The sequence below is a fragment of the Cupressus sempervirens genome, chromosome 5 (genome assembly GCF_028749045.1).
Source record: "Cupressus sempervirens isolate cs-2001-9-10 chromosome 5, ASM2874904v1, whole genome shotgun sequence".
NCBI lineage: Eukaryota > Viridiplantae > Streptophyta > Pinopsida > Cupressales > Cupressaceae > Cupressus > Cupressus sempervirens.
The window spans coordinates 381,418,340-381,490,428 of NC_143122.1; positions in this window are offsets into that span (position 1 = coordinate 381,418,340).

The following is a 72,089-nucleotide window of genomic DNA, read 5'->3' on the forward strand; positions in this document are numbered from 1 at the left end:
GGCATATCAGTAAGTGGATTCAAATCAGATACTCTCAAACTACTTATTTATGCCTCAATACATGGTTTATAATGAATGTCAAATGTCATGATATGCAATCAAGTGTTAAAATTGAGAACAACTCAAAATGCAGAAATAAACATTCTCACATTACCACACACAAAATGCAAAGACAAGATTGATTCTAGAGAAACCTCCAAATAAGAAGAAAACTCCAGGAAGAGTAATTAGTATTCTTCATGCCACTAGATTGCAGTCTTACAAGAGCAGAGACAGAGTCTTTTATACCACAGCGGCCTAGCATGACTGCCTTAGAATTTGTTGGTGCAACTGATGACATCATGATAGCCATGGAATATTTTTCTACTTCTTGGGAAGCTCATGATGATGACAAGGATGATCACCATAAAGACCAATCTAGGGCTAGAAAAGTTGAATAGGTATTTTTTGCAATCTATGATGTCGGTTGTTAAACTTTTAAACTTCATAAAATTTTCTTCATCATCAATGTTTTGGATCACACATCACGATCTAAAATTTAAGTGCTTCTATATTGATAATGGTCAAGATCTAAAATTTAAGTGCTTCGATATGGATTGTAGATTTTTTTGTGTTTTAGTTGTAGAACTTACACTCCTTGGCCATACTTGGATTTGATAGTGTACAGAAGAGTAAAAATTGCTTTTATCAATTATTAAAGTTCATTTAATTTATTAATTTTTATCCCATTAGCAGTACATTTTGATGATAGATCATAGAGTGTGATTAAGAATATTAACAAATTCAAAATATCTCCCTATTAAAAGAAAATATGTTGTGCATGCTCTACTTTTCTCTCAATTTAACTAATTTTGGTAAATATCAAAATATAATCTATGTCATGTCAATAGAATTCACATACTTGTGCTACATTTAGAATTAGATGTGATACTTTACAAAATTGAAATTATAGCTTTTGAAAGCCTCCATCATATACCACTTTGTCCACCCAATTTATCTAATGCCAGTAAGCTCTTTTTTACTATGAACTTCACTGATTTTGGTGAATATCAATCACATAATTTATGCTATGTTGTAGACTTTACATACCTTTTTTAAACTTAAAATTAGATGTGATAGCTTGTAGAGCTGAAACTATAGATTTTGAAAGCCTCCATCATCTACACTTAAAGCTTGTTATTTTTCTCTGAATTTGATGGTCACATAATTTATATTATGTTAATAGAATTTACATTCCTTTGGCTACACTTTGAATTAGATGTGATAGTTTATAGAACTAAAATTATAGATTTTATCTTGTATTGCTTAAGTCCATTCAATTTATCTACAATTACACCTACGTACTATCCTGAAGAGAACCTGATATTTAGCTACACTAACATTAGTGTGCAGTGAAGGAAAAAAATATCTATAGTAAGAAAATATGGACATCTAGCTCTCCATGAGGACTTATGGCATCAAACTCCTCAAAATTTATTTGTTGTCCACACTTACATCTATTTAGAAATTTTTTGCAGGAACTCCATTGACTCAAAATGAAACCTCTACTATAAATAACAATGGGATGTTGGAAGGTTGCTCCACACTTGTGACAACATACTTCTACCTTGATTCAACACCCTATCAATTAAGCAGTCTCTGCTAACTTGTCAGCCTATATACATGGCTCCAACATTTAATAGAAAATCCTAAGACATGGTTCTGAGCTTTGCCCAAAAAATCTAGCATGGCTCTAATAGTGTCTGCTAGTTCTAAGCTTGCATGAAATTAATAAATCCAATATTACATTTCCAATTGCACAAGTCAAAGAATCAATTATAGTCCTGACCTTTGAAGTTGTTATAGTGATGGATGAAATCATAATTCTTAGCATAATATGAGAAAATAATGATTGTCTAGGAATCACCAACACCAAGACCACCATAGCTCAGCAGTATGGAGGTATTCTACTCAAGAAAGTGTCATATGTAAAGAACCTAAGACCTTTATGCTTAAAATTTTAAAGCAACATTTTCAATTTCCAGTGTCAAGTGCTTCCAAATTAAAACACTACAGCAACATCGAAGAACAGGCCCCAAGACTACAACCTCATATCTTATTTTACAAACATCATAAATAGGGAAAAAAAAAACATAGCAAAATATATCATATGTATTCACAAGAAATGCCTCCAACAGCTTAATTATAGTTTTTGAGATATATCCTTTTGATTGGGATGGTAAGTGTATACCCATCCATATTTGTGAGCTCAAAGGATATCTTTTGTCTGTATGTAGAAACTGTATATGATCTACTCCATAGGGAATTGAATTTTAAATGTGGTCCAAGCTTCACCATACCTTCTTCTAGTGTGTGGATATTGTCCCCAACCATAAAGGTTTGCTTTATAAAATATTTGTGTCAAATCAGAATTTGATGATCTCTTGGTGATTTTACATGCATTTCTAGTTGTTACAATCTTCTCTTCTAGTTCTAAAAGATCCCTTCCCACCTCCTTTTCTTTTCTTCTATCTCAACTTCTTGATAAACTATATAGTAGTAAGTGCTGAAGATCTAGGGAAGCATAGCTCTTTACAATATAGTAGTGAATAAGGAAACATACCAATCACCCTTTCTAGCATTATCCTATCTACCCATAGTGCTTGCTTTAGATGTAGGTGTCATACTTTCTAAACTTTAAAACCAATCATTTTATGATTCTAATGAGGGTTTTATCAATAGAATCCATTGTTTCATTTCCTTAAAGTTAGTGTTTTGATGATGTTTTCAAGCAGTTGTCATATCTTAGAGTGAATGATGACATTTTAACACCTACCACAGCAATTGCAGTGGCAATTAGGGGATATCCTAACAGTGGTACTCTAGTGAATAGGTGAAATGAGTCCCTATTACAAGCTATTAATAGACTCTGGTATTAGACTACCTTAAATTGAGATCAAACACTTCAACCAGGTTGTAACTAATCAAACATCTTGTCACACCCAGGAAATGTCAGTGGTTAAATAACACACTAAAATTCCAACAATTTTTAACTGTTTATGTGTACCCACTTATAGTTCTATGGTGAGGATTTAGGAGGCCTCACTCTATATACAATCTTGAAATCCCACAGATCGCCTACCTTGTGCAACCTCTGCATGCTGCCAAATTTTTTTATGTTCAGTAGACACATCTACTACTGATGAACCTTGTTACCAACACCACTCTCTATCACACTTAAAAATCTCTTCCAACCTTTCACGCAACCTACACTTATCACAAAACATGTCACCTTGAAGCAAGAAAATTGAAATATCACATGGCAGCAAAGAAACCAAAATAGTAAGTGCCAAAGAACATAAACCAAATCAAAAGCTTAAAAAAGGATACGAATCATCTAGTATTTCACATTATTAGTCCCTACCTTATATAAGGTAGGGAACTAATGTTTTTAGTTGACCCATTCTTATTTAATTTTTTTTCTAATCAACTGTCATATTTCAAATTATGTAAGACTAGATTTAAAAAATAATTATCAGATGCAAACTGCTAATTTTCTATTAGTCCATGAGAAATTTATTGGGGTTTAATCATTTTTTCATGGATAGAAAAATGGAGAAAAAATATTGGAAAAGAAAATTTTATTAGATTGCATTTATTATGAATCTGACATGACTGGGATATATCATTGTAAAATGCAGATAAAATTAATAGCAATGAATCGTCTGGACTAGGAAGCACCGACATATTTTCTGTAAAGTTAGCATTGTAAGGAAAGGATAACAAATGAACAAATGTACATCATTTATTGGTATGCTTCTACATTCTCTTTTTTATTTTCTGCCATGGCAGTCATTCATGTCATCTATGATCAATTAATTGAAATCAAAATCCTATGTTTTCTCATTGCCTAAGAAGTAAGATTTTAAACGATTTGTGGAATTTTTTTTTTATAATTTGTCCCATATTTTTCAAAACAAAATACACAAGATTACTAAATTATGAGATCCTTAGAAATCTTTTTGTGGTCCAATGTAACTCTTATTGAACTTCAGAAAGAAAAAAACTCATGTTGCATTGAGCTTAGGGATTTTTTTGTCTAAAGCTAAGCTGTAGGTTAAGCACTTATACACTTCTCTATATAAATGAGTTTAATGTATGTAAAAAAATTTGTGCTCGTACTATACAAAAAACTTTTGAACACACTCTCTCTAAAAAATGAAAGATACTATGTGTAGTTCTAGATTTAAAATAAACTAGTTTATAAGAAACAAACCCAAATGTTATGAATCTTTGCACAATATACAAGGATAACTACTTTTTTTATTTAAAGGAATTCTATCTTTACATAGAGTATATATATCAAAAGTAGCTGGCCCCTCTTTTGAATCCCTTATAATTAGATTGGTGTTTTACACACTTAAATATGGCTAAAACTTCTTATGATACCCCTAAACATATGACTATCCTACTGTTGCCACCAAATTCGCCATAGGTGACCTCGCCAATTCTTCTCCAAATTAGGGGCATTGCTAAATATTATGAGGTTTCATTTAGTCATTTCTTTTAATAATGTAATCATAATGTAATATTTTGACACTCAGTTATACAGAGTTTTCCCAGAAATTGTACATTATTGTCATTTGAGATTCAAAACCTTTTTACATAGTAATGCTTATAAAGCTTTGGAAATTTGTAAAATTGCCAAATTTGTGGCTTGAATCATTGCAATGTTTTATTGTCACTAGTTTATGCTTTATTTTTTTCAATTGTGCATCTGCAATTTCAATTTCTCTCTCTAGAATTCCTTATTATATTTAATTCAAATGGTTTTATAAACTCTTTACACCTATAATTTGCAATCATTGGTGTAAATGCATGTAGACTTTCCAATCATGTTCAAAAATAATATAGCTAAGTTTTGATGTTTCAATTTAGGTCTGTGGTAAAATATTTAAAAAATTATAATTTTTTATTATAAATATTGTTAATGTTTTGATCATGCCCTCTCTAATTTTTTTTTGGTATATATGAAATTAACATGTACTTAGTCTATTTCATATAAGCCAAATGCAAGCCAAACAAAATTACATTCCCATGATTATCTAGTAGCATTCATGATACAACATTTTCAAAATTTCCATGCACTCTTTACTGGCATGTGTACATTTAGGTGTCCACTCTTACCAAAGGGAGGGACTCCAGCTCATTAAGAGCTCTTGTTGATAAATATATCTACAAACCAACACTCTCATGTATAAATTCAACATAATGTTATTTTGAAGGCTTCCGAAGAGCATGATAGGAGTAAGAGAGCATGTAAATCTTTGTAATTGAGATTTGGTAGCTTTTTCATCATCCTTGTGTGTGGCCAAAGTGCTCCAAATTATATTTTATAAGAGTTTGTCACTACAATAATTTAGAGAAGTGTAATTGACATGAAATATAATTTTAAAATGCATGAATGAAAAAATTTAAAATTGTTGAATTGTTATTGATAAATATTTAGATTATTGTTTTTCATAATAACTAAAATTTGTGTTCTTTGAGAAGAGTATATCATGTTATAGTGACCATGATCATGGTAGATCTAATGTTGGGAAGACAACTTTGTCAATTTTTTGCATTATTCTTTGAAGGGTAATGGCTCAATGGAAGAACATCTGCTTTATAAGTAGGAGGATGGTGGTTCAATTCCATCGTGCCCTAATATGACTAAATTAATTAAATAAGCTACCAAATAAACAACCAAATATATTACCAAATATACTACCATATATACTACCAAAAAGCTACCAAATATACTACCATATAAACTACCAAGTAACAACAATAAATGACTAAATCAATGACCTATTCAATGATTAAAATAGTTTAGTCATAAATTTGGTTGGGAGATAAATGTCTGGCAATAAACTACCATTGGTCACATGATCAAAATTAGTCACATATCTACAATTTTTAGTAGTTTATTTAGTAATATATTGTTGTTTTTGTACTAGTGTTTGAATGTTGAGCAACATGTAATAGCACTTGTAATCAACATTAAAGAAAAGGTACTAGTTGATAGGATAACCCTAAGAAATGTTGGTACAAAACTAGGATACTAAAAGCTCTCACTTGTCCAAAAGAGATGTGATAAGATAGAATTTTGCAATAGGTGTAAACCAACACTACCACAGAGGTCCCCACAACTTTGGGTGAATACCTTAGCACATATGGACTAGGAGGATGATTTATCAAAATTATAAATAATTAAAATTGAATTTTTATGAAAGTGGATGGACAAGAGATTACTATGACTCTCCAAGCATAATATCAAAGAATCCAAGGTATATCTTTCTCAACGAGGACAGTCTCTAACTCACCAATTCCAAACAAAGTCTCTTGTGAAATCAATTATTACTAATTCAAGAGGTCAAAGCATAATAACTCAAGGTGTAAACAAGCTTCTAAAAATGGAATAAGTAGCCTAATCTTAACTGGATCAACCTACGTAGATTGAATATAATACGACAACAAACAATTTCATCATAAAGTCTTGACTCAAGAACTCAAATCTTGTTCATTTTAAATGTCCAACTAGATGTATTGATAGATTTTTAATCATGAACCAAGCATGCAAGAAAACAACCAGGGATTTCAAGAAAATGTGTTCAAACAATGAGCAAGGGTCAAGAAGACTTCCTCACAAATCTTCTCCTAGTTGTGATTATTATCTGGATGATATGAAAAACTCATAGTAGCAACAACATTAGTAGAAAAAATGAAAACATCAACATCATCATTACACTCATTTTCATTAGAAGAATAATTACCTTTACTAATTTTATAAACTTCTTCAATCTCATATTCACTATCACAAGACTCATTTTCAATTTCATATCCATCTTCTTTATGCTAGTTGAAATCCTTTGATTCATTAAAAGTTGAATCCATCTCTTCACACTTAGAAGATAGATTATCATCATTTACGGATTCATTATATTCATTAGTACCTTGACTCTCAGTACATGTATTATCATCATTAGGAGATATAATTTGAACTCTATTATTATCACTTTCCATCTTCTTAATGAATCCTCCAACTTGCAAAAGATCTTGTAACATTATAAGTGCTGACCAATTAACTAACTTAGGCACTAGAATATTAAGGAAAACACTAGGTAGGGAAGATTCATGTGGTCTATAATGCAAAGGCATCATACTAATACTGATTTAAACTTTGTATAAACTTGTTCAACATGTAGACCCTAAATACTTCCCATTTCCCCTTTGACTATACTAACAGTCATATTATGGATTTTCTTATTCAACAGAACAATATTACTAGCCATAATTTCCAAACTATCATAAATTGGTAGACGAACCTCAAATCTAATATATGACTCCATTTTAAAATAAAAATTTCACCTCTTTCTCTAGTTCTGAAAATTTCTAAATAGAGATACTAATTTTAACATTCAACTTTAATGAAAATGAAACTCATGAAAAGTAAAATACCTTCAATGCTGATGTAAAAACTTTCCTCTACTAATTATGGCATGAGTGTGAGCTGATACTCTTTCACACATTGATCAAAACTTTGTTTAGCCACTACCTCCTTTAAGAGGAAAAATAAATCATAGTTGTGATTCACTTTTAACATTAAAATTTATTATAACAGTGGAAGCAAAAACACTGAACCTTAATCAAGAAATAATTCCTTTCCAAGAAACTATTAAGACCTTCAGATCTGCCCATATAACTAAAATCCTAATTCAACTTTTAATCATGAAATTAACTAGGATACACTGGTATAGAGGTAGAGTTTCCAATCACAAATGTGAGAAATAAACCAAGATTTGTTACTTGAAAAAATCTAAACTAGACTTTCAATGGTAGGAGAAATACAAATAATCAAACCACTCTTATAGATTTACAATCTTGAAAAATAGAGAACAAACGATGCTTGTTCATTCTTGACTCTGAACACTATAACACCTTGAAAACATTTCCTAACTGAACTGACTAATGATGGAATCACTAATGAAAATACAATCTTTCTTCAACCTTCAAAGCTACTACTATCTATATTCCTAAAATTTAAGCACACTTCTATGAGTCATTATATCCAAGATTACTCAAAAATGAGGTCTTGAATGGCGACTCATAGCTCTCTATTCATGGAACTATGCAAGGGTTTGTAATGGAGGCCCTCAATTTTGACCTAGTTTGTGACCATGCAAGTACACCATGAAACAAGAGATTAAAGGATCTAATATGCATGAAAATGGAGATGAAAACTAATCTAAATGATAACAATGCAAATCAATGCAAGAAAAAATCTAAGATTTCTATGAAAGGAAATAACAATGCAAGACCTAATCTATGGAAATAAATATGACTCTAAGATAATAGGCAAATGCAAGGATGAAACCTCATGATAGAATCCATGGATGCAAGAGAGAATAAGAAAAGAAGATAGAAGTTCTCCACAAAAAGCTTTGATGCTAAAACTCCTTCAAAACTTGCTCTTCAAACTTGTAGGATAACAATAACGTAATTGTGGATGTATTGTGGATATATCATGGATGAATTGCGAATGAATGATGGATGAATTGTGGATGTCCAAAATGAGGAGAGGGCTCTCTCTTATAAAGGAAAATATGGAGGTGAGAGGCTTCTCACAAACAATATGGGATTATAGAGTTTGATCCATGTGAGACAAAATTCCACCAATGAGAAAAGAGGAGTGGTTGAGAAGAAAGTGGAAAGAGTATAAAGATAAGTCCCACTTAGAGATATGTGCATTTAAGTGTAGAGAAAAAGATTTATTTAATTTTTTATTTGTTTTATTTCCTCTTTAAGTGGGAATTTTATTTAATTAAAAGGGAAAAAATTCTTTTAATTAAATAGAAAATATTTAATTAAATTAAAAGAGGTTTTTTTCTCTTAATTAATTAAATGTGGATAAATTTAATTAAAAGAGAAGTTTTCTTTTAATTAAATGGGGACTTATTTTATTTAATTAAAAAGGAGATTTTCTTTTAATTAAATAAGACTTAGGATAAAATGATCAACCTTAAAAAATATTGAAATAATAAAATTTGATCAAGGAAATTGATTTGAATTGATTCAATAAAATAATGCAAACCATTAATTCGGGAAATTGATAAATTGAATAATGGGGGCCCATAGTCTAGGCGACCATTTTAGGGTGCATACACTATCTTGGATAAAACATCACTGGGAGGCATGAGACTTCAGCAAGACCTTTCTATTGATAACAAGCTTTTCACATGCCTTTCTCATAATTGTATTGAATCACCTTTCAAATTACAATACTCCCCAACGGAGTCACCATTTTGTTGGAGTTCTTTCTAATAAAGAACATATCAAATGGATTTAAACCTGATACTAGGAAATAAAGATAAGGACAAGCCTAAGGATGCACTAAACACCAAATCTTAATTTTGGGCCAACATTAACAGAGTCATCAGGACTCACTTCACTTTAGGCTCTACAAGGCCAAGGTAGGAAAACCTAAGGGATAAATGTTGTTCACTTGATATTTTTTTATTCAAAGATTGTACCCTACATCAAAAATGGTCAACTGGGTCAAATTTATAATAGGTCAAATAGGGCTTCCCAAATTTCTGGCAATTTGCATAAGCATGATAGAGATAAGTAACCAACTTAAAGGGATTCAAATCCTAGTCAAAACATATCAAAATGAATCAAACATTTATACGTAGGTTCATTGATATGCATCTAAACAATCCCAAAGTGGTGAGTCATGAAACATAACTAGGTGAGAGATATTTGAACGCAAAGTATGCCTCTTGTCATTATTTGACACTTAGGAAAAAATGCAAAAATGAACACTACTCAAAATAGAACTTTGTAGAATGACTCAAAATTTCATTTTATTATTGTAGGATGCATATACATTCTTGATGCAAGGTATTAGAAACATAAAACACCTCTTAGACCTTAAAATGATAGCTGGGCACACAAGCAAGAAAATGCATTTATAGGGCTTAAAGTAACTCAAAATTTTGGGATGGTACTCCAAATGAGAATTCAATTTTGAGTCCCATCACCCTTGTTATATGAATGAATTATATTATTGTTATTATATGTAGTCTAAGTAGTCTACTATCATAGTCTTTGACTCTTTTGTTCAAAAAGTTGATTTTTTTTACAACCTTTATTATTTTGCAATGTCAAACAAGAGGGGTTCTGATAGGCTCCCTGAAACACAAGAGAGATCATCAAAATGTAGAAGTTTATCCACATATTTTGGTGGTGGAAATGTTGGCAACCTACAAGATGAATAACTTACATCTCTAGTGCATATTGAAAAAGGATATGTTGAAAATAATTGATTAATTGTGTATTGTCTTTGATGCTACAAAAAATGTCATATCATTGATAGTGTATTTTGAGCTCACTTAGGTGATGAAGAAAATTTCTTGTGTCTATCAATTATTCCAGAGTTTTCCTAGTTTAGAAGATAGTGTCTACCAAGTTCACTCAGGTGATAAAGAAAAGTTTGTAGAAGTTTGAGTATCAACCAAGCTCACTTAGTTAATGAAGGAAAAGGTGGATGGAACCAGTGTTAACTAAGCTCACTCAGTTACCAAAGGAAATTTGTCAACATGTAGTGTTAATCAAGTTCACTTGGTTAACATATGGAAATCATTTTTGAGTTAGTGACTACAAAGAAAGCTTAGCCAATGAATGATTTTCTTGTTTTGGCATATTGAGCTCAATTAATTTGTTTGTTGGTTCTAGCCAACTGAGGAGATGAATATTAAGTATTCTAAGCTGTATTCAAGATGACCTGATAATGTATAAGATATAAATATAAGATCAAATTGAGGAATAAATGTGTGCAAGTGAATAGAAGATTTGGAGATGCTAAGAGGACAAAAATTGGAAGGATAAGAAGAATATTCTTGTTGAGCTACAAAGATACATTCAATTAGAAAAAATCAAGTATACAAGCCATAATTGAGATCTATAATTAGTAGTTTAGTTGCATTAGAAATCAGGTCATCTCATTGTCACTCTCTAACCATTGTAGAAATGATCTAAATCTCTTAATAGAGTTGTCTTAATGACTATTTATAAATCCTCTAACAAGGCGACATTTCTATATTGAATTTTTTAAGGACCTCTAACAAGGCCACTCCTAACAAGGCAATTAAATCCTCTAACAAGGTCACACCTAACAATGTGTTTTGTAACCCTTAACAAGGTTGGCTCCTAACAGAGTGTTGTCATAAAAGTTTTCACCCTTGCCTAAAGATTTTTACCTAAAGGAAACCTTGTGAAACATGGAAACAACCTCCAATTTGTGGGACTTGAACAATGAGATTGAGTCTACAAAGAAGGCTGACTTTCTTTGCTATTAGGCTACACCTAACTACTCTTTGGAAGGAAAAGGGAGAATGAATGCATGAAGAAAAGTTGTCTAATCTAATCTAAAGGAGGTGATGCACAAAAATAGTTTTTTCAGTCCTATTTCTACCTAACAATGTACTATTCCTCAACATAATCTCAGAAGACACTAATTCAACCTTTGTTTTGATTCAAAAATCACATATAGATCATAAACCAAATGGATACTATGAGGAAGAAACTTCACTCCATAACATTCAAAGGGCAAGAGTAGATACTATTATGCATATTGAAAAATAAAAACAAATACATTAACAAGGTAAAATGGAGAATAAGGCACAAAAGAGATTACATTCATTCATAGAAAAATGAAAATTATAGTAATAGAGTGGAATACTATTGTTAAGAAATTAGAAACAATGACCAACCCTAAGAAGGGTTACAAACCCTTGTTTTATAGTTCAAGCATAACTCAAATAACTTCTATCCTAAGGAAAAGCACAAAAACTACATTTAAGTTTGTAGAGAAGAATTAGAGGGTGATTAAAAAATGATCTAAATAATACATTTAATCTAGTACATATTTTGAGGCAAGCAAATCATCAAAACCATGGTTGGAAGGAACCTTGAAGTTATAGAAATGATGCATTAATTTGTCTAACCAGGTAGATGGATAACTAAGTGGTGATCGAATGTCCTTTGTGTTGTTTCTAGCCCTAAATTCATTTGGGGGTGGTTTAAATTGATCATAGTGATCAGATTATGTAGAGAAAGCTAACTTCCTTTGTTTTTGGCTTGATAAGTTAGAAAAGTCAATAAGTCAACTAGGTCTAACAACTAGGATGAGACGCATGGACCAATCATATTATTTCCTTTCACCAACTTGCAAGGTCTTCACAAGTTTGATTACCTTATTATCTAACCTTGGCCACCTCTTAAAACTTAACTAAAACTACTTCGTGAAACCACACTTAATTACAATGTGACTGCGGTTGTTACCTTCAAAATTGGGCCTATTGGGGAAATGTTTTCATCTATCATTATGTCACTAATGGTAGAAACCTTGCAACTTTTCATAGCAATGTAACAACATTGCTTGATTATAATCCAGCTGATGGTCCTGAAGATTCATCAATCTTGTTAATACATCTACCAATGGGAATGTTGCCTTTTGCCAACTTTTTTGACACCTTGTCCACCTTATCTATGGCACACAAAGAAAACATGACCCACATGACACATGTCACACTATCTCTTTGTCACATGAAGTAAAGTCTATGCATTTTTGCAAAGAGACAAAGTGATAATCCTTGATGTTGCAAGATTTGATGGTGGACAAAAAGACCCACTGATGACTGAGCTAAATGAAGGGAAAGAGGCCCATGGTGCTATGTGATGATGTTTCACTTTGTCACTATGACAAGAGGTATTGTAGTTTTTGATAGTAACAAAGAGATGATCATCAATCTCTTTTCATTTGATAGGTAAGAAGATGTGGGCCCACTGAAGTATTAAAGTGCGAAATCACTTAAGATTTAGGAAATAAAATGTATAACCAAGGTTTTAAAATGGTATTTTTTGCATCCTAATGTTTTAATATTCAAATATATAAACATTATACTATGTTTTGAATTTACATCTTTCAATTTGGTGAGAAGGAAAAAGTAGCTAACTATTCTGGCAACTCGGGGGGGATGCAAGCCTGCTATGCATATGACTAGTGACCTTCAACATCCATTGGGCTATGGAGTCAAAAAACATGAAGATTTTCCCTACATGAAACTAGAACACTAATGAAAAAATAACCTGTACAACTACAAAAAAACTCATGAAACTGCCTCTACACTCTTTGCAAACCTCAAAAGCTTTCAAAAACTGCCACTTCCATGAAAACAATGCCATGTGCACCCTTCACTTCTTGAAAAATTGGAAATAACTAAAATAAAATTATTCTAACTATATACATGAAACATCACCCAATTAGAAACAAGGCTTAAGATATATTCCATTGACTATAAGAGGCAAGAATTCACCGTTAAGACTTTTGAACTAGAAAGCATTGGCCTATTTGCAATTTATTATCACATAGGGACCACTCCATAATGCATCAAACTTTGAATGTCTCCCTAGTTTTTCTTTGTCAACATCCCATTTCAGCACAAGATCACCTTCTTTGAAATTCCTAACCGTAGCGTTCCTATCAAAGGACCTTTTCACTTGTTGTTGATGTAGTTCTAAGGTTTGCATGGCTTAGATTCTCTTCTCTTCTAACTCTAGCAATTTTTCTATCCTTACTATCATAGCATCATCTTCAATCAGTTCCAATTGATCAGATAGTTCTAGGAAAGGGAACTCCAATGAGATGGGAATCCTTGCTTCCCTCCCATAAACCAATATGAAAGGGGAGTTCCTAATGGCTCTCTTAGGTGCTATTCTATTTTCCAAAAGGGTTGTTCTCAACTTTTGATGCCAACATCCCTTGTTATCCTGTATCATCCTTTTCATTATTTTGATCCATTCTTTTTTGGAGGACTCAACTAATCCATTACCTTGGGGATAATAATTGGAAGAAATACTTAAATAAATGCCATGATCTACTTCCCATGCACAAATCTGAGCTCCTACGAATGATTTTTTATTGTCTAAAATGATGGTGGAAGGAGTAGCAAAACTTGTGCTGATTCCATCTAAGAACTCAACAACTAAGTTGTCAGTGCCATCCTTTAATGCAATTGCTTCTGTCCACTTGGTAAAGTAATCTATGGCAGCTAGAACCCATTTATGACCAGAGATAGAAGGAGGGTTAATAAGACCTATGAAATCTAATCTCCATTGAGAAAAATGTTGATCCACTTGAATATGATGAAGTGGGAGGATTGCAAGTCTTTCCTTACCTAAGAAAAATGTGAATTTTTCACACCTCCTAACATATTTTTGGAAATCATGGAACAAGGATGGCCAATAATAATGTTCCCTCATTATATTCATGGCAATGGTTCTTCCTAAACATTCACCATCATTAGGATCATCACGAAGCTCTTTAATCATTCCTTTTAGCTTGATCTACATCAATACATCTTAGCAAAGCTCCATTGAAGTCCTTCCTAAAGAGAATACCATCTACTATGGCATAAGGAATTGACTAAAACTTGAACTATCTTCTTTTAGCTCTAACCAATCCTTGAGGATATCTATTTCCTAATAATAAGGTCATCATGTTATTTATCCAAATCTTTGGACTATCATTTCTCACCTCTTGTTGTTCTATCAATACCAAGGCAACTTCTTCATCTAATTCTTGAGATGAGACAATCTACTTGCATAGTCCTTTCCCTCTTATCAACTTGGTGATCTAGATGTCCACATCATACTATATTACTTCGGTGATCCAACCTACTCTTTTCTCATTAATATCCTTGCTCAAAAGTAAGTCCTTAACACTTGCGTGGGGGACCAATAAATCAATTTTTTTGTGGGATAGAAGATGTTTGAATTTATTTAAAGATCTTATATCTACAAGAGATTTCTTCTCCACATAACTATACTTGTCTTCATACTCCTTAAGCTCTTCACCAAAGAAGGCTATGGGTTGCTCAACATTCTTGTCATTTGATTGAGTCAAAATAGAAGAGATGCTTGATTCAGCTCCTAAGGTGTAAATGATGAAATCTCTCTCAAAATTTGGATTAATGAGAGTAGTAAATGATTCTATGGCTTCTTTGATCTCTTTAATAATTTATTTCCCTTCCTTGGTCCATGCAAAGACCATGTTCTTCTTGAGCATAGTTGTAAGGGGTTTCACCATTGTAGCTAAATTAGGAATGAATCTCCTCAAAAAATTTATCCTACCAAGAAAATTTTGCAATTCTTTCTTGTGGTTAAGAAGAGAGAGAGAGAAAGTATTTCCTTAGTTCTCTCTATATCAATAGTCAAACCATCTTTGGATACAATGTGTCCTAACAATTTCCCTTGATTGGTGGCAAAGATACACTTACTTGGATTTAGTGACACACCATACTCTCTTCATCTAATAAACACCTTTCTTAGATAGCCAAAATGATCTATTGCATTTTTTGAGTATATTTTAATGTCACCAAGATAGACCAATGCAAATTTTTCTGTCATATTCTTGGAGGCCATCTCCATTGCCTTTTAGAAAGTGGCACCTACATTTATTAGCCCAAATGACATCTTAATGTAAGCATAGGTTCCCCACTTTGTGATAAATGTAGTTTTGTATCGATCATCCTCTTTGACTAACACTTGATTGTAGCCTAAAAATCTAGAATGAGAACATTTTTAAACCACTAACCTTGGATATGATTTCTTCCATGCAAGGAATATGGTGATGATCCTTAAGGGAGGCTTGGTTAAGGTCCCTAAAGTCTACACATAGTCTAATTTATCCACTCTTCTTCCTAATAGGGACAAGGTTTGCTACCTCAGAGGAATGCTTGATAAGAAAGATAATATTAGCCTCAATCAAGTTGGATAGCTCATTTCTCATTAATGTTTCAATTTTATGAATCACTAGCCTTTGTTTTTGTCTTACTATTTTGGCATTTTCCTTTAAATCTATGGTATGCTAAAATAGACTTGGGTCAAAACCTTTTAGATCATCATATGTCCATACAAACACATCACTAAATTCCTAACATAGATGAATAAAATTTTCTAATTCAATTTTAGTACATACCTTTCCCATGTTTAGAGTTCTTCCATTAGTGACCATGACTGGTGTATGATCATCTTTACTTGCAACAAGGTTCATGCCTCTATCTCTTGCTTGATCATCCTGAGTGAATACACTTTCTGAGGTAATCAAACCCTTAGAAAACTTTTTCGAACTAAGATTAATGATTTGATCCCCATACTGGTCATGTAATCTTGACTAGTTTCTATTGAAGAACTCTTCTTAATTTTATAAGAAACTCCAAATTTGTGCATTGGACTCAAATACATTTCAATTGACATTATTATTAGGGATAATAGGCCTAACCACCACTCTAATATATTGTTTCTTCTCATCTTCAAGGTTCCTTGATGCATCATAAGATGCACCCACTACTGCAAGTCTATCAACATGTCTAATCCCTTTCCTAGGGATGATTTGAATATTAAATGCATTGAAACCTTCAAGAAAACCCCATACTCTATGTTTATAAGACTTGATCAAACCATTCTTGGTGACATTTTGATTTCTCACCTAATAGAGAATTAACTTACTATCTCCATATACACTTAAGGCTTGAATTCCTCTTTTTTGACCAAGTAGAGGACCCTAAATCAATGACTCATACTTTGCTATGTTACTAGTAAAATTGAATTGAAACCTAAATGAGAAGTAGGACCTTTCTAGTGTAGGAGAAACCAACATCACACTAGCCCCTAATCCATTTTTATTTCTTGATCCATCAAAGTACATACTCCATATCTCACTTGTATTCTCTTTGTTCTTCATAAGGTTAGGGAAAAGAGTATCATTTTCAAGTATGCAATAAGTACCAAGACCTATCTCCAGGGTTTTTAATATAGGATCAAACTAATATGCATTAGCACACTCATCAAAGAGGAAACCAAGTGTCCCTCTCAAAGAATTGGTAGGCTTTTACACTATATCATTTTCATATATCTCTAAGATAGTGCAATTCATATTGATGAGATTAGGAGTGTAGGGATCAATATAGTTAAGGGCTAAGGATTCTACTTTGATTGAATATTTAGTTCCATACCCTATTCTAAAAAACATGTATGACAAATTAGAGGATATGTAGCCACCTATTTGGGTAGTGAAATCTCTTGAAAGATATAAGGAAAAGTGTGGCTTAACTTTAACAACTGATATATCTTAAATCACAGTATAATTATGCATGCAGGGCCATTTCAACATTCTTAAGGATTCCTATAGTCTTGACAATACTACCATCCACTTTTTAATACATCCCTAATAATGGGCTCATATTTCATTCCTAGGACATCAACAACACATTTAAGAATCACTAAACTACTAGCCCCTAAATAAATCATGAAATTATGGACTAGCCTATCCCTTATAATTAGAGAAACATAAAAGGGAGGAGGTTTAATTTTCTTACTTATTTCTCCTTCCTTTTTTGGTTGTATAAGACTTTTGGCACTCTCCATGCTATATGGTAGATCCTTTGGTTCAATGCTCTCCAATTCTTGTTGTAAAAACTTCTTTTGCATGGGTATAGTAGCAAAAACATCACACATGGAAATGTTCAAATTTGTTTTCTTCATCTATTCTACCATACTGAATGATGCATTAAGTGCTTCGGAAGAAATTATGGGAGTTGCATGTGTAGGAGGTTGAGATGGAATACCTTAAGGGCCATTCATATCTATTTTGCTATTATCTTTCCTTTGCTACTGAGGAGCATTTTATTGATCATTTACTACTTGTACATGAGGTATGCATTTGATGTTGAGGCTTTATTAGAAGGAGAAGAGATAACATCTTCAATGTCTCTTCTCTTGCTCCTAGTGGTGTGAGCAATGGAATCTTGATTCACATGACAATGCTCTTCTACTTGATGATTCATGAAGGAACAATCACCTTGTCATTGCAAATGTGAGGCATATTTGGGTTGCCTTATATTATATGATTTCCTTTTTTTAGGTTTTTGAGTGGTCAAAGTAAAATAGGATTCATCCTTTTGACACATACAATAGGAATAGGAGTAATTGCAAGAGGGACAACAATGTTAATCTTGAGCCATATTATTTTGAGGGACTAAGGCCCTAATTTGATTTTCATTTGAAGTAGAAGCATTACTATGCTACCTACTCTAATGAAAAGAAGCATTACCTTGATTTTGATTTGGAGGCCTACCATTCAAAGGAGTCTAATATTGTAGTTGAGGAACCTTATTAACCTGAGCTTGCTATCTCTCCAAAGTCACCACTTTGTTGCTCACCTTTTGAATCATAGAGAATCTATCTTCCAACTTCTTATCTTTAATTTGTGACTTCTTCCCAATATATTGCATTAGGGAATTCAACTCTCCTAGCACTAGATGATGAGGAAGCTTGAGTGGATAGATCAAGGGGTTGTGATGTGAAAGGTGTAGGAATAGGGGCTACTATTGGTTGGTGATTTGACATATCAGGAGAGAAGGGCATATAAGGCCTTGGAGCTAGCTTTCCTCCTTGTATCAAAATATTCTCTACCTTTATTGCTATCTTGTAAGCCTTAAGTAATGTATCTCCTCCCATGGTTTGTATTATAGTGGCCATATCACTATTGAAGGCTCTAAGGTAATGCAAGAAATCATTACCAGGGGTAGGATTTACTACAGTGGGTATTCTATCCCATGTTTTTAGGAATCTATAGTTAAAGTTAGTAATTTATTCATGGTGTGTTCTCTTTATAGTAGTTAACTATTCTAAAAGTGAAAGATAGTTACTTTTATCTTCAAAATTGGTGCATGGGGCTGCTCCTAACCCATCCCAATCTGTTATATAATTGTGAGGAAACCCTCTATACCATTGTAATGATTTTCCTTTCAAGGATGAGGCTAGAAGCTTGACTGCACCATCATCTTCAGTTATTACATGGATGTTGCAAACATTAGAAATCTCTTGAATATGTTCTATAGGGGAGATAAAACTTTCACCAATAAAATTAGGTACACTTTTAAGAGATGATATTGGTATGTCATGTCTTTGGGCTAGAAGTAGAGGACTTCCACCATTAAAGGTGGAAAAAGAATGAACTCTAGCCATATAAGCAAGAGACCTATTGATATGAGAAGATGGTATTATAGGTTGAGATCTAACACCATGAGGAGTATAGATGGATCTTAGAGGGGTATGGGTTATTGTTGTGCTCCTAACTAGTGATAAAAATACTCTACTCTTCTTTCTTCTAGGATTTGAAAATGAAAGCTCTTTTTATTGAAACTTACCTCTAGAAGATGCCCTTGTTTAAGCTTTGGGCATGAATCACAACAAAATTTCTCTAAAACTAGATGTGGAAGTGGAGTAGAGTCACCAAGTACCTAAAAATAAGCCTCTTTGAGGGCCTAAAACACTAAGAGAAGCATTATCTTCTTAGCATGAATTTGAAGTTCTTCTTTTTTTGACACCAGTGAACTTGAAATCTTCTGATATGTTAGTCCCATTAGGCATGCCAAAAACTATTGTTACAAAATTTTGCACCCTTTCCTAAAGTTTTTACTTAAATGCAACATTGTGAAATATGGAAAAAACCTCCAAGTTGTGGGACTTGAACAATGAGGTTGAGTCTCTGGAGAAGGCCAACTTCCTTTTCTACCAAGGTGCACCTAACTACTCTTTGGAAGGAAAAGGGATAAGGAATGCATGATTAAAATCTACCTAATCTAATCTAAGGGAGTTGATACACCAAAATAGTTTGTTTAGTCCTATTTTTTCTTAACAATGTACTAATCATCAACACAATCTTAGAAGACACTAATTCAACCTTTCTTTTGATTCAAAAATTACATATAGATTAGAAACCAAATGGATACTATGAGTAAGAAACTTCACTCCATAACATTTAAAGGGAACGAGTAGATACTATTATGCATATTGAAGAATGAAAACAAATACATGAACAAGGAAAGAATATTTTATGCTTATATTAATGGAGAATGAGGAAAAAAAGAGATTATATTCATTCATAGATAAAATGAAATTATAGTAACATAGTGGAATACTATTGTTAAGAAATCAAAAAAAATGACCAACCCTAAGAAGGCTTACAAACCCTACTTTTATGGTTCAAGCATAACTTAGATAACTTCTTCCCTAAGGTAAAGTACAAAAAATGCTTTTAAGATTGTAGAGAAAAATCAAAGGTTGATTGGATATGATATAAACAATAGATTTGATCTAGTACATCTTTTGAGGTAAGTAAATCATAAAAACCCTAGTTGGAAGGAACACAGAAGTTATAGAAACAACACCACTAATCTCTTTGACTAGGTAGATGGATAACCAGGTGGTGATTGAATGTCCTTTGCATTGTTTCTACCCTGCATTCATTTGGGGGTAGTTGAAATTGATCATAGAGATTAGATCATGTAGAGAAAACTAACTTCCTTCATTTTTAGCTCGACAAATCAGATAAATTAGTAGCCCAATCAAGTCCAGTAACCAAGATGAGACATGTGGACTAATAATGTTATTTCCTTTTTCTAGCTTGCAAGGTCTTCACAAGTTTGACCACCTTATGATCTAACCTTCACCACCTTTTAAAACTTAACCACAACTCCTTCATGAAACCACAACTTAACCAAAATCTAACTATTGTTGTTACCTTCTAAACTGAATCCACTAGGGACATGTGTTCATCTATTATTATGTCACTAAAGGTAATGACCTTACAACTTCACATAGTGACATAAGGATAATGCTTGATTATAATCCATCTGACTATCTCGAAGATGCATCAATCCTGTCAGCACATTGACCAGTGAGAACATTTCCTTTTTTCAATCTATTTGACACCTTGTCCATCTTTCCTATGGCCCATAAAGAAAATAGGACCACATGCCATTATTGGAGATAATTGATTAATTGTGTATTGTCTTTGATGTTACACAAATGTCATATCATTATCAATTAGTATATGTTGATCTCACTCAAGCAGTGAAAATAGTTTTCTATGTCTACCAAGGGTTCTTGAATTTGCCAAGCTAAAAAGATAGTGTCTATCGAGTTCACTCGGGTGTTGAAGGAAAGTTAGTAGAATAGGAGTGTTAACCGAACTCACTCAGTTAGTGAAGGAAATTTGGATGGAACTAGTGTTAACCAAGCTCACTCAATTTCCAAAGGATCTTTGTAAGTTTACAATGTTAATTGAGCTTCTATTGATTAACACAGGAAATCATTTATGAGTTAGTATCCACTGAGCTGGGTTGGCTATTGAAGAATTTTCTTATTTTGGCATATTAAGCTTAATTGATTTATCTATTGCTTCTAGCCAACTAAGGTGATTAATATTAGTTATTCTAAGTTGTATATGAGCTAAATTGACAATAATAAAGATATAAGTATTAGGTCAAGTTGAGAATTTGAAAGTATGCAAGTATGAAGATGTTATGAATGTATTGAAGATGAAGAGAGGAAGTGAATTTGACGGATAAGTAGAATATCCTTGTGGAGAAAAAAAGCTATATTCAATCAAGAAGGATCAAGTATAAGCTAGAACAGAGATTTGTAATCAGTAATTCAGTTGCATTCAAATCACGTAATCTCATTGTTACTCTTTAACCATTATAATAGTGATCTAAATCTCCTAAAAAAGTTGTCTTAATAGCTATTTTTAAATCCTCTAACAAGGTGGTAGTTCTATTTATTTGTCTTAAAACCTCTAACAAGGCCACTCATAATAGGGTGATTAAATCCTTTAATAGGGTCACACCTAATAGTGTGTTTTGTAACCTTTAACAGGGTTGGCTCCTAATAATGCTCACTTTAGAAGAGTGAAAATAGAAACTAGTTACAATTGGTGGTTTTTTTCCAAATTGGGTTTCCATGTTAAATCCTGGTGTCAAATGTGTTCATGCTATTTTATTTTATGTGTTTGTGGTTTTTCCCAAATTGGGTTTCCACATTAAATCCTAGTGTCAAATGTGTTCATGCTATTTTATTTTATGTGTTTGAAACTAAGTTAAAATAATGGTAATTATGGTTAGCATTTAAATATTTTCACATTTAATAATTACCAAGTTACAAAATTTTATGTGTGTTTATCGAGCATCGACAATATTCAGTTTTTAGAGCTTATTTTGTACTGATATCTAAGAGATTTTGGATTTATTTTAGTAGTAACTGATTCACCCCTTCCCTCTAAGGCACTCCTCTTATATTTCCAAAAATTGGTATCAGAGCTTTTGGTGATTGCAGAGAAGGTTTTAAGGACCTAAGCTAAAGATCAGGATGTCTTATAGAAGAGAGATTACCAAGCTAAATAGAGATAATTTCACAACATGGCAAGGACTTCTAAGGTTACATTTGGCTACTATTAGTGACTTAGGATGAAAATATATTCATACTAAATACAAGACTTCCACTAGAAAATTATCAGTTGAAGACATTCCTAAAAAGAAAAAACATAACATCATGATGATTGATATTGTGTCTGCTCTTAGTTATGTTGAATTTGGTGAAGTTAAATACTGCAAGACAACTCATGAGATGTTGATCAAACTAAAAAACATATATGGAGGAGATGAAAATGTAAGAAGAGCTAAGGCTAAAATTTGTAGAGGTCATTTTGATTAGATGAAAATGAGAGGAGATGAGAATATTGCAAAATATGTGAAAAGAATCAAAGTAAGTGTAAGTGTAATCAAAGCATCAAGAGGAGACATTGAAGAGAAAATAGTTGTAAGAAAGGTACTTAGAACTCTTCTTCCTATTTATGAAATTAGAGTGTTTGCTATTCAAGAGATGAGATGTGATCCAAATAATAAAATATCTTTGGATGCTCTAGTCGGAAGGTTGATAGCTTTTGAGTTAGATAACTTTGATAACTATGTTCCTAGTTCAAAGGTTATTGAGTTCACTTTTAAAGCTAAACTCTCACTCAAAGAAAAAATAAATAAATCAAATTCTAGTCAATCAAGAAGTGAGGAAGAAGAATCAAAAGAAAGTTTAGACAATGATCTTGAAGCTATTGAAGCCCTACTTGCAAGAAAGTATTCCAAAGGTAGAGGAAAGTACAAAGGTAAAGTTTCTTTGATATACTTTTCTTGTGAAGAAATTGGTCACATTACTACAAGGTGTCCAAACAAAGAAATCAAAGATGAAAAGAAAAGAAATAAGCACAAAAGCAAGAAGGAATCTAATAACTATAAGGACAAAGGTAAGAAATCTTGTTTTATAGCTAAAGATTCAAATAACAATGAAGATGAAATGGTATATATTCTTGTAAAAGATGAATCTGATGATGAAGGAGATAAGATGGCACTTATATCTCATATTAGCAAAAATGATATATGGATTATTGATAGTGGATGTTCACATCATATGACTGGAGACAAAAAAAAATTTGATCACATGGAATATAATAATGGAGGTAGCATTAGAATTAGAAACAGTGAACCTTGTAACATAAAAGGAAAAGGATGTATTTCATTGACTAAAGAACTTGTATGTGACAATGCTTATTAGGTTGAAAGACTAAACCATAATATACTGAGTGTGGCATAATTGAATGATATTGGATTCAAGGTAGAATTCATGAATGGATAGGCCAAACTATGGGATGGAAAAGGAAATCTGATTGAATCTGGCAAGCAAACAAAATGCAATCTACTTTATCTTGATCTCACTGAATGTTCATGTTTTATTGCTCAAGTAGAAGAAAGATAGTTATGGCACAAAAGACTATGTCATGTAAACTTTTGTAATCTAGTTAAGATAAGAATACATAGAAGAGTAAGAGGTATTCCTAGTTTCAAGAAACCTGATATGGATTTATGCTAGAATTGCCAAATTGGTAAGATGGGAAAGACTAATTTTAAAAGCAAAAACTATTAGTTAGAAGAAGTCTTAGAGATTTTTCATACAAAATTATGTGGACCTATTAGAATAGAGAGTTAAAATGGAGAAAAAAATTTCATTCTTTTTTTTGATGACTATTCTATAATGATGACTGTAATGTATCTAAAAGAAAAATCAGAAGCCTTTAAAAGGTTCAAGCGGTATCTAGCAAGAGTAGAAAAAAAAAATTGCAAAGAGGTTGAAATGTTTAAGATTAGACATAGGTGGTGAATTCATCTCTGATGAATTCAATAATTTTTGAATTGAAAGAGGAATTAAAAGAAAAGTACCAGACCCTGGTACACCACAATAGAATGGGATAGTTGAAAGAAGAAATAGATCTATCATGGATTGTGCAAGAACATTGATGATTGAAAACAATGTTGCTCTCAAATACTAGAAGGAAGCTATCAATATTGCAGTTCATACCTTGAACAGACTACAATTGAAGAAAGATTCAAACAAAACTCCTTATCAACTATGGTATGGCTACAAACTTAATGTAAGTTACTTGAAAGTATTTGGTAGAAAATGTTATATCTTGAAAGAATATAGAAAAGGAAAATTTGATGTAAAAGGTGATGAAGGCATATTTCTAGGGTACTCCTACAAAAGTAAAGCACACAAATGTTAGAATTTTTCTACGAAAGTGCACACGTTAGAATTGATGAGTTTGTAGAAAAGAGTAAAGAAGAAAAGCAACATGAAGCCATAGGATTACAAAAGATTTGTTTAATATGAACCTGATACCCTACCAAATGTATCTGAAAGAAAGGAGGCTTCATCTCCTAAGTCCTCAAAATATCAAATAGTTACCAAGTTGCAGACAGTGCAACCTGAGTCTCAATCTGAAGGATTTGATTCATAGTCAAAGGCTACCGAGCTAGTTCAAATTGTGTCTGATGGACCTGAGTCATAGATAGTGGAACTCGAGCTTGATACTAAAGTTCATGATGGAGATAGTGGAACTCATTCAAAACCCAAAGAGCCTATGTTAGCAAGATATGTTAGAAGGCATCATGCACTTGATCAAATCATTGGAGACAAATTTGATGGAACAATGATAAGAAGCAAATTAAAAGGTACATGTTTACTTACTAAATTTGAACCTAAAAATGTTAAAGATGCTCTGAAAAATGAAAGTTTTATTGAAGCAATGAATGAAGAGATAGAATGGATAGAAAAGAACAAAACTTAGACCCTTGTTCCTCGACCCAAAGATAAAAATGTAATTGGAACAAAGTGGGTATTCAATAATAAGCTGAGTGAAGATGGAAAATTTTCAAGAAACAAGGCAAGAATGGTATGTAAAGGTTATTCTCAAGAATAAGGTATTGATTATGGTGAGACTTTTTCTCCTATATCAAGATTAGAAAGTGCTTGAACTTTACTAGCATATGTAGCACATAAAGAATTTAAAGTATATCAAATGGATGTTAAATCTGCATTCTTGAATGGAATCCTTGATGAGGAAGTCTACATTGAACACCCAAAAGATTTTGTAGATCCTATAAAAAGAGACATAGTTTTCAAGCTATGCAAAGTATTATATGGTCTCAAGAAAGCTCCCAGAGCTTGGTATGAAAGACTTCATAATTACATGATACAAATTGGATTTCAAAGAACACATGATAATAGTAGTCTAAATATCAAGGAAGGACCAAACAAGAAGATTATGTTGGAAAAAATATTTGTGGATGATACCCTATTTATAGGAAATGATGACTTGTGAAAAACATTTTCAGAAGAAATGAGTAAAGAATTTGAGATGTCCATTTTTGGTGAAATAAAATTCTTTTTTGGGTTATAGATATAGTAGAACAAAAATGGTATCTACATCACTCTATCTAAGTATATCAAGGAGATACTAAAGAAATTTGGAATGAAAGATTCAAGGCCTATTGGAACCCCTATGTCTACTAGATGTAAGTTTTCCAAGAATGACAATTCCAAGGAAGTAGATTAGACCACATATAGATCAATGATTGAAAAATTGAAGTATGTAGTACATGCAAGGCCTGATATTGCTCTAGTAGTTGGAATGGTGACAAGATTCTTAGCAAAACCTAGAGAAAATCACATGATAGCAATCGAGAGAATCATGAGATATCTAAAAGGTACTGAAGACTATGGATTATGGTACAAATTTGGAGGCAATTTGGACTTGAAGGTATTTATTGGTGTTTATTAGGTAGGAAGTCTTGATGATAGAAAAACACTAGTGGTGGAGTATTCTTCCTTAGTAAAAGACTAGTGTCTTGGACAAGTAAGAAACAAAATTGCATCTCTCAATCCACAACAATGATAGAATATGTGGTAGCAGTAGTTAATTGTTCTAACATTGTTTGGTTCAAACAATTGTTGGAAGGAATGAAGATAGAGATCAAGGATCCAATATTCATATACTATAATAACACTAGTGTAATCAATATATTAAAGAATCCAGTGATGCATACCAAAACAAAGCACATTGCTATAAAATATCACTTCTTAAGAGAGTTGGTGTAGGATAAAGAAGTCAAATTGGAATATGTAAATACAAAAGAATAGATTGCAGACATATTCACCAAGCCATTACCTAAGGATGCATTTATGTATCTAAGAGGTAAGATAGGGGTCATTCCCCTATCTAAAGCTCACTAGAAATAAAACTTAGTGATGCATCAACAAGAGCTAAGTTGAAGATCAATCAATGGGTGTAGAATTGACAAGGGCATATTGCAAATGAATCAGTATTTAAGGTACTTTGATATTAACAGAGTTGTTGTTGTCTTTGGCATGTATTGTTAAAGAGGGAGAATTTTACTATCACATCTCATAGAAATTTTTGTCATTCCAAAGAAGGAGAAGTTTTTTGTAAGAGGGAGAATTTTTTGTGAATGAACTTGGTAGAAGTTATTGTAGATAGAGGATGAATCTACTGAAAGGATGAGCTCATACTAATAAAGGGAGTTCTCAAGAATAAATCCAAAATTTCATTGTATTATGACATGTGTTGCCATCAATTCCAAAGAGGGAGATTTTTGGATAAAATTGATTAATTGTGTATTGTCTTTGATGTTACACAAATGTCATATCATTATCAGTCAGTACATGCCGAGCTCACTCAGGCAGTGAAGATAGTTTTCTGTGTCTACCAAGCATTCTTGAGTTTGCCAAGCTAAGAAGGAAGTGTCTACCAAGTTCACCTAAAAATTGAAGGAAATTTTGCAAAAGATGAGTGTTAATTGAGCTCACTTAGTTAATGAAGGAAATTTGGATGGAACCAATGTTAACCAAGCTCATTTGGTTGCTAAAGGATCTTTGCAAGTTTGCAGTATTAATTGAGCTTTTGTTGGTTAATACAGGAAATCATTTTTGAGCTAGTGTCCACCAAGCTTGGTTGGCTAGCAAAGTATTTTCTTATTTTTGCATATAGCTTAATTGATTTATCTATTGGTTCTAGCTGACTAAGGTGATGAATATTAGTTTTTCTAAGTTGTATATGAGCTGATTTGACAATATGAAAGATATAATTATAAGGTCAAGTTGTGAATTTGAAAATATGCAAGTGTGAAGATGTTATGAATGTATTGAAGATGAAGAGAGGAAGTGAATTTGAAGGATAAGAAGAATATCCTTGTGGAGCAAAAAAGCTATATTCAATCAGGAAGGATTAAGTATAAGCTACAACAAAGATCTGTAATTAGCAATTCAATTGCATTCAAATCAAGTCATCTCACTATTACTCTCTAACCATTGTAGTAGAAATCTAAATGTCCTAATAGATTTGGCTTAACATCTATTTTTAAATCCTCTAACAAGATGGTAGTTCTATTGAATTGTCTTAAGACCTCTAACAAGGTCACTCCTAAAAGGTTGATTAAATCTTGTAATAGGGTCATACCTAATAGTGTGTTTTGTAACCTTTAACAAGGTTGGCTCCTAATAGGGCTCACTTTAGAAGATTGAAAATAATAAATAGTTACAACTAGTGGTTTTTCCAAAAATGGGTTTTGACATTAAATTCTGGTGCAAATGTGTTCATGCTATTTTCTTTTATGTGTTTGCAAATAAGTTAAAATAATGGTAATTTTCTAATGAATATAACACCTTTTTGGTTGAAGGATTGGACATCCTTTACTACCAAAGTACTATGCCGATCTTTTATTAAATATCAATTTGGGAGTGTGAACTTGAGATGATGTCTACAAAGTATATGCTCTAGCCTCTACTAAAAGTCACTGTTACCTTGAATAAAATAACCATTAAGGAAATCCATTTTATCAAAAAGAAAGACAACTACCAAATTCTTGGAAGGAAACTTCTAATTACTTAACCATACATCTATGCATGTACTCCTACAGGAATAGTAACTGGTTCTGTTTCTAGTGGCTACAGGAACAACAATTCTAAACTTAACTTAGAAAATTGAGTATAACTCCTAGTTGCTAAAGCAAACTTCACTTTTCATGTCAACCCCCATGGAAGAATGGAGAGAAGATTAACTTAGATAGAAGTGTAGAAACTCAGTAAACTTATGTATACATTGAAATAGACAATGTTACACTTGCTCAAAAAATAGAATGTCCGATAACTCTATCAATCTATTTTCTACTTGACCTTTTAGATACAGACAAGGTCTTATTTAAAAGAAAGGGAATAACTGATTCCTACAATCACAACTTCCTTATAAAGGATAGTTCATTACAACTCAAGATTCATGCAAGCATGCAACATAAAAACATTAGGTATCTCCTTAAATTCTCGTAAATATAGAGCATAGTGAATGCTAGATCTACTTTGCTATTTGACTTTAATAACTCCCAAGAATCTAGGTACCATGTAACAATTCCTTGCATGTTTAACTGATCACCTAGATGCTTTCTTTCCCGCTTAGCCACTTCATTAGGTCCCTTTTATTCTGTTGGAATAGGTCACCTTTCTATGCCACTAAATAGGTCCCTTATTATTTCACTTAAATAGGTCCCTTCTAGTTTTTCTGCTAAGTTTCTAGCTACAACAGTGTCGTGATGCATCTCCTTTAATACTTGCGATTCACAGTGCTAGTTCTTTGCTTGAGTTGTTTTGACTGATTCTGACTTGGCTTGGACACTTGCGATCATCATTTAGTGCACACAAGACTTCCTACAAGAATTTATTTATATTTATTAATTTATAAAGAAAAAGCATTAATATTCAATTAACAGTCTTTGCAATGTCTTCGGCTACAAGAAGATATAGCCATGCTAAACATTCATGAAGAATGATTTTTATCAACAAAATGAACCCTTTTTAGACATAACCCTAATTATCATTTCTATGCCATATGTTCATATCTTATACATCAAAATGTACAAAGTACTATACTTAAAGGATGATGAAGTTTAGCATGTTATAAACAAATGTTCACAAAAAGGGTAAAAAAGACATCTATTTCTTCATGTCATCATTTTCCCCCCCAACTAACCTAATGTTGGTCCCTTTAGCATTTATAAATTTATAATCCTCATCTGTAGTCTAAGATCATTGGCAATTTTGTCACCTAATTCATTAGCTCTATAGTCAAAGCATCCATGATTCTATTTTAACCTTTCCCATTTTTGATCTTCAATGGCCATATTATAACTAGCAAAAGAATCATGTTTTTTGAGCATAGGATGCAAGAGTATTGGTGGTTGGAAATGAAGAGGAACCCAATAATTCTTTTGACCTCTACCTAGCATCATATACCTAAGCATCCTGCTAATAGCCAACTCCAAATTTTGAGGAGAGTGCAATTCCCTTGTTTTCATATCTTCTAACAATCAGACCCATCTTTGAGTAGAAGCCCTTATGGCATCAAGAGCAATTTTGGAACAATGTTGTTCCCGATCTAAAAATGCTTGTTCTCAAATAGGGTAAATTTTAATAGCACCACTTTTATTATTATTGACAAAGAGTCAATTAAAGAACACCCTATGAGTATTTTGTACCTTAGGCCAAACGTATAGTGGTTCCAAGATTTCTTTTTCCCTATAAGGGGTGGCCTGATTCTCTCGACTAATCTCATTCTGCATCCATGACATGATTGCTTTGAATTGTACATCCCCCACATATAATAGTGATTTCCAATCCCTATCATCTGGAACAACAAGGCTATGGGCATATAGCTCATAGAGGAGATTCTGTAGAGCCATTGGGACTAATTTGAGTGCTGCATAAAAATCATGGGGAGTGTGCAAAGAAGGATTTAATCCTTGGGAAATTTGAGACAATTGAAAACTAAGTATTTTCTCTTTTAGGAATAGTGTATAAACTAGAGATGGTGACCTATAGTTCATAAGCTTTGGAATGAGCTCTGTCACCTTTTTGACACATTTCTATAGGACCATGATTTCACTATCTTTTCTTTAATTTGTTGTACATGTTCCTTTATAGTTTTGAGCAATTGTTTCCTCTCCAAGTCCTAGTTTTCCTTTTTCCATTGAAACTATTGGTACAAACTAAGATTGACTATTAATGGAGTAGAAATGTCTGCTGGTGTGTGGCAAAAAACATGACTATTATTTTTAGAATGGTTATGAGTAATAGGGCTGTCATTTTAAGAGGGTGATGGAAAAAAAAATTGTCAACTTTTTTTGAAGGTACATTTTCTAAAGGCACAACAACTACAATATACAGCACCATAGCTTTATTAGTTTGGAATGTCTCAAAAATTTCTTAGATTGTTTCCTATGCAAATGATGGATACTCTTTTGGTGCCAAATCTCCAGCCTCTTGTACTTGTTGTTCAAAACCATATATTATTTTATGTAAAGAGTCAGGGTCACTATCAATATTAACAAAGCTAATATTAGGGCTATTTGGCTTTGGAGAAGCTTTCTAGGAATTTTTCGATGTTTAGGGGTATGGATTGTGTCCTTTGGGAATTGTGCAAGCATATGCATTGGAGATTCTAAATCAACATGTGGAACCAAAAATTTAGTATCCAATTTGGCACTTTGTTGTACCGCAAGGGTAGAGATTATTTGTTTACCCTTATTATCAACAGATTTTCCTCTATTAAGGTCAAATATGGTTTCTTGTGGCACTGGAGGTGCTTCCTACAAACCTTTCATTACAATATTTGTATGTGATTTTCTCCTTTTATAGGTTGAAGCCTCTGAAGGTGGAGTTTTTTTCTTTGTAATCTTGGGTGTGGACACAAAAGTTGAAGATTCTTGAACTATTTTATACACTACCTTTCTGACTACTATAGCAATTTTCTCTCTTGTCCCCATTCCCTGCCCTTTAGGCCAACCCCTTTAGGGTCCCACTATTTTGAGTTTTACAAAATCATCCCATGTCCCTAGATGTTTCCTAGTCAATTCCCTTTCAACTATGGCTCTTATTAAACAATGATGGGACACTGACTAGGTTTTACCTTGTTGCACATAGGTAGCTTGCCTTTTGACAATATTGTCAGGACAGTCACCATTCCACAAACCACTCAAAATCTTGAAATGAACATCATGTAAATAGGTATACCAACTTTCATAGGTAAAATACCTTATGATAAACTTGGTAGGTTGAATGAATTGAAGGGGAAGAGATAACCATAATGTACCTTGCTTCTTGTTTTCCTCTAGTTGAGGGTCTCCATGCACTGTGAATTATGCCTTTGCAGCTCATGCATCCATATCTTCTATCCATTGTTCCTCATCTGTAGGTAGACCAGTAACCTTTGCCACCACCTATTTTGTAAATTCTATCCAGACACCCTTGATGGTTGCATATCCATCTTGTAGCATATTATGAAATTGCAACACAATTTCTTGATCTAATTGCTTGAGGTTGAGGTAGTAAGCTAACAAACCCTACTATTGAAACAAACTGCATGTTGTTGGGTTTGCCAATAGGACTTTGTGATCCATTGGTTCATGTCACTAAGGTTCTCCACCCATGTTATCCTTTGAGGAATGCTATAGCTGATGAGTTCAACTATAGCTGATTGATATTTTGAAGGGAAATAGCTACAAGGGTTTCAGTTTAAACAATGACATATTAGGAAAGAGAAATAATTTTAAAGCACTTCTAGTTAGGCACTTAAAAACATCATATCCTTTAGTACTTCATCATAGCATTTTAATCACCAAAACATGATGAAGATAAAGATTGTGCCCAAAACATACGCCATATTAATGAGGGGTTATGTACTTTTTGAAATCATAATTTAATGGCTAGTTTGTTTTTAATTATTTTTTACACAACATGAAAGCACAAAGGGATGTGAGCTCATCACTGAGGTGAATTTTCCCTTATACATCATACATGCCAAATTAAGATCAACTTATAATTTTGATTTATGAATTTTGATTTTTTCTCCCCCCAACTTATCAGAGACTAGGTCCCACCACACCTTAAAGATTACAAATTTTGAAAATCAAAATAACACACTTTTCTAAACAAATAATAAATTAAATAAATGTAGAAGGGTTAAGTGTAACTGACCTAATATGCAATAGGAAAGGTACTCCAAGTAGTATCGTACTATATAAAGTAATGAAGTGGAGTGGTAATTAAAAGACAAGAAGATTAGATGGAGTGAGTGTTGAAATTAACAAGTGGGAAGATTTACTTCTGAGAAGGGGACGAGAGCGAATCAGAAGTAACTAACTTTAACTTTTTCAAATCCTTTTAACTAAAACCATTTACATGCATCCAATTCATCTAATAAATATGAAAGTAAAGACATGCCTAAAAATAGATAACACACAAATTTGGTAACCCAGAAAGCCTCCAAAAGTAGAAGGTAAAACTGGGGTGGGGATGACACCCACAAAATATCACTGTAACAATGTGTAACTTGTTCAAAGTTACAATGTTTGGCCACTTCCAATGGTCTTCCCTATGAAAGGCATGTCATATTAAAGACTTTACACCCTATCAAAAGTGACTTGGTTAAAAGATTTCACTACCCTGCTAAAAGTAGGCCTGGTTAAAGGACTTTAGTACATTCACTTAGAATGCCACCCTATTAAAGGATTTAAAAATGGTTGCTAAACCAACCTAAGTCCATAGGATTTCCAATATCTAATACAATTGCTAGAGAGTATTAGAGAGTATTTAACCTAATATCTTTGCAATCTTCAATTGATGATTCCAGATCCTTGTTCTACTCTGACTAACCCAATCTTTTCTTGATCTAATATGTCACTCTTTGAAGTTCTGATACTCTGTTCTTAGTCAATTTAATTCTATAATGCTACTCTGTTCTTCACTAAGTCTATTTCAAACTCCCCTTTGAATTTTTCTATAGTTCACCCATACACTTCTCTCATCAATGCATACAATGGGGTTTCATCCTCCTTTTAAAGATTTTGAAGACTTACGGTTAGGTATGAATCTACAATTATAATTGATTCTTCATTTCCTTCTCATTTCTTGCACTTTTCCTATTGGTTGTATGCCTTCTCCATTTTTCTTATTGGCTGCATGTTGATTGCATACGTAATGCAAAAGATTTTTTCTTATCTTCAAGATCCTTCAAGATTCATCCTATGTTAGCTCCAAAAACTATTTATGTCTGAGTTTGTGAAGATACACAGTCATATAATAATTATGTGTTACTTAGCACATACTAGTTGCTAATGCTCGACACATATAGGAAAACTAGCTTACTCAACTCCTATAGTAATTCTGTTTCACTCAGCATCTATACTTTGCTTGACACTTGAACTTTGCTCAGCACCTAAAGATTACTTGGCATCAACTAAAGAATTGGTTAAGTGTGTTGACACTCTAATGTCAAAACCAATTTGAGACTAACAATGAGGCAGAAAAAGAAATGGATTTCACATGAAATATGAAATTTTATTATGAAGGCCTTGAAATAAATTCAAGGGGTTGTAGGCATCTAAGTGGAAGACTCAGATAGAGTGGCTGCAAGAAGGGATGTTTCTATTGTGTTGAACTATTGAAGAAATTCCTCTCAAGTTGTTGATTTGTGATATATCTTTAAGCTATATCCATTAACTAGGAGTTTGAATTTGACCAGATCAATTGTTGAAAATTGCTACAATTTCATATAGACCAAGCCATCTAGTCAAACATTTCCCTTGGTGGTGTTGATATCTAGAGTCATATAGGAGTGCCCAATCACCAACAGAGAACTCTCTATCTTTAATGAATCTATCATGTCATTGCATCCTTTAACTCTGAATTAGTTCTCTATTGTGAAGGGCTGACTTCCACCATTCCTCCAACTCATTGAGATGTAAAATGTGATCTTGTTATGCTATAGGAAGAGTAATACCAAGTTTTAAAGCTATCCGTAGAGTCTTATGTTCAAATTCAATGGGCATGACAACTGTCTTCTCATATAGGAGCTCAAAAGGTGTAAATCTAGTAGTAGATTTCCATGCTATTCTATACGCCCATAAGGCTTCAGGAAGTTGAGCTACCCAATCTTTCCTATGCAAGGAGATTATTTTAGTGAGTATGTTTTCCAGCTCTTTATTTGTCACTTCAACCTATCCAGTAGGTTGTGGATGATACTGGGAGGATTTTCCATGCCAAATTTTGTATTCCTCCATGAGAGTAGCTATCAAATTAGATGTAAACTGAGGGCCTTGATCTGATTTAATTATCTTGGGATGCCAAACCTTGTAAAGATTAATTCATATGGAAACTATGCAACATTATTATCATGAGGGTGCTTCATTGGTTTTGCTTCTGCCCATTTGGTGACATAATCAGTGCAAACTAGGATGTAACTCTTCCCTCCTAAAGGTGGCTCAATAGGACCAAATAAATTGATCTCCTATTTGTCAAAAGGTGCTACCACTATTTGTGATTGTAGGGGTATTTGATCTATTTTTGTTGGTGGACCCATTCCTTGACATTTTTCACATCTTTTGGTATACTGAGATGCATCCTTGTGAAGTGTGGGCTAGTAGTAGCCTATATTTAAAATCTTTAATGCAGTTCTCTTGAAAGAAAAATGGCCACCACAGGGTTCATCATGACAAGCATGAAGAACATCATAAGCCTCATCCTCTCTAAGACATCTTCATGTCACTTGATCTGGTCCAGTATAAAACATGAACCTAGATATCCATGAAAAGTTGAAACTCTTCTCTACCAATAGCCATCTTTCCTTTATAGAGAAATGTATTGGAAGTGTTTTACCAATTGTTGGGTAGTTGGCAATGTCAGCATACCAAGGGTTTTGTGTTGATAAAAGAAAGAGATGCTCATCAAGAAATTTTTCTTCTATGGCTGTAGGATCATATGGTGTTTGAAGATGAGATAATAAATTAGCTACAACATTTTCCTTACCTAGTTTTTCAATAATGGAAATGTCAAATTCTTGCATCAGTAGTAACCACCAAGCTAAGCATCTAGAGATTGTTGGTTTATTCATCAGATATTTGATGGTAGAGTGATTTGTATGTACAAATATCTGGTAACCTATAACATAATGTTTGAATTTATTCAGAGCATAAATTACAATGAGAAATTCATTCTCAGTGATAGTGTAATTATACTTGGCTCCCTAAAGATTTTTATTGATATAGTAAATTGCATGTTCCACTAAATCTATTTTTTGGCCAAGCACTACTCCAATTGTGTGATCTAAGGCATTAGTATGTATGTGAAAAGGTAGCTCCCAATTTGGTCCTTGGAGAACTAGTGCTATTGAGAGGACTTCCTTAAGCTACAAGAAGACTTTTGTGCAATCAGAATTCTAAATGAATTATGCATCTTTCTAAAGAAAATTATACAAAGGGGCGACAATTTGACTGAAATCTTTAAAAAAGCACCGATAGTACCCTTCATGTCCTAGAAAACTCCTAACTTCTTTGAACTTAGTTGGTATGGCCAATGTGCATATAACCTCTATCTTTGATAGATATACTTCAATTCCTTTAGGGGAAATAAAATGTCCCAACACCACACCTTCTTGCATCATCATGAAACACTTTTTACTATTTAAGGATAGGTTTTTGTCTTTACATCTTTGCAAAACCTTTTCCAAATTTTTTGTTTTCTTCTTCAAATGTTTTCCCATATGTGGTGAAGTCGTCCATATACACCTCCAAGCAGTCTGCAGATATATCTGAAAAAATAATAATAACAGCTCTTTGGAAAGTTGCAGGTGCATTGCACAAACCAAATGGTAGGAAAGAATAAGAAAAAATTCCTCATGGACATGTGAATGTGGTCTTGTATTGATCCTTTAATGCTATCTGGATTTGATTGTAGCTACTGAATCTATCCAAGAAGGAAAAGTACTTCTTTCTTGCAAGATTGTCAAGAACTAATCTACAAATTGCAGTGGGAAATGATCCTTCTTAGTAGCTAAGTTGAGTTCTCTATAATCTATGCAGACTTCCCATTTCCCCCCTTCTTTGGAACAATAACTAATGGTGAAACCCATTGACTATCTAAAATAAGATATATAAAGCCAGCATTGAGTAAGTTTTGGAGTTCATTTTTATCAATATCTCATAATGTTGGGTTTACCCTATGCTGAGGTTGTCTTATAGGTTTGCAATCAGGACTTATATAGATCCTATGAGTACAAAGTGAGGGGTCCAAACCTTTCATATCTATATATTCCCAAGAAAAAGCATCTTGGTGTTTTTGTAATAGCTGCAAGATGTCATGATGTTGTGCCTAAGATAAGGATTTACTCACATTTAGTTCTTTGTTTAGGGAAATTGCTATTTTATCTACTTTTTCAGTCACTGAAATATAACTTGCAATTGGTGGTGAGTCTATTTCATGTGGTAGGAGTGAGTGTAGAAGATATGCAGACTCAAAATAGTGGAGTTTACAAGGTAATGGCAAAATATTTTCTAAAACACAAGCTTCTTTAGAACATGTCTCAAGTTGTATGCCATACTCATTCACTATGATGGAAGAAATGACTTCATCCTCCTCTTTAGTGCTTACAAATGAGTCTCTCAAGATCATCATCAATTGTTTAATAGAATTCATGTCCACATCAGAATCACCTAAATTGGGCTAGACAACTTGATCATCCTGTAGCAAAGGTTGAGCAAGAGAATACAAGGTTAATTTTTTAGTGTTCATACCATCTTAGATTGTCATTTTCCCTAATTGACATGCAATATAAGCATCTATTGTGACTAACCATGGGCACCCTAGAATGATAAGATATCATCTAGTACTTGTTTTTGGAGAGAGTGCCATGAAATCAACTAGGTAATCCCATGAATTTAGTGTAATAGTGACATCTTGTAACATACCATCAGGATTGACGGTTGAACTATCTGCTAATTGCAAAATTGTTGGTGTTTCTCTAAGACCAATGATATGTAATTTGGACATGACTTCCCTGGTCATTACACAGATGGATGTTCCTAAGTCTACTAGGGCATTCTACACTTGTATTCCTTGGATGGAAAGTGTTACTATTGGACTTCTAGGGTTGATTTACTTGGGTATATTAAGATTATCAAGCATAAGATCAAAAAGTTGGCTAAGGACATGGATAGTCTTTGGGTCCTCCTTTTTCCTTCCTAGATTTTTAGTACAGGCTTCTTTGACAGCATTGGTATATACAAGTACTTTCTTTAGTGCATCAAGAAAGAAAATTTTTACTATCATTTGCTTGAGATATTTAAGAAAAGCTAGTGCTGCTTGAGTTTTAATCGTCAAAGCTTGCTCTATTAACCTACTAAGAAATGGTGGTTTCTTTGCTGTAGGAGAGATAGTAGTTGCAGGCCCTTGAACTAAATCAATAGAGGTATCATCAACTTATGTTATAATGGGCTACTGAGGTGATGAAAGTGTTGTCCCAGACTATAAATGAATGTCATTTAAGGTAATAAAATAACTTTGTTGCTCGGTTGAAGGCTTTGCATTATTAGGATTGGGAGTAGGTTGTGCAGGCAACTATGGCTATTTTAGAGGGGTTGTATTGGTTGAAGGAGACATTAAGGCTTGTTGTTGAGGAGGTTGCATCAAAGCTTATTGAGGCTACTACTACTGCCAATTTTGGGGTTGGTGCCAACCTTGCTGAGGTTGCTTCCAAGTTTGTTGAGGCTAATGCCAACCCTAGTTAGGCTGCTGCCAACCCTGGTTAGGCTACTGCCAACCCTGATTAGGCTGCTGCTAGCCCTAGTTAGGTTGTTGCTAGCCTTGCTGAGATTGTTACCAATTATTATAATTGTTATAACCACCATGTTGCTACTGTTAGTATTGACTACTACCGCTATAATTATGAAGTGGGTCTTGAGGAATACCTAATCTTGGAGCCCAAGGCCTTTGTTGAGCAACATAGAGGACTTCTCCATCTTTGTCGATTGCCTTAAATTTAGTAGGCATGTGCTATGACTTGAGACTAGCAATGGCTTACATAGGTAGTTATGTTTCTTTTCTCTGCAGTGAGGGAAATATTCTACTAACATAATGTTGGCATCCTCCTTCTTCCTCCATGTTTGCATGGTGTCTAGTTGTGTAGCGAAATCATTAATGGTGTCTTGCTTGAAATCTGATAAGAGGTTTGACAGTTCTATCTTGGATACTTTGGCACCAAGAGATTTTTTGAGTAAGTCCCTCAAGCCTCGTCCCTTTTTATTGTTTCTCTAGAAGAGTTCAAGAAAATGTTCTAGATTTTAGACCACATATTCTATGTAATGTCACCTCTAGCCATTAATTCTAAGGATTCCATACTCCTTTTATGCACTCCTTTTAAAAAGAGATGCTTTTGGGACTCATCATTCAACTGATGTTGCATGTTACGTGGCAAGTTAAACATGAATCATGCAACATAGTCCTCCAAAGTTTCATCCTTCTCCTGTGACATTTTGAAAATGCCATCTCCTTTTAAGTCATGGCCCCTACAATATTCCTTATATCTAGTAAGGAACAAGTTACTCAAAGTTGGCCAATCTATCACAACATTGGCACCTAGACTCATAAACCATCTTAAGGTGGCTTCTTAAAGAGTTGATCAAAACAATTTCAGTTTATGAGCATCTGTGGTATAATCATAACTTTGACAAAGAATGTCAAATTCAAAGAGAAAGGTATCTAGGTCTTCAGTAATAAGGCCATAGAACTTTGGTAGTGCAGCTAAGGGTATATTTTTTAGATTTTGATTGCCCTACTGAGTGGGGATTGGAAAGGGAAAGGTAGGTTGAGAAGCTACCATTTGTGGATTTCCTAGTGGTGGTTGATAAATGACTAGAGCTAATGGATTATCTTGATATTTTGGCTCAGCAAAAAGATCATTTAAATGGAAGGATTCTTCATATGTGGTTGGTGATTGTACTTGATTAGGTGCTTCTACAAACACATTCTCAAATAGTTCTTCTTCTTCTTCTCTTTCTTCTTCTTCAACATCAAGATGAAAGGGATCTTCCTGATTGAATTTGGGAAGAAATCTTCCAAGGTGGTCTCTTCTCCTATGCATGCAAAATACTAAAGAATGAAATTGATGAGGTGACTCAACAGTGAACACTAGACTAACACCATCCTTGGAAACAGTGCCAAAAATGTCTAACCAATATAACACCTTTTTAGTTGAAGGATTGGACATCTTTTACTACTAAAGTACTAGGTTGATCTTTCATTAAATATCAATCTCGGAGCATGAACTTGAGATGATGTCTGCAAAGTATATGCTCTAGCCTCCACTAAAAGTCACTATTACCTTGAATCAAATAATTATTAAGTAAATATATTTTATCACAAAGAAAGACAACTACTAAATTCTTGGAAGGAAATTTCTAATTACTTAACCATACATCTATGAACCTATTGTTGCAGGAATAGTAACTGGTTTTGTTTCTAGTAGCTGTAGGAACAATAGTTCTAAAATTTGTAGAACAAGATTTAGTATGCAAAGAACATTAACAATATAGTAAAAATTCACAAACCAAAACTAAATTCACATATATGTTTAGAAAAAGAAAAGAAAACAAGAAGCGCAAACCTCACAAGAGAAAACACTCCATGCTTTCTTGATTTTGTAGATGTGTCCTTTGATGTGGCTGTATGCTCAAGATGCTCAAAGTTGCTTCAATGGAGATGGGTAATGGCAAACTGGTAGCTTTGTGAGCTCTTAATTTGGCATTATAAGGGTATGGGTATGGATTTTGGCTCTCAAAAGAGCATGATAACTTTAGCTCAAGGATTGTTGATGAAATGGCTTGGGATGGGATTCAATTTATAGGCCAAGGGGTAGAGGGATGGAGGGCTTAGATGCAAGGATGGGGAGATGGTTAAGGAGGGCTAAGATGTACTCAAAGGGGAGCACATGGATTGTGCTTGTTTAGCACCAATGGGAAGGTGACACTTGTCACAAGGAGGATGAGTGTGATAGGGTAGGGTAAAGGGTTGGTTAAAGGCATGATGAGTAGGGTTGAGTATGTAAGAGAGATGTAAGAGGAATGAGTGTGGAAGAGGGAAGAGTGGAAGATGGATGTAAGAGTCATGAGTGGGCTTTGTAAGAGTCTTTTATGGTTCGTAAGAGCACTCATGACTTGGTGGTTGGGATTTTTTGAGGGGAGACTTTGATTTGGTTTAGGAAAGTCTTAAACTTGTTTAGAGAATGTGACAACATTAGGGGGTGGATTAGGCTTGGGTTTAGGATTAGATTAGGGATGTTAGAGATGTGCAAGTGGATGGCATTAATGAGAGTGGGTGAGTTAGTGGCTAAGCTTGGTTAGTATGGGTGGATGGGATGGATTAGGCTAAATGGAGGATTAGGGATAGGTTAGGGGTTTTTAGATTTGAGGATTTGTGAATGTTTACTTTATTGTTAATGTTATCATGCCCTTTTGAGAGCCAAAATCCATACCCATACCCTTATAATGCCAAATTGAGAGCTCACAAAGCTACCATTTTGCCATTACCCATCTCCATTGAAGCAGCTTTGAGCATCTTGAGCATACATCCACATCAAAGGACACATCTACAAAATCAAAAAAGCATGGAGTGTTTTCTCTTGTGAGGTTTGCACTTCTTGTTTTCTTTTCTTTGTCTAAACATATATGTTAATTTAGTTTTGGTTTGTGAATGTTTACTTTATTGGTTCAAATAGGTCCCCTTTCTATGCCACCGAATAGGTCCCTTCTAGTTTTGCTACTAAGTTTCTAGCTGCAACGGTACCATGATGCATCTCCTTTAATACTTGTGATTCCACAATGCTAGTTCTTTGTTTGATTTGTTTTGACTAATTCTGACTTGGCTTGGATACCTGTGCTAATCATTTAATGCACACAAGACTTCCTACAAGCATTTATTTATATTTTTTAATTTATAAAGAAAAAGAATTAATATTCAACTAATAGTCTTTGAAATCTCTTTGGCTACAGGAAGATCTACCCATGTCAAACATTCATGAAGAAAGATTTTTATCAGCAAAATGAACCCTTTTTAGATATAACCACAATTATTATTTCTATGCCATATCTTCATATCTTATACATCAAAAAGTACAAAGTACTATACTTAAAGGATGACAAAGTTTAGCATGTTATAAACAAATATTTACAAAAAGGGTAAAAAAGAAATCTATTTCTTCATGTCATCAGTAATCAATTTTAACATTTAAAGATTTTCACATTCAGTAATTAGCCAGATACAACATTTTATGTGTGTTTACCGAGCGTTAGCAGTATTTAGTTTTCAGAGATTATTTTGTACTAACATATAAGGGATCTGGGATTTATTTTAGTAGTAACTAATTCACCCCTCCCCTCTTAGTTACTTCTCTCATATTTCCAAAAGCCACATGTCACACTGTCACTTTTTCACATGAATTAAAGTCTACCCATTTTTGCAAAGTTACAAAGCGATAACCCTTGCTATTGCAAGATCTAATGGTAGGAAAAAAGACCCATTGATGATTATGCTGACTAAAGGGAAAGGTGCCCATGGTGATATGTGGCAATTAATCACTTTGTCACTATGAAAAGAGGGTTTTCATTTTCTAATAGTGACAAAGTGACGATCGTCAATCCCTTTTGATCTGATAGGTAAGAAGATGGAGGCCCGCTAAAGTATTAAAATGTAAAATCACTTAAGATTTAGGAAATAAAACGTATAACCAAGGTCTTAAAATGGTATTTTTGTGTTCCCTAATATTTGAATATTCAAATATATGAATGTTATACTATGTTTTGATTTTAAATCTTTCAATTTTGTGGTTAGGCAAAAATAGCTAACAGAGGGCTCACTTTAGAAGAGTGAAAATTAGTAACTTGTTACAATTGGTGGTTTTTCCCAAATTGGGTTTTCATGTTAAATTTTGGTGTCACTTGTGTTCATTTCATCTCTTTCATATGTATGCAACTAAATTAAATAAGGTTAATTACTAATAATATCTTAATAATTGCAATTTTTGAGCAATTGTTTCTATTTCAGTGTTTGTCGAGTTACATCATTTGCTAGTGTAAACCGATTTCCTGTGTATTTACCAAGCATCATTATTTTTAGTGAAGTTTATGATTTGTGTTGACATCTTAGGGATTTGGGATTTATTTTTGTGTTAACTAATTCACCCCTCCCCTCTTAGTTACCTCTCTTATATTTTTGACAACTGATATCATAGTTTCTTGGTGCTTATAGAAAAGATTTCAAGGACCTAAGATAAATATTAGAATGTCTTATAGAAGGGAGATCCCAAAGCTGAAAAAAAGGCATGGCAAGGACTCACAAGGCTACACTTGGAAACTATTGGAGATTTAGGGCTAAATTATCTAGATGCCAAATATGTGACACCTAATGGAACTATGACTATGGAAGAAATTATAGAGAAGAATAGTTATAACATCATGGTGATTGATATTGCTTCATCTCTCAACTATGCAGAATTTGATGACATCAAAGGCTATGGAACTTCTCATGAAATGTGGATCAAGCTAAAAGCCATATGTGGAGGAGATGATAATGTAAGAAGAGAAAAAGTTGAAAGTCTTAGAGGATAAAAATCTAAAGATGAGAGAAAATGAGACCATTGCAAAATAAAGTGACAAAACAAAAGCCAGTGTTTGTGCTATCAAAGCTTTAGGAGGAAACATTGAAGATGAAACCATGGTAACTAAATTTCTCAAAACACTTCTTCCTATATATTCAATCAAAGTATCATCAATTAAAGAAATGAGATGCAATCCAAAGAATGATATAACATTGGATGTAGTAGTTGGAAGATTGACATCATTTGATCTAGATAACTAAGATAATTATGAGCCTAGTTATAGCAATCTTGAGTCTACATTTGAAGCCAAGCTGTCACTCAAGAAGAAAGTGAAAAACTCAAAAGCCAAGTAATTTGAAAGTAAAGAGGAAGATAGTTCTAACAATGATCTTGAAACTATTAAGGAATTACCTACAAGAAGGTATCCCAAAGGAAAAGTAGAGTACAAAGGAAAGATTCCTTTGATATGTTTATCTTGCAGAGAAGTTGGACACATTGTTGCAATATGTCAAATAGAGAAGACAAAGATGAAAAGAAGGAAAACAAGTACAAAGAAAAGAAGGATTTCAAAAGCTACAAAGACTACAAGGACAAAGGTAAGAAATCTTGTTTTATGGATAAAGATTCAGATAGTAGTGAAGATGATGAAATACTATATATTGCTATAAAAGATGAATCTAATGATGAAAGAGATAAGATGGCACTTATCTCTCATGTTAGAAAAAATGATACATGTATTATTGATAGTGGTTGCTCACATCATATGACTGGTGACAAAAAAAAGTTTGAACATATGGAACATTATGATGGTGGAAGTGTGAGATTTGGAAATAATGAACCTTGTTGCATAAAGGGAAAAGTTTGCATCTCACTAACCAATGAACTTAGATGTGATAATGCTTATATTGGGTTGAAGGACTAAAGCATAATCTACTGAGTGTGGCACAGTTGAATACCATTGAATTCAAGGTAGAATTCATGAATGGGAAGGTCAAATTGTTGGATGGAAAGAGAAATTTGGTTGGGTTTGGTAATCAAACAAAAGGTAACCTATTCTACCTAGATCTCAATTAAAGTTCATATTTTATTGCTCAAGTAGAAGAAAGTTGGTTATGGAATAAAAGGCTATGTCATGTGAAATTTGATAATCTGATCAAGATAAGCAAAAAAAGAAAGTGAGAGGTATTCTTAATTTGAGGAAACCTGATATGGGTTTGTGCAAAATTTGTCGAATTGGCAAGATGGGCAAGACAAGTTTCAAAAGCAAAAATTATCATTCTAAACTAGCCTTGGAGCTATTGTAATAGAGATTTATAGTGGAGATAAGTATTTTATTCTTTTTGTTGATGATTATTCTAGAATGATGACTGTAATGTATCTAAAAGATAAGTCTGAAGCATTTCAAAAGTTTAAATGGTATCTGGCAAGAGTAGCAAAAGAAATTGAAAAGAAGCTGAAGTATTTGAGATTAGACAAAGGTATTTAATTCATTTCCAATGAATTTGATGAATTTTTCATTGAAAAAGGAATTAAGAGACAAGTATCAACCACTAGGCAACATAATAGAATGGTATAGTTGAAAGAAGGAACAAAGTTCTTGATGAACTTTCTATTTTAACTTTATAGAATTTGTAAGGAGTGTAAGAAATCCTTACTCTTATTTGAGCCATGTTCAGAATATATATAGCTACGTGAACAACTTCTTTCCAAATTTTATCAAATAATTTGGCTTAATTCAATATTGTTCTAGCCATTTCTTTAACAATTCTATTTTTCCTTTCCACAACACCATTTTGATGTAGGGTGCAGGCAATTGAATACTACCTTTTAATGCACATTTTTCACAATATTCAATAAAATTTTGGGAGGTGAATTATCCACCTCTATCTTACCATAAACATTTAAATTTTAGATCAGTTTCTCTTTCCACAATTTTTCTAAATATTTTAAAGCATTCAAAGGCTTCAAAAAAGTTACCCAAACCATTCTTGTATAATCATGTACAAATAGAATGAAATATTTTTTACCATTCAAGGATGGAGTCTTAGTTGGACCACATAGATCCATGTGTATAAGTTCTAGTGGTCTATTTTATAAGTATTTTTTTCATTTTGAAAGATGTTCTTATTTTTTTGGCTTTAAAATATTCATCACACACATTAGCTAGTTTATTGATTAGAGGTAATCCTCTAACATTTTTGTTCTTGCTGATTATACCAAGATTATCAAAGTTTGGATCTCCCAATCTTTTATGCCATGACTAGTTTTCTTCAACTTGACTTATAAGAAAAATATTAATTAATGACAATTCTTGAACTGTAGAATAAAATCGGCTTATAAAGATTTCCACCTGGCCTTAAGGTACTAGCAATGATTATACTCTTTTCATTTTTTATTGAACATCCTTTAACACTAAAAGAAATTGTGTATCCCCTATGAAAAAATTGACTTATACTTAGAAGATTATGTTTTAGACCTTCCACATAATAGGCATCATGAATAGGTGTATCTTTATTATGAACTATTGAGCCATGAACTATGGTGTAGGCACCTAAATTATCCCCAAAATGAATAAACCCTCCATCAAAATCTTCTAGGGTTTTAAACTTTCTTTTACATTAGTCATATGATGTGAAAAAATGCTATCCAAAACCCAAGCTGTAGTTTAACGAGAAAATAAGGCTATTTCAACAATTCAAGGCTTTTCCATATTCTTGACAATAAGTTTCCATATATGTGTAGACTTCAAATTTAGTTTGCATTGATTAAAAAACTGGCCATAATAAAAATAATTGAGGCACCTTATTATCTTCTTCAAACCATAATAATTTATGCTCAAATTACATTGATATGTCTTATGACAAAAAATATTTCAACTAAAATAATATCCTTTAAAATGATATTTTGAGCCTTGTTTTTAAGATTTGTCTTCTTTAACTATTTTGATATTTAAATAAGATTGATCAACCAATTTTTGTAATGAAATCAACTTTTTGTAAATTTTTCATCAAGTAATAGTTTTTTATTTTCAATAAATTGATTTGTAGTTTATAATTCAAATTTAAGGTTTTTATTACCTAGTTCATTATTTGAGATTAATTTCTTTAATATCTTTAGTTCTTGCAAATATTGAAGGAGTTCTTCGTCAAGATCAACTTCTTCCTTTGAATCAGTTGATGATTCTGATTGAATGGATTATTGTTAGTTTGTTGTGACTTTTCAAGAAAGTACTGTACATATGGCCAATATGTTGTAACCCTAAAGTGGCATAAAATTACTTGTATAAAAGGGCTTAGGGTTGGGTATTTTCATTAAGTTGTGATGTGAAATTGGTTCTTGCAGCGGTATTGAGCTGTAAGGGATTACAGATTGTAATTAGGTTGTAATCACTAGATCATAATAGTATCAAACTTTCTATTTGGTGGACATAGCCTAGGGACTGGGTGAACCATGTTAAATCTTGGTGCCTTATGTTCTTTTTTGTGTGATCTATTATTTTTCTATTATTGGTTATATTTGCATGTAATTGTTATTTCTAGCCATGGTTTAATCCTAACAAGTGGTATCAGAGCAAGGTTGTTTTTTAGTTATCCTCTATACGAAAGTCTCACGGTTAAGTGGGAGTCTCATAGTTGAGTGGGAGTGATGGCAGACAAGGGTAAGCTAAGGGTTGATAGATTTAATGAGCAAAACTTCCACTTATGGAAGATGCAAATGGAAGACTATCTTTATCAAAAGGATTTATGGAAGTTGTTGGAAGTTAAAGCTAAGAATTAGGGATCTATGTCAAATGATGAATGGGATCTTTTAGATAGAAAGGAACTCAAAAGAATTTGGTTATTCCTAGCACCATCAGTGGCATTTAATATTATATAAGTGAAGCCAACAAAAGAATTGATGCAAACCCTAGTGAAACTATATGAAAAGCCCTTTGCTTCAAACAAGGTATTTCTCATGAAGCATTTATTTAATATGAAAATGGAAGAAGGTGGATCTATTGTAGATCATTCAAATGAGTTTAATACTATTACTAGTTAGTTATCTTTTGTGGGTATCAATTTTGATGAAGAAATTAGGGCTCTCTTGATTTTGTGTTCTTTGCTTGAAAGCTGGAATTGCTTTGTAATGGTTGTGAGTAATTATGTTCCTAGATCTAGTACCCTCAAATTTGATGATGTGATTGGTGTTGTTTTAAGTGAGGAAACTCATAAGAAAACCTCAAGTGAATCCACATTAGGAAGTGCTTTGAATGCACAAAGTAAGGGCAGTACGACTAAGAGAGGAAGTAACTCTTGAAATCATGGGAAATCAAGAGGAAAGTCAAAGGGGAGAAGATCTTAATCAAGAGGATCAAATGACAGCTGGTATTGTGGGAAACTAGGGCACAAAAAGAAAGATTTTTGGAATCAAAAGAAAAATGAAGGAGATAAACCAAATGGAGATAAGGAGGCAAATGTGGTAAGTGACAAATCTGAAGAGGATGCTTTGCTTCTATCTTTAGAAAGTGTTGATGATTCATGGGTTTTAGATTCTCGTGCATTATTTCATGCTACACCTCATAGAGGTTATTTCATTGATTATGTCCAAGGGGATTTTGGACTTGTTTATTTGGGGGATAATGAACCCTGTCAGATTGTTGGAAAGGGAAAATTTAAGATTAAATTGTAGAATGGTAATCATTGGCTACTACATGAGGTAAGACATGTTCCAACGCTGAGTAGCAATTTAATTTTAGTAGGGAAACTCGATGATGAATGTTGTGTAGTTACTTTTAATGATACAAATTGGAAGGTTTCAAAAGGTTCCCTTGTAGAAGAAAAAGGTGTGAAAGTAGGCACCTTATATCTTTGTACAAGTCATATTGTTCCTTCTACTTTCATTGTTTCAAAGAAAAATGAATGTTTAGGAATAGTTGCTCTAGTTGAGAAAGGAAAACAAATAGCTACTATAAATTTTGATATAGTGCTATGGCACAAAAAACTTGGGCACATGAGTGAGAAAGGTATGAAAGTACTTTATCCAAAGAAAATTTTACCGGGTCTAAAATGTGTTAATATGGATTTCTATGAAAGTTGTCTATATCAAAAATAAAAGAGTGTGAGTTTTGTGAAGATTGGGAAGGAAAACAAAAATGAGAAATTAGAGCTTGTGCATACCGATGTATGGGGATTGGCTCAAGTATCTTCCCTTGGTGGCTCTCATTATTATGTTACATTTATTGATGATACAACTAGAAAAGTATGGGTTTATTTCCTTAGATAGAAATATGATGTATTTAAAACTTTTAAGAAATGGAAATGCTAAGTTGAAAATGAGACTCGTAAGAAATTAAAATGTCTTAGATATGATAATGGTGGTGAGTATTGCAGTCATAAATTTGAATATTATTGCTCCACTAATGGTATTTATAGATAGAAAATTGTTCCAAGGACTCTACAAGAAAATGTAGTGGTTGAATGCATGAACATGACTATAATGGAATGTGCAAGGAGCATGAGGTTGCATGTTGGGTTGCCCTTACACATGTGGGTGGAGGCTATCAATAGTATTGTATATTTTATTAATAGAGGTCCCTCTACTCCTTTAGGTTGTGGTATTCCAGAGGAAGCATGGACTAGTAAGAAGGTGAGTTATTCTTTTCTCAAAACCTTCAATTGTGAAGCATTTGCTCACATAGATTCTGAAAATAGAACCAAGATAGAAGCTAAGTCAGAGAAATGTGTATTTTTTGGATATGGAATTAATGAATTTGGTTATAGGCTTTGCAATTTTGAAAATTAAAAAATTGTAAGAAGTAAGGATGTCATATTCAATGAGAAAGTGTTGTGCAAAGATCCATTGTAGCAACATGAGAAGAAAGAAGAAGATTATGTAGTGCAAGATGATACTCCACAAGATGATGTTCCAACCATTCCTCAAGATGTGAAACAACCATAAACACAAATACCACATACACCAATGCATGTTAGATGGTCAACAAGGAAAATTAGACCTCCAAAAAGATTTTCTTCTTCTTTGTATTCTATTTTATTAACAAATGTTGGTGAACCTGAATATTGTGATGAAGCTGTGCAGGTGGATACTAAGATTCAATGGGAGTCTGCAATGAAAGATGAAATGGACTCTTTGCTAAAGAATAAGACATGGGATTTATGCAAGTTGCCTGTAAGTAAAAGGGCTTTATAGAATAAGTGGGTTTAGAGGCTGAAAGAAGAGGAAGGAGGAAAGAAAAGATTTAAAGCCAAGTTAGTTGTAAAAGGATTTGCATAGAAAAAAAGAATTGATTTTGATGAGATATTTTCTCCTATTGTTAAAATGACTTCTATCCGTATTGTTTTAAGTATTGTGGCTACTAAAGATTTTCATTCAAAATAGCTTGATGTCAAAATAGCTTTTCTTCATGGTGATTTGGATGAGGAGATATGTATTGCTTAGCCATAGGGATTTGATGTCAAAGGTAAGGAGAAGTTAGTGTACAAATTGAAGAAAAGTTTATATGGCTTGAAGCAAGCACCTCGGCAATGGTATCTAAAATTTGATAGTTTTATGCATGAGCATGTATACATTAGGTGTCATTCAAATCATTGTGTTTACTTTAAAAGGTTGGATGATGATAGCTACATTATTTTATGTTTATATGCTGATGATATGCTTGTAGCTAGGTCTAACATGGATCACATTAAGGGGCTGACATGCTAGTTAGCACATGCATTTTCTATGAAGGATTTGGGGGCAGAAAAAAAAATCTTTGGTATGAAGATTTGTAGAGATAGGGAGAATAGAAAATTGATGCTACCTTAGGCTAATTATGTTGAGAAGGTGTTGCAACGTTTCTCTATGGAGAATGCTAAAGCTATCAGCACACCTTTACCTGGTCATTTAACGTTGACTAAGGAGATACATCCCAAGACACAAGAAGAGGAGGATAAGATGTCTAAGGTATCCTATGCTTCAACTATAGGAAGCTTGATGTATGCTATGGTCTGTACAAGGCCAAATATTGCACATGTAGTGAGATTCATTAGCATGTATATGAGTCATCCAGGAATTGAGCATTGGAATGCAGTCAAATGGATTCTTAGATATTTGAGAGGAACATCCAATAAGTATTTACACTTTGGTGGCTCTACTACTAATTTATAGGGCTATGTTGACTCATATTTTGCAGGGGATATTGATATTAGGTAGAGTACTATAGGTTATGTCTTTACTATTAGTGGGGCAGCTGTGAGCTGGGTTTCTAGGTTATAGAAGGTTAATGATTTGTCCACTACAGATGGAGAGTATGTTGCTACTATAGAGGTAGCCAAGGAGATGATATGGCTTTAGTTCTTCTTTGAAGAATTGGGACATCCTCAAAAGGATAATTATTTGTTTATAGGTAGTCAGAGTGCCATTCATCTTGTGAAGAATTTAGCTCTACATTCAAAGACAAAACACATATAGTTGTGGTACTATTTCATTCGGTCAATTTTGGAGGATGGAAAATTAAAGTTGGAAAAGATACATACAAATGAAAATCCAACAGATATGTTTAAAAAGGTAGTAACAAGGGAGAAACGAAACTCCTCTTCAGCTTCAGTTGGTCTTCTAGATTGAACATGAATAAAAGAATAGCAGAGTCCACAGTGGTTTGATCTAGTGGGAGCCTCATGGAGTAGCGGCATAGCTATAGGATCAGTCTTCAAGTGGGAGATTATTAGTTTGTGGTGACTAATCAGGAAAGTACTGTACACACTTTTTAAATTCTTTGGGAAAATAATTTTTGGGTTGTGGTCGACATTGTGGCCGATATATGGCCGATATGTTGTAACCCTAAAGTGGCATAAAATTACTTGTATAAAAGGGATTAGGGTTAGGTATTTTCATTAAGTTGTGATGCAAAATTGATTCTTGTAGTGGTATTGAGCTGTAAGGGATTATAGATTGTAATCAGGTTGTAATCACTGGATTGTAATAATATCAGACTTGTTGTTTGGTGGGTGTAGCCCAGGGATTGGGTGAACCATGCTAAATCTTGGTACCTTGTGTTCTTTTCTATATGATCTATTATTTTTCTATTATTGGTTATATTTTCATGTAATTGTTATTTCTATCTATGGTTTAATCCTAATAATTATGATTGGGAACATTTATTATTTTAGCCATAAACAATTTTTTCTATTCCTTGTCTAGATCACTTGATTCTTTATTCGAGTCTTCTTTTGACAAGAGATTCTTGTTTTGAAAATTCTTGAATCTTTTATTTTTATTCCAAAGTTTCTTTTTGGAAAAAAATTCAATTTTCTAATCACTATCATCTTGATCAGCATGGGGACACTTTGCAAAAAAATGTCCCAATTGACCACAACTAAAGAATTTTGGTTTTCCTTGATATTTCTTTTTCAATTTTGTAACCATTAATGCTTCTAAAGAATCTTTTAAATTTGAATCACTCTCTTCTAATTTTTTGTCCTCAAATGTTGTCTCTTTTAATGTAGAAACAACTTGATTAACAAATCTCATTTCATAGGCAGTTAAGGCTCCTTGAAATTAATGTAGAGTCCTTTTAGAGAAGGTTTTCTTCTCTTCCAAGGTAGAGATTTTTTTTTTAAATTTATGCAAAATGTACCTTATGACTTTTGAAACTATGTCACACTCTTCAATTTTTTCTCCTAAACCTCTTCTTACATTAACTACTTCATTGATTCTAAAGAAATATAATGCTATATTTTCATCTTTACTCACCTTTAGGTTATTAAATTGTGTTTTTAGAGTTAATAGTTTTGACTCTTTGACCTTCTCATCTCCTTGATAAGTAGTCTCAAATTTAACCTAAATGTCATTTGCAAACTAACAATATACTACTTTAGCAAACACATCTTTAGTAAGACCACATAGAAGATCATATGTAGCCTTTTTATCTAATTCATATGTGAGCTTATCATATGGATAATGGGTATTGTTTTTGGAAAAATATGTTATGAAATAACTATAGCCCACATTCTCACATCCAAAGAATGTATGAATTCTTCCATTATAACCTTACAAAGAACATAATCATTACCATTAAATAATGGTGCCCAATTTAAAGAGGCATCTTTAGCCTATGCCATTTCTACTTCCAAATGTCCCTGGAAAAGATCTTATAGGTAGGACCTATGAGGGAACCCTAGCTCTGATACCACTTGTTGGAAGTAGATGTTGTTCTAATAGGTGGCAGGGGGTGGAGAGGGGGGTGAATCAAAAAATAATAGTTTATTTAAATTTGAGCCTTTCAATTGAATTGAAATGCATAAATAACATTTATCCACAATAGAATTCTCTAATCTTTAAAATTGAAATGCAAGATATCAGAGAAAATGAATACAACTTACAAAAGAAAGAGACACAAGATTTGTGATGAGTGGGAAACCCTCAAAAGCCTTTCAATTTCATCATAGGGAGAAAAAACTACTTTGTTGGAACCTATAATTATATTAAGAATCCACTCTCTTTTACAAAAACAACGTCAAGTGTTTGGGCTCCAACCCTTCTTCTCTTTAGAATGTATTTGTATTCAAATCACTTACATACATAACTACATTTTCTCATACACACCTATGCATATAAACAATATTATGATTTTTGTCTCAAAGTTCCAAACAAGTATTCCATATATAAATAAATATGATTATATTTACTTCTTTTTCACTTTGTCATTTTTCTCATACCGATACATTCCCTTATATAGGGATATATTGAAGTCTATTACAATCAATAAATTTGCATTAGTTACAAAAAATCAGTTAACTAGCTTATTTACAACATACATTTTGAAAAAAATAACTTTTATTCCCTTTGATAGGATAAGCGTTGATCCAAGAGACAAAAATAAAAAATCTCTTACAAATATCTCAAGCAAGATAAAAATGTCAAAATAAAACTATCAACAGTTCTAGAAAACTATTTCTTACAAAATTCCTCTCATTAGAGAAATTGAAAAAAGAAAATTGTTTGGTGAGGAAGGTAATAAGAAATAATTTATCCTTTTCTAGGATAATGATGAACACATAAAAAAAAAATTTAACCCAACACAAATATCAAATATGAGAAAAATAACAACACATGGCACCATTAATAATCTGTCATTGAATCAAGTAAATCTAGAGCTCTACAACTTCATGCCTTGGAATCTTCCTAAAAATTTAGTGCATGTCTTCATAGTCCTCAGGGGTATGGAGCCCCCCCACCCCTCTCTTCTTATTTGGATCTAGTGCAGGCTTGTTCAAACCATTTTTTGGTCCTCTCTATCAAAACCCAAAATGCCCAATAAGGGTCTTGTTTTTCTCAGGATCCTAACTTGTCTAAGGCACTTGTAGTCCCTAATGAGTTGGCTTGTATGGGACCCTACCCGCTGAGGGTCCCAATGGATGATATGAGTCACATGAGAATTGATCCCCTCAAACCAAACTCATTGGAGGTGGTTCTTAGATCCAAGATTCCTGTCAAGCCTGGGGTAAAACCAATGATAGTGTTAGGTGTTATGGGGCCAAACATTTCTCTCCTAGATTCTGTGGTTGATTCAATTTCCCCAGGACTTTCCTTGAGTCTTTTTGGTAATTTTTTTTCTTTTAGACCTAGTGTGGACATGGTTAGAAAATATTGGTGCTCTTCTAGATGGAGACTATTTGGATCGGTAATGGTCTCAATGATGACATGCTCCCTCTTCCTGTTTAGATTGACAACCAAAATGGACTAGAACACCATCCTGCTAAGCTCTTGGCACTTTGGAAAGAATCTTTTGATGATCGTGGTTCTACCCTAGCCAGGACCTATTCATTTTGGTGTCTATTTGGGTCAGATTACATGCGTTTCTTATGGAATATTGGGATGAGAGAGTGCTCAGATGGATTAGAGACTCCTCTAGACACTTCATTAAGTTTGGATTAACCACTAGCTCCAAGGCTAAGTTTTGTTTTTCTAGGATATGTGTGAATGTAGGGATCAATAAACCTCTATTGACTATAATGGCTCTAAAATTGAAATGGGGTACTTGGTCACAATTGATTTTATATGAAAATGTTGCACCCTTTTGCCAAAATTATAATATGTTTGGTCATCTGGTTGTGGACTATATATGGAGTGAGAAACTTAAAGAGAAAGTCTCCTCACCTAGAGTGGTTGTGATGGAATGTTTGAAGACTAAAGATGCAAAAGACCATGCCAACATGGAACCCTGGGTAATCTGAAGCTGATAGTAGCTCATTCTTTTTGTGAGAGGGAGAGACTCTTGGGGAAGGATGAATAATGAACCAAGGAAAGGAGATGGGGAGGGCCCTAGAGATGTGGAATAATACTAACTCTGAAGAGAGGGAAATTATTGAAAGCACCACTATCGTAGAGGGCAATGTAAATTCTAAAAATGAGGAAGGGGAGATTGATACATTACAGATCAAGTAGGTTACCCAACTTGTTGAGGGAAAGATAATTGATTCTTGAACCTCCTAATGTGAAGGGGTGTTGTAAGGCCATAGAACCTTGTAACATTTCCCTGGTAAAGGGAAATAACTCACCTTTTACAGATGGACTCCTAGTAGTTTCACTATCGGTTATTTTTAAAATACATACCCAAATCTAGAATGGAGCTAATATTGACATTCTAGATAGGGATGGCTAGACTATCCCCAAGAGGAAGTTAAGGGGTGGTAACAAAGCCAACACTAGGACAATGGTGAAAGTGGGGAGAACCCCAACAAAGAATCTCTGACAAAAGGAGATAACAAAAGATATAGCACAAGGGAAGCAAAAGACCCTAGTCAAGATCCAAACACACAGAAGATGAAGATAATATCCTGGAATGTGAGAGGGTTGAATAGCACCAAGAAGTAGTATGAAGTTAAACAAAAGATTATGGAAATTAAGGTTGAAATGATTCTTTTGCAGGAAGTAAAAATGATGGAAAAGGTGTTCTCTTGAGTGGCTAAATATCTATGGATAGGACATAAGTTCTCTTATAGTATTGTGATGGGTGCTTTAGGAGGCATTCTAGGTCTTTGGAATCTAGAGAAAGTGGTGGGTAGAGAGATTTTCCTAAGCCCCCATTTTTGGGTGGTGGGATTTAATACCAAAACTTGTAACTAGAACTTATTTAACCTCTATGCCCCCAATACCTATAATGGGAAGCTTTTGGTTTGGGAAGACGCAATAGAAATTATTGATACCATGAGGTATGAGAACATTTTGTGTATGAGAGACTTTAACACTCCCATGTATCCATCAAAAAAATTGAGCGGGTTGGAGAATTTCTCTGAGAGTTCATAGATGACTTAGCATTTTTTCTAGGGAGAAATGATTTGATAGATATTGATCTCCAAGGAACCTCTTTCACTTGGTTGAATAACATATTGGGGAACAATTAGATTCAAGTTAGGCATGATCATCCTCTTATCTTAGTAGGTTGGGACATTCTCTAGCACACCTCCTCAAATTCCTACTCGAGGATCATCTTTGATCACTCTATGATGTGTCCCTCATGGAAGTAGAACTAGTTAAATAATAGAAGACCCTTTAGGTACAATATAATGTGGCATTCTCACCTAGAGTTCAGAGAGAGTATTGCCCAATGGTGGAACATGCATGTCTAAGGTTCTAAAATGATTCATGTTGCTAACAAACTTGAAATAATTTACAACAATGTCAAAGGATGGATCAAGTCATCATTTAGTAACATCTTTAAGGAAAATAAGATGATTGAGAAGAAGTTAGAGTCCTTGCAAGTGGTAATCCTTCTCTGGATCATCATAATGAGGAAAAGAAATGCCTAACTAAGTGGAAGGTGTTGTTAGAATGGGAGGAAATATTATAGAAGCAATGATCTAGAATGTAGTGGTAGGAGGAGGGAAATAGGAACACTGCCTTCTTCCATAGATCAACATCAAAGAGAAAAAAGAGAAACACCATCAGCACATTACTGGACAACAATGGGTAGGAAATATTGAAGGAGGATGGGATAGAGGATTGGGCCTCTAAAGACTTTCAAGAGATCTACAACCCCCAACCAAGATGAATTAGTATTGACACTCAAGAGGATATTTTAAGGATCATGAACTGAGTTGTAGAAGGCTAGATTAACAATGACTTGATTGAAAAAGTTTACAAAAGAGCAAGTAAGAAACATTGTGTTTGATATGAACTAGTTCAAAGCCCCAAGGCCAAATGGGTTTCCCCTAGCATTTTTACAAGAATTTTGGGATATCATCAAGCATGACATTTCTTATGCTATTGGTGACTTTGTGAGAAGAGGCAAGTTGCTAAAGGAACTTAACTAGATTTACATAGTGTTAATACCAAAGATGGAGGGACCGAGACATCTCAAGGAATTCATACCCATAAGGCTCAATAACACAATTTATATGACCCTCTCTAAGGTCATGGTGAACCATATTAATCCCTTGCTTAATAAATTTATAGGTCCATAACAAAATAGATTTGTTCGTGGCAGACAAATTCTGGATGAGGTCATCACCACCTATGAGGTGTTACATTCCATGGAGAGGTGTAGGAAGCCAGGTATGGCTCTAAAAATTGACATTTCTAAAGCTTGTGATAAGATAAGGAGGGAATTTTTATTTGAAATTCTAACCATGTTAGGATTCAAAGAGAATTTTGTTAGTATTATCATGGCTATAGTTAATACTATCTAGTTCTCAGTCTTGGTGAAAGAGGCCCTAGGAAGATTTTTTACTCATTCTCAAGGGCTTATACAAGGGGAGACCCTCTCTCCTTACTTATTCATCATTTTAGTAGAGGTAATGGGAAGAAACTTAAAGGACCTAGAAGGTAATGAAAAGATAAAAGGCATTAAACCTGCTTCCTCCAGCCCCCCACAAGTGATCCAACAATTTATTGATGATACCTTCCTATTTGGCTTATTCTATCCATGAAGCTAGAGCTTGGAAGACCCTTCTTAACCAATATGAGATGGTTTTAGAATAGTGTATAAATTATCAAAAATCAAAGTGTATTTTTTAAATACAAACAAGGTTCTGAGGAGAAAAGTTATCATAATTCTAGAATGCTAGGAGGTGAGCTTACTAGATACATATCTTGGCCTCCCTCTCACAATAAAAGAAGTGTCCTCGCAATACATGAATGTATTGGTGGAACGTATACAAAGGAAGCTTGTGGCTTGGAAAGAAAAAATTTAGAGCAGTGTAAGTTAAAATTAGCTTCTCTCAACTCCTAATAGGGCATCCATGTGTACTTCCTTTCACTCTTTAAACACTCGGGTAGATACAAAGAGATTTTTGAAAAAATTCAAAGAATTTTTCTATGGCCTAGAATGGAGGATAAGAATAGAATAAGTTTACTCAGCTGGGAGAAAGTTTTCCAACCTCAGTCCTTGGGGGGACTAAACATTAGAACAGTTAGGCATTTGAACGAGATGCTCCTGGCTAAGGTTGGGTGGAAATTGATGAGCTCCCTAAGTAGTTGGTGTAGTATTGTTAGGGCTAAGTATCTGAGGGGTGAATAATTGCACCAACATCTTTGGATGATGATGCTCCCCCTAGGATCAAAAATTTAGAACAATATTGTAAAAACCCACAAAATTCTAAAGAAGGCTACTCATAGTGTGTTGGGGAATTAGAACAACATCAACTTCTGGGAGGATGACTAGCTACAAGATGGCCTTCTCATGAATATCAAGGTCTAACCTCTAACAGATTCATGTACCAAGAAATATGATACTTTGGTTTGCAAATACATTACCCTTGAGAGAAAATGGAAAAGACTTTACAATTACGAAAATCCTAGAACAAGGCTACTTATGAAGCTTTAGGAGATGTTGTAGAATTGGTGTATCCCCTCTATCCCATTGGATGATTCTTTGATATGAAATTTCCCCCTCTTGAGATTTCATAGTGAAAACTTCTTATACTTGTTTTCTTGAGGGTGGTCAAGCCCTGAGGGAATGGAAAAATGTTTGGCACCCCTGGATCCTACCAAGGATAAATTTCTTTTGGTGGATGACTCTACATGAGGAAATCCTCACCATTGAAAATATGCAAAGGAGAGGATTCTTGCTGGATAACTATTGTGTGTTATGTTATAACACAATAGAATCCATCCAACAGCTCCTCATGCATTGTCTATTTTCTATGGAGGTTTGAAGGGAGATTTTCTCTATGTTGGAGATTCAATGGTGCTTCAATGAGAAATTCCATCAGTTTGTTAATTGGGATTTTCCCTCTAATCACCCATATCTCAAAACCTTCTAGAGAGTCATCCCCCCTCATGTGTTCTAGAAAAATTGGAAGGAATAGAACAATCGCATATTTCAGGACAAGGTTTCTCCTAGCGAGGTGGTGGCTCAACAAGTGATCAAGCTATTGAAAGAATGTAGTGGGATCTGACATTGGAAACCCCCACCCCCTCGTGAACCTCACAAGGGACCAAGATATGAGATGGGCTAACTCTTGGGACTTAAGTCTAAAGGTGGAAAGATTCAACAACTCTAAAGTTATTGCTAGATGTAAAACAATTTGGCACCTCTTGGAAGATTGGCCAAAACTCAACTTTGATGTGCAACCATTTCTATGAGGATTGTAGCTAGAGGTGTTGTTCGAGATAATACCAGTAAGGTGGTGGTTTCCTATGCTGGGAACTATGGGGGGAATCAAATAATGAAGTGAAATCTTTGACCCTACTATGGGGAATGAGGATAGCAAGAGCTAGAAGAATTAATAGACTCGCTATTGAGGAAGATTTGATGTTAATCATTAATGTTGTGAAGGAAAAATGGGATAATGTAAGGAAAACCCCACCATCCACACAAATGATGGTAGAAAGTGGATGTGTTCTTTGTGGTGCAATTTAATGATGTAAAACAATGACATAGTGATGTGGATCTATGTGGGCGGGAGAACTCATGAGTTAAAAATCATAAAGTCAGGAATATTTTGAAATATTTTGTATTTATTTATATTTGGGGTTCCCTCACCATAAGTATTAATTATATGGTGAGATGAAAATATGCATGGATTTAGTCAAAATGATAAATCCACCAAAGATGGGAGTTATGAATAATAATAATGACACTTCCCTTATGCCTCACTAAATGCATAGTTGGAAATGGTTAACATTGATGGAAAAGGTACCGTTCACATGTATTCAAGCCAAAGGGGGATTGGAAAGTGTGAAGTCTTGTAATTTTATGATGAGAATCAATTACTTTCTCAAGTCCATTGCTAGAGTTATATCTTTAAATGACCTCAACTTCCAAGTTTTATCCTGCAAGAAGGGAATGTTGGCACAAACTAAGGATTTGGTGATTGAAATCGGTGAAGACATGGGTGCCAGTAATTGCATTGAACTAGATAATATTGAAGACTATATCAGGGATAGTGAGGTGACGTGGGTTTATCTATGGGAAGGTGGTTTGTTTCCAATCATGAAAGACATTGAAGGGTATTATGAGCATGTGTCCTTGCAATTTTCCAACACCTAGAATAATAGGAAGGTGAACATTAATAGGGTGGTGATCAAAATGATGGAGGAGCTCGTCATGATGGTTGGAGGGTTGTCTTTCAAGGGAAGGAGTTGGCATAAGTAGGATAGGGTTTCTAATGAAACAAGCTTGAGAAAATTCTTCTACACTAAGGAGGATCCTACCCAAATGATGGATAGTTTTTCAAGGGAGGATCTACCCAAGCCTTGGGACAATGTGTGTTATGCCATTATGTGCTACATAACTCTCAAAGATCAGTCTTAGGTGTTGTATTATTACCATTTCCCTATTCTAAACTATTTTAGGAACAAAGACATGATTTCCTTCCCACACCTTATATTGCATTCAATGGAGGATAGTGTGTTTAATGTTAGGAAAAAGAGAGAGGAAGGAAGACCCTTTTATATTCTGCACCAGGCCTTCATATTTAAACTTTACAAGTTCCAACTTGCCCTCAACCTGCCTCTTCTTGTTAACCCTCTTGCCACTATTACTCCCCAAGTCTCCACAGACCCTAGCCCTAGTTTGACCTCAAAGAAGGTGGAAAAAAACCCTTGAGTAATATGAAAAACATCAATATTATTGACTCTGATACTAATACTAAACAGAGTAATAAAGCTGCATGGAGGTCCAACAAAAGACTTAAAATGGAAAATTTTAAGATACCCCCTAAACAAGAGGTGAGTGTTGAGTCTACAGAGAGTGAAAGGAGATCCACCAAAAGAAAGAGGAAGATCATGCACCCTAGCTCAAGGGGTAAGGAGCTTTCAAGGCCTTCCCACATTTCGGACACTCTGGAAGCCAACCTATCCCTGGATAAAAGCTAAGGGGAAGATATCACATCCCTAATGAAGGATGTTGCTAAGGGTGGAAGGAAGAATGGATGGCATAGCCAATGGAAAGATCAGAGTATAACCTAGTTGGACATGCTGGAGAATTTGATGCATGACCTGGCTAATAATCATGAAGCCCTATGGCCAAAGGTTGAAACCCTCATGGAGTTCTCTACTAAAGTCATGCACTTGGTGGCCACCACTATTTATTTTCTATAGGTGAAAAAGGAAAATGAGGAAGAAGGAAAAGAGAGTGAGACCACTTGCTCCCTCTATAACCTCCTAGCGGATGATTGGCTCAAGATTGTACTAGAAAAACCCATTGAGGAGGTGGAGAAACCAACCATGAAGGATCTTGATGAAAAGGAGGAGGGGATCTAGCCCCCATGCTTTATTTTATTTTGTTTTGTTTAATGTTATGGTTAACTATGAACTCTATACCCTTGGTGACATTTTTAGTTGTTATGGATATTAATCATTTTATAAGTAGTTCTTGTAATTTTATTTGTTAGATTACTTTTTGGCATATTATATATGTTAGGGGTAGTATAGTGGATACTAATATTTTGAAGGATAATACTATGGGGTTAAACATTATGATGTTTTTGTTGTTTTTGGTGTCTAGAAAAGGGATTGGTTAGAGAGTAGGGGGTAACTACTGACTGGTCTCCAACCCTCTCTCATTGAACTTTACTACTCATTTGCCAATTATGTAACTGTATTCTTAACTAATAAATAAATTCATCATTATATGAATCTTTTGAAAATAAAAATCTTTCATGGTGTGTTAAGAATAATATTGTCTCCCAAACAAATATTTCTTGCACCTACTTTGTAAAAAGAAAAAAAAAAAACATTTTGTAGAATGCTATAACAATCTTCTCATCAAACCTTTAGACAAACAAAAAAAGAGTTTTTAACTGAATACTTTCTTTCACTATTGAATTCATTTCCCATATTTGGTCAACAAAAATGACTGAATTAGAAATAAGGAAGAGAAATTATGTTACTCGAGATCTTAAAAAACATTCATACCATTTTACCATGATCAAGAGCCATCATTCTTCTTCACTTTGTTTCACAAGAGTAATACACCGAAATATAGTGGAGAAATTCTCATCAAAACAAAAGAACCTTTCATTAGAAGTTGTAAACAAAACAATATAATCAATCTTTGTGTTCCACAAACTTTGAACAACCATATTGGTACAATACCTTTGATATTCCTTTGAAAAATGATCTCTATTTGACAAGTATAGACTATAGATTAACATAGTAAAAACTCAGAATGCAACATCACAAGGGTGAGCTTCATTGAGTTGAAACGTGCTTCTCATGGTTGTGTTTGTTAGGATAAATAAAATGAAAACTAAAACACTTTGATAGCTTCTTCTAGTTCTTTTGTTTGTCCCAAAATATATTTCATAATATTTCAAAGTTCAACCATACCATATTGACTGTAGCACTACCTTTGTCGAATGATTTAAAGTGTTGTCGGTGCTTAATTACACCGAGAGGCATTCTATACAATGGTAGCACAAATGTCCAGCATGGAAATATGCCAAGATTCCTTATCAATAAAAAAGAAAAGGGACGAGTTACCAACTTCTAAATTAAATATTAAATTATTATATCATAAAATAAAGAAACATTCTCGAAATAATAGTTGGCCGAATTAATAGGAAGCCAAATGGAGGCCAAAATAATAGGTCCAAAAAAGTAGGACATGAGAAAGTAAGGCCCAAAAAGTAGGGCCCAAAAAAATAGGGCCGAAATAATTTCAATATGATTTTTTTAATTAAATATAATTTTGCATGCACATTTAGGCTTATTTTTTCTAGAAAGTGGGGGAATTTGAAACAAATTCATGGAAGGTGAAGAGATAGCCATTGGGGGATATGAGGAGACTCTCACAAGTTATAAAACAAAGGCTCCTCATTTCATTTTCATTTTATTTTTTTGCAAGAAGGAAGAGGTGGAGATTATAGGAGGATTAGATTGGATTTTTTGAACATGAGTAGATTGAAGTTTTGGAGTAATTTTTTTGCAAGTGAGATTTCTATTTTTTATTTAGATTTTCATTTAGATTTAGATGTAAATGTGATTGAGATTCAAAATTAGTTATAATATTCTACTTTGATTTAGACGTATATTTTAATCAATTCCATTTAGATTTAGAATTCTATTCAAAATTGTTTAGGCTTGCATTTAATAGTTTAGTCCTACATGTTTGATTTAGATTTAGATTTTCTTTCAAAATCTATTTGATTTATATATTTTATAATATTTTTCATTTTCATATTTTAAAAGTTCATGTTTCAAATTACTTTTAGATTTCCATGTTTCATATTAGTTTTAGATTGCATATTTCAAAATAGTTTTGGTTTGGATGTTTTAGATTTGAATGTTTGATAATAGTTTTACATTTGCATGTTTCAAAGTATTTATATTTTCATGTTTTAAAGTATAATTTTATCATTAATGTGGATGACAATGCCACCATATCAATACAATTTACAAGTATATTATTATAGTTAATGATTTATTTAAAGTAGACGAATCATATATTTAGTATATATTTTATCATTATTAAAATCTAAAATAAATTATATTTTTGAAATAATAGCTGGCCAAAATAATATGAATCCAAATGGATGCCAAAATAATAGGGCTCGAAAATAGGGGCCAAAAACTAAGACTTGAAAAATAGGGCCAAAAAATAAGACCCGAGCCAAAACAATAGAACCCCAAAAAATAGGGCTAAAATAATTTTATCAATTTTTAAATATAAAATATTTTATTTTTGTTAAATATACTTTTGCATGCACATTTATGCGGTTTTTTTTTGTCGGGAGTGGAGGAATTTGAAACAAATTCGTGGAATGCTAAAAGACATCTATTGAGGACTATGAGGAGTCTCTCATAGGTTATAAAACAAATGCTCCTTATTTCATTTTCATTTTGTGTTTTTGCAGGGATAAAGAGGTGGAGATTATTGGAGCATATTAGAGTTTTTGAAGAGGAGTAGATTAAAGTTTTGGAGTATTTTTTTTATATGTGAGATTTCTATTTTAATTTTTAATTTTTAATTTAGTTTTTCATTTAGATTTGGATTTAGTTATGTATTTAGATTTAAATGTAGATTTAGTTTCAAAATTAGTTATAATATTCTCCTTTGATTTAGATTTAGAATTCAAATTGATTCAAAATCTATTTGATTTAGATATTTGATAATACATTTAATTTGCACATTTTTAATGTGCATGTTTCAATTTAGTTTTACATTTGCATGTTTTAGATTTGTATGTTTCATAATAGTTTTATATTTGCATGTTTCAAAATATTTATATTTTTCATGTTTCATAATTAAATTTTATCATTAATGTGGATGGCAAGGTCGTCTTATCAATATTTTTTTATTTTATTAAAGTTAAAATGATCAATTTAAAATAAATGAATCATATATTTAGTTTATATTTTTTCATTATTTAATTAGATCATGTATGTGTTTTATTTAAATGTTTTTTTTTTTTTTTTTTTTTTTTAGACTGCAGGAATCAGGTGTAGCATAGCCCCCCCTATAAATTGTAGTGCGCCGGATAAACTTTTTAACGTGACCGGTAGCGCTGGCACAACATGCCCACCGGTACCACGGGGATGGGGGAGACTAGAACCCGTGACCAACCCCCTGCAACAGGGAAGATTTAGCCTAACCGAGCTAGGCCCCCATATATAAAGAAGGGTGCAACACCGAGACTTCCCGGGAGTTCACCCATCCCAGTACTACTCCAGCCCAAGTTCGCTTAACATATATAGATTTTTATTAATATTTATGTTTGAAAAGTGGAAGGCAATGCCACCATAGCTCAAAAATTAGAATCCAACTATTTCATTTGAAATAGTTTTGATTTTTATTTATGTTATTTTGAACATTATTCATTTGAAAGAATTTATGTTAACTATTAATTCTTTTCTATTATGATTATTTCTATATGTTGATGTTTGTTTATAAGTTTGTAGGTTACTATTTGAGTTATGGATGCCTCAAACAAAGAATCAAACATTATTTGATACTAGCCTGACAACTTCAATGACCTCAAATGATTTCTTTGAGACTAAGTTTGACAAATGCCTACAAATAATTAAAGAGACATGCACAACTATAATTAAAGCTGTGGAGAATGCAATATTTCCAATTGACTATGTTGAGGAAATGGAAGTAATGCATATGAAAGATGCATAAAAATTCCTACATGGCACATCTACAAAAGTGAATGGGTTTCCCTCAATGATGAAAGAAGTCTTTTACAATCATTGTTCAAATAAAGGTCACAAAAGAATCATAATCATTGAAGAATGTGACATGTATTTACACCATTATAGAGATATTTATTTATATATGGTTCATTCTTATCTCCAGTTTTAGATTTTTACTTCTAATTAGTTATATTGGTAGTTTTGTTTGCCCATTGTTCTATATAACTTTCATGAAGAAGAGAACAAGAAAAAATAAATTTATTGTTGTACAAAACATTTCTTCAATGGATGTGGCTACTAAATATGTTAATTAAGAAAGAAAATCATAAGTCTAAATAGATGTCCTTAATGATAGGCATATTTATTGATTACAATTCTTAATCATTGCAATAAAAATTGCATTAACATTATTAAAATTCAACAATATATAATGTTCTTACATCATCATAGAGAAAATAATTTTCATAAAATCAATTCTTATATATTCTTTCACACTTTTTACATCATCTAAATAGTTGTGTTGTGACTTATAATTTCCCTTTTATGAATTAAAATTTGTCCACTATTCGAGTCATTTTTATAACATATATCCCAAATTTGACCATAGTTGTACTCCAACACTACACCTAAATCTCATACTTCCCTTAACCATGTCCCTTATTTTAGTATACCATTTAACCACTTATTAACCCTAACCATAACACTGAGTGTCATATAACTAAAAATGTAAACCTTGGATCCTAACTCTAACTCTTACTCTATGTATGACTATACCAAGCATTTAGTAAATTATATATATATATATATATATATATATATATATATATATATATATATATATATATATATATATATATATATATATATATATATATATATACATACATACATACATACACACAAAGAGAGAGAGAGAGAGAGAGAGAGAGAGAGAGAGAGAGAGCATTTCTGTAGACAAGAGGGAGCTCATATTATGTTTCTTATAGAGACATGTTTTCAGTAGAGAGAGAGATATTAGAGATAAGGAAAGAGATAGTCATATGATGGTGTATCTAGAAAGAGATAGATTAGGGAGAGAGAAGGGGAGAGGGAGAGGGAGGGAGAGAGAGAGATTAGTGGTGTATCTAGAGAGCATAGATAGAGAGAGAGAGAGAGAGAGATTAGAAGGTGTATCTAGAGAGCAGGGTGAGAGAGATAAGGGGGTGTATCTAGAGATTAGAGAGGGACTAGGGGCGTATCTAGAGACTAGAGACAAAGAGGTTAGAGGGTGTATTTAGACAATGGGGAGAGATATTACTAGGTGTAGTTAAAGAGTAGGGAGAGGGAGATGGAGAGAGAGGGGGGGACAGGGAGGGCTAACATTATTAAAAAGGTCAATAACTTGTATCACAATAGCACTAATCATGGGCACTATAATAGAACTAACCCATATAAAAATTTAACCTAACATTTACCCTAATACTAAGGTAAAGTGCAATAATATCACTAGCATCAGCTATAATATGATTAGTAACCCAAAAATAACCTTAACTACAATAATAATAAGAAATTACAAAATCTTGGTTATCAACTGGGTAGAACGACTATCACAATTTTTTTTAAATAAAAAAATCATAGTTGTAGGTCAGTAGTTCAAATCTCAATCCACATATTCGGCAGCTATAGCTAGAGCCCTGTCAAAGGGATAAACATCTCTCAAACTAGAATCCATAAAACCCTTCAAGCTCTCCCCAATATTCGATCCCCTAACCAATAGCGCAATTTTGATCCACATCAATTGTTTTCTGAAACCACCATTCCTATTCTCTACCAGAAATGAGCTCCACCATTCCATTTAACCCTCTACGAAATTTGCAAGGCTGAAATTGGTGATTTTTGCCCTAAAATTGTAAACGGTATAGCTAATTCATGATCTAGAAGGAAATATTTAGTCTCTATTTCTAGCTCAAAAAAATAAAGGAAGACATTAAGCTACTTTGAGACATCACTATTTCAAATCCTGGGTCGTGCAGCAGCTTGTCCAATGAGTTCTACTCTACTTCGTAGATCAACTAAAAAGTGCCCTCATTTTTGTGGATGTCAAAAGGGAAAACAAGGTTGAAATGGTTACCGGTTTTTAGAATGGTGAGTTCTTATAGATAGACTCAAAAAGTTGTATTACACCCTTTGCCCTAAATCTATGGATCTTGTTGTAAATTTCATCATTCCGGCAAAGCAAATTGTTCTGTCACTTCTAGTTGATTCTGGTGAAAAATACTAGAATTCGGGTTCTAGAATTTATTTTTAAAATTTTCCTTGTGTAGTAATTAATTTAACCCCTACCAAAAATGATATCCACCAATAAGAATTGAGAAATTACTGTACAAAAATTGAATTAAAAAATAAAGTAATTTTATACTTTAGAAAGTCACGTCTAAAATGTTAAAAAAATTAATTGAGAGGGGTCCAATGAAAACATTAGTTCCCTCGGACTAACAAGATCTCATGGTGGAGCTAAAGTCCCTGTGTTATGTAGTATGTGAAGAAAATGCATAAAATTGAAATTTATAAAAAAAATTAAATTTTTTATAAATATTTAATTTTTTCATTAGCTTTTATTTTTAAAAATTATAAATTAATAAGATATTTAAATATATTATTTCTTTCTAAAAATATTCTAAAAGCTTATTTAAAAAGATAATATAATTGATAGTTGATAAAAGATAATATAAAGAGATTCTTTCATATTGATAATAGATAACATAAAAAGACTATACATTCTTCAAATATATATATATATATATCAAGTGTTAATAAAAATGAACAAATAATTAAATACAATAGTTTGCATCAATTTTTAACATTTCATAATTTACTAAATCAATTTTAAAAAGAAAACACAGAGTACAATCTAGTAAACATTTATAAATTTTTAATAGCATAATTCTTATCTGATTTAATATATTGCCAATTCACAATTTTTTATAAGTTTCTAAACTATCACTATTTTTTATGACTTTCTAAACTATCCCCAATTTGGATAGTAATTGCAAAGGCTGGAATGCACATTCAAACAATGAAGGCATGGCATGAGAAATATTTTGAAGGCTGATTTTTTTAATTGAATAGTACAAATGTTTTGAAGATTTGAATTTTCTCTATCGAAGCTCTAGAATTATTTTCAAGCTCTGACCATATCTAAATTGGGCGAATGTTTTGTTTTCACTGATCATAAAAAAATTAGAAATGGAAGCTTCAGTTATGGCACCTCCCCGGATTTTAGTTTTTTTCTTGTAGACATTTTGAAGAAGAAATTCTTACCAAACCACCAATACCAACAACGGCTATAACTAAAAATTATAGGACTTCTGTTAATCGGAGCATTTCTTCAACTTTGCACAAGAAATACCTGCAAGGATTTTGAAGCAAAACATACGGAAGTACTCGCTGAAGAAGAAGAAATCTTTGTGAGGAACATCTAATCTTGAAAATCCTAACTAAATGTAGCTCTCTCAAAAACTTCACCGAAAATGATCTTAAAAACTTCAAACAAGTCACTTGTTCCCAAAATAACCAATACTTGTCAAAATTCTGACTATAATTACTCCTCCTTCAAGATTCCTTGCAAAACTGATGGGTCTTGAAATTTCTTTGAAAGTAATCAGTATTTATCAAAACTCTTCAAGAAAACTGTTGTCTTTCTACTAGAGGGTGGCAGTTCAATACAACACAGTTAAATATGCTCTAAAACTTTTGCTTATAATACAATGTTTACTTGAATGAAATTTAAAACATGATTTTATCCAAATTAAAATGTGAATTTAGATTTTTTCTTTATATAAATAAAGATATATTATATTCATATCTCAAAATATAAATATTTGTCATTAAAATGTAGAGAACATTTAATTTAAACACATCTATGACACTTGAATTTCTATCTATTTATTTTATATTATGTAATAGTATGTTAAAGAATTATACTTGTTTTCTTCTTTTCAATTTATATATGATCAAGATATCAATATTTAACAACTTGTTAAATCTACTTAAATTATATTGCCCACCCAAATATTTATGTATAGTTTATCAGTGTTACTTGAGGACAGGTATATTTTTAGCTAACCTTGTCCGAAGAAAGTCTTGGAGGCTTGGGGACACCTAAGGGACTTGGACTTTTGACTTTTGGCATATATGTTGATTCTTATATTTTAAGGTTCTATTATGTACAAGTACATGCTTTATTCTTATATTCTCTATTCTTATATAGCCATCCCCATTTGCCACAAAATTTTGTAGAAGCTAGGAAGTATTTATCAATTTATTTATGTCACTGTTGTTAAAGGTAGTGTCCTACTTAATGGAGAGGAAATAGAGAAATATTTAGAATCTAATGGGTCAATTGGATTTATTTTGGACTCACTCCAATGGAGGTCATCCAAAAACAAGTTTTAGGTACCCGATATGGGCCTGAAACCTCTTCAGCTAAGATTCAAGGACTAAGGAGTAGAGCTAAGGACTAAGGAGCATCCATGCTACCAAATTCACCCAAGGAACGATCCTGACCTCATCCCTTATGATGTCTTTGATCCTTGCACTCAGCAAGACTTGATCCCTGGTGGGCTCTTTGTGAGCCATTCAACATCACTAGTAGACCAAGGGCCCATTGACATGGATAATAAATTCAATAAATGGAATGTCATATTTCTTTCCTTAGCAAGGAGAATCCAATTATGCCAAAAAATCTCTCCTCTTACACTATTTACTATGCATCAGCCTAAATGTTCAATCATAATTAGGTCAATTATTTCCAAAAGCTAATTGAAAATTTTCTTTGGTATGATGGAAAAGGAAACATGAAGGCACACATAGTTAGATGACAATGGTGCACAATGAACAAAAATCAAGGGGGCTTAGGGCTTTAAGATTTAAGACTTCAAGGTATCTCCCTTCTCCCTTGCAATAAATGGATTGCTAAGGCCACTAAGGGTAAAGAACCTTGTAAAATTTTGATTAGAAATAACATTGCTAGGGTTTATCCTTATAAAGCATCATACTAGAAAGATATGAACCTAAGGGATCTAATATTTTTAGCTCAATTTGGAAGTGTCGGGAATCAACGAGACCACACTTTTATATTAATGGGCCAATTAGCACAGATACAAATATCTATGATGAAAAATCAATCTAGTGGAATTTAAAACATGGGGGAAAGCCCCTAGCATTAACTCAAGGATGTTTAGAAAAAAGTTGGGATTCCCTTGGGATCAACACATTCAAAGATATTATAGGATGATGAGCTTATAAGCCAGGATTAGATGTGTTCCAAATATGGGCTTTGAGATTCACAAAGGAGAACTAATGTTATGATTGTGAAGGCTTGTCTTCCCTTCCTTCTCCCTAGACCTACTACTAGCATATATAGTAGATTATCAACTTATTTTTGTAAGGATGGTACCTCCTTTCTAGAAATCAAAGCTAAATTCACCAGCCATGATATTTATGACCATCTTAATTCCTCATGGAGGTGCACCTAAAATCCTAATGAGTAGGTGATCATATTGCTTGATTTGTGGCACTGACCCTCTAAACTGAAACAACTATGTTTCTTCTTGTGTTTCTTCTTGCACAAGTTAGCCATTATTAAATCAAAGGGTGAGTTCAATCTCCACTCTTGATATAGAAAGCATGAGAGCCTTTGCAACATCTTTGACTGCTTCTTTGCTATGAAAGTATGGGCCTTGTTTGTCTTTTCAATGGACGAGAACTTTAATATCTAAAGTTTAATTTAGGAAGAATCTTGAACACTAAAAATATTTGTAATTAATTTTGGCCTGTTCTTTCAATTGAAATACTACTTATGGCACAAAAGTTTCTAGAAACTAGAGGGAACATAACAATTTATTTATGTACAAAAATAAGATTTTTAAATATTTGTAATTTTTTTATGAGAACTATACACCTCATTATTATCTTATTGTCATTTCCTCTCAACAAATAAACTATCATTTTATTATTTTCACTGTATCTTAATTCTTTGCTAAATAAATACCTTGAGATGCTCATATCATTGTTTTTCTAAATCATGTAATTTTCATTTGAAGCTCTTACGGTAGTCACGGGTATTGTGACTGTCTTGAAAGCCATTACTGAGCTCTATATTTCTTCACTAGGAGCTCCATTCTTCTCTTTTATTTTATCTATATTTTGCATACAAACCATTAACTTTAGTCTTCTTTTCTTAGGATTGTAGATAGGTTTCTTTTCTTAGGACTCATTTTTCTTCCTTAATAGGTTGATCACTATATGTGTTCGACAATGTCCTTGTTCATTCTATCCCTACATCTACAAGCACATTCTATCACATTGTCTATCAGATATGATACCAAACTCTCAACATAGTCCAGTGTGACCGTTATTTTTGCATAGAATTTCATTACTCTCTTTTACGTGGTCTGACTTTACTATTTAAGGAATTGCTCTAAACATTTCTTTTATAACAATCCATTATTTTCTATGACTATTACCCTACCTTTATTATAGTCTCAATATTATATGTACATGTTCCCATTTAGAAAAGGTTACAAACTATGTAATAGGCCATAATCACTATGGAATCTAACACAGAGTTGAAAACAAATTGTTCATCCTAAGGTATTCTTGTTCCAAACCTAAATGGCTTGAAACCACATTAACATGGAGACATGTTCCCCCCCTTTTTCCCTATGTCTTTGAGACCACTGAGAACTTGGGGACTTGTTCCCTATGGCAACACTAGATTATATTGGTAATTAATTCAAACTAACAACTCATTACCGTTGGTGATTAATTCAAACTAATAGCTCATACTCCTCTAAATCTGAACTTCTAGTTTACTTCTAATTTGGATGGTGAAACTAGACTATTTCCATGTTGTATTATGTTAGTTAGAAATAAAACTTACATGTGTTAGTTATTGATGGGCATTTGACCATGATTTCCTATTCTATGGGGTGATTGGTTTTGCATAAATGCTCACATTTTTTAATTGATGCACAATGAATGAATAATAGGATTTCATTATTAACCAGCTCTATTTTTTCTTCTATTTCTATAATTTTTGATTATATCTTTCAACAAGATCATTCTTTAAATTTCATATTTGTTTAAAATCTTACATGGTATCAGAACCTAGTTGGCTGGAAGAAGAAGTATTATTTTTGTTGCAGGTATTGTAGATTAGAGCTTGTTTAAAATGAAAAAAATTCATTACATTGGCAGTTGTTAATGTGTTTCTATTTGTAATCACAAACTGAGAAAAAGTTTCATTTTTGGGGAGATCAATGATGTCTAGTATGTATTTTCATTCATCTGTTATCAAGCTAACCTCAGAAAATTATCTATCTTGGAAAAAAGGGATAAAGGATCATTGCATTGAGCAAGATCTAATGCCCTATCTCCCTAGACACATTTCTGAGCCAAGCGAGTATGAACGAAAAATTGCATGGTTTAATAGTAATGATATTGTCTATGGACTAATATGTCTTACTATTTCTAAGGATATTTTATATCATATAGAGCACACAGAGTGCCCTTTCATTGCTTGGATCATCATCCAGTAGTTGTATGGAGACATTGATTCTTCATTTGAAAGTGATGATTCTTTGGATAACCAAACTTCTATGGGTGATACTAAGATTTTAATTACCTCATCTTGTGTGAACACATCCTTTGTGGATGATTAGTTTATTGATGACCTTGGTGCTTCTGT